This window comes from Haliotis asinina, chromosome 4 (genome assembly GCF_037392515.1).
Source record: "Haliotis asinina isolate JCU_RB_2024 chromosome 4, JCU_Hal_asi_v2, whole genome shotgun sequence".
Taxonomy (NCBI): domain Eukaryota; kingdom Metazoa; phylum Mollusca; class Gastropoda; order Lepetellida; family Haliotidae; genus Haliotis; species Haliotis asinina.
Window position 1 is genome coordinate 5,928,101 of NC_090283.1, and position 72,089 is coordinate 6,000,189.

The window sequence follows — 72,089 nt, forward strand, 5'->3', positions numbered from 1 at the left end:
ACTAAACGGTACTTCAAACTTCTTGTATCGGAATGCATCATGAAAGTGACTGAATGCTGGTCGGACGGAGATTTGTTAAAGGTTTGCTGAAAACGCTATGTCTCAGTTCCAAACTTCGCTGATGGGTATTCAGTTGTGCTGGGTTGGCCATGACCTGGTCATTCGCTGCATCCAGCAGGTAATTAACATAATGATTCATATGATTACTGTAGATATTTGTTCCAATCACAGTATTTTTTTTTCAAAAAGCACAACGCATCCGATTATATAAAGAGCGGATATGTGTCGATAGTGTTCAGACACCAATATACAGTACATCGTACGGTATAGAACATTGGCTTCCCGACTAGGCATGGCAGAGTTACCTCCCTTAGACGGAAGGAAGCGTCACTCTGTTGTGGCTACTGTTTGGGGTAATGGAGACTTGTTTAGAACTACCTGCAGCGTTCGCAGAACTACTCGATACTGCAACAACACGAAGAGACGTAACGTCCAGAAAATGTCCATCTTCTCCGTCTTAACCTGATAGTATATAATGTAGGGACACTTAAATGATTAAGATTCAACTTTGTTTATCCTCATCAGTTGATTTGGAGAATGTTTCATCTGTAATGGGCGGTAATGTTCAGATTAATGATGTAACGGATGCAGCGCCGATTCCTTACAGCTGGGGGTTGTTGAGGTGCATGACAGGCGTGACCCGTGCTGTAATTACAGTATGAACTAATTGAACATGGTTAAGCGTTCGTATGAACATGTTATGTCTTTTACACAATACTATTGAATATTATACCGAAATAACACCACATTATATTTTAACTGTTTTCCTGCAGACTTACATACAACTCAGATATCTTTATGTTATTGGCGCAATCGAAGTTTCCATGGGTGTTGTCGTTTTGTGACATGAGTGTGCGTGCGTGCGTGTGTGTGTGTGTGTGTGTGTGATCGAATTAAAATTTAAAAAATACATTTATATCATAACTCATCGTCTTTAATGCACAATACGTGTAAGTCCTCGGTGAGGATAAAGCTTCACAGATTTCTACAACAGATGCTAAGTACTCCAATATGTAAAACTCTGGAAAGTCCTATCCGTATACTAGTATATGAGAATACAGGAAACAGTACAATGAGAGAGTTCACTCAGTTCAGCAGATGAACTATGAAATGTTCAGATCAACAATCAAATGTACACATGAAGAGATCTACAGAGATGAAATATATACCATATCACAAACACGTTTGTGTCTGTGGACGATATAGTCACTGTCCATTATAAAGGTGTATTTTGTTCCAAACTGATATGTCTCGATGTTGTCCTCCCTACTAGTGACCTCATTTATGTAACATTGAGGTGTGACATGTGCCCCCATGAGTCCGTACACATGCGGGGCGTCCGGTAATAAATCTGCCACTGCGCATGGTGTCATCTTCATTCACCAGTCGCGACGTCACTTCTTCTCAAGAGGAATGATGGCAGAAACATTGAAAACAACCAATGCGTCTTGCATGTAATTTTTTTTGCTAGTTCCTTTTTTACTTTACAAGCTCTGTTTTTCCCACTGCTGGTAGTCTCCATGATGATTTCAGCTAGGATAACAGACTGTAGATAGTGTTACCCAGACATATGGATGGAAAAGCAGTTATTACCAAAACTTGAGTAACATATCAGATGACAAATATTTGACATGGGCAATACGTGTTTAAATCCTTGAATTAATGAGAAATTCAGATATATGACGGTGTGTCGGTTCCCTGGCGTAATGTTGGATATGACGTTGGATATGACGTTGGATGTGACGTTAAGTGTGGCGCAGAGAAGTCTAGCAGCCATATCAAGGAGAGTCATTAGTTTCATTTTTTACATGATAGTTTTTGGACACAGGTTTGTTCTGTTCACTAACGGTTCATGTTTTATTGTAGGTAAATAGTCGAGATAAGACGCAGTCCAAGAAAACCCCTGCAAGTTTAGAATATGTGAATAAGTCATTATTCACATTTTCAGGAAATGAAGAAAGTGTGTAGACTCCGTTTTTTCATTATATTTAATGGTTCTTCTTATGCACAGTTATTTCCTGTTCATTTCAGAGAATATATGTTAGCCTAGGCGAAGATGTCAACGTTGCACAACGTTGAAGTCTATTAAGCCATTTTTTTAAATGAACGTGTTTGGCGTATACGTTAGATAACAGAAATGGCAAAAGTTGCCACACGTTCAGGATCCCGTATTCGAACAATATGTAATTTGTGTCAATGTGATACGTCCAAGCTAGACAATAACAAGTCTTGATTATCCGCCATTAGGCATAACAGGCACGTTGACGGTGACAAGTGCATAACTGGAACACAAGCCATCAGTAAAACGTTCTCCAAGGTATAAACTCATCACTTAAAGCTGATAAGGTCTTCAGGGATGAGCGAGTTGAAGGGATGCGGCTCTTATCCGTAGAAGTCTGTCACCGAAGAGTACTTATTTCTGATAACAAGATGACGGATAACGCATCTACAAATCTTTGACAACGCATGTAATAGTCAGTGTTTGTTGATTTTCTTGTTGGTTGCGAAAGCGCAGGACTATACCACGTGATCAGATGCTTTGACACATGTCTCGGGGTCAAGGTCAAAGCAAAGGTTAGATGGACACACAAACACCAAGATGTCGTTATCGATGCACCTGATGAACTTGTGACAGGTGTACGGGTGGCTGATGAACGTCCCGTTACTTGAACCGCTACACACATCAGCTGAAACAAGTTATGTGCTATATTATTGGAATATCAGATCTGCGAACCATTGCCTGCATATGATATTAATAGTAATAATATTTCTTCGTTTATTTAATCAATATTGCGAAAGATTTAGTTGTTTTCTTACGTAACACAGCCCTCAGAACTATTCCAGCTATATGGCGGCGGTCTGTAAATACTCGAGTTGGGACCAGACAATCTAATGATTAACAGCATACACATCGACCTGGGGATACGACTACATGTGTCCATCAAGTCAGCAAGCCTGACCACCCGATCCCCTTAGTCGCATGGGTTGCTGTAGACCAATTCCAACCCTGATATTCACTGGTCGATAGCCAACTGTATCATGGCAGTCTGTACATATTTGAGTCTGGAAACAATCTAGTGCTATCTTCGATCCACGCAATTGGGATACACTGCCATGCATATCTGCCACATAAGGCATACAGTTCTGTCCCTAGCCAGTAGCAGCGTGATAATTAGGTACGAGTAATGGCTGTTTATCATTTTCTCGGAGCAATAGAAACAATGAAATACTTTTTTAAAGAGAAGATAAAAGGCAGTTATCAAGCAGCAGTATGTTGGAATATCATTAGGGACACAATATGTATTTGTAGCCTTCATACAAACTACAGACAAACTAGGATAAGTTAAGCACCGACCTGACAACTGAACCATATTAGCACGTATATGTGTGCCGCCCACTGGTGCTTGTCATTGTGCCCAACGTTGTCCGCGATAAAGTGTGAAGCGATGGATGAAGAGTCTTATGAGCAAGGCGTGCGCAGTTTCATCGTCATGAACTGAGCGAACACTAGCCTGCATCTGCTCTCCCTTTCACAAACTAAATTGGTTTGCTCTTTTGCGTAAACCGCCTACTTCTAGTGAACGCGTTCTCTACGTCTGTCCGACCCATCCTTGTTTACCAGTAATCACGTAATATGTTATTTCTGCAGAACGCTGTCAACGTATTCCCGATTTATCTGCGTCTGTACACGTTACCTGGCACTACTAGTATTTCTTCATGTTGAGATTCCAGACTGACAGCAGCCGCTGCATCCTCCGTGTCCATAAACGAAGGGGTGGGAATAACACTCGCTCGGATCCTTGTCGCATTCCATGCCAGCTTGGGCGTCACGAGGAACTGACTCTCTATGATCGTGGAGCAGTTAGCTCGAGTATGTGTTTCTTGGTAATCCGTGTAGGGCAGCTCGGTCCATGTGCTGTTGTCCAAAATGTCCCATTCTAAAATTCCATTGAATTCTGGATGTCCGGCGTCCCACGTGGTCTTCATCCGGGTGGGTTTGTCCTCCACTATCTCGTCTGGTACATGCAGCATGGGGCCCTGGGAGGGAGCTGTAAGAGAACATTGAATCTGTTTAAGTGAGCGTGTTGAGTATTGAACTATATACAGAATCCACTATAAGCATCCAACTCCTGGTCAGAGTCATCACGTGATACAGGATTTAATAAATCTTTGATCATGAAATATGTGTACCATGCTTCTGGTAAATTATTATCATTATCAGATTACCTAGCTGCATATCGTTTTACAACTTTGAATTATTTTGAAATTATTTGGGAAATAAGGGATCACATGCTACACTGTGAAGACAGGTTACGCGGGTGATACATTTTTTCTTAATCAAGGGTATAGCCTACTAATCACGGATGCAACCAACCATAAAAAGTGTTGTTTTAACGAGTTTGTGTTTTGGGAGGTTTGCGTTTTCGAAGATACCCTTTCGCATTCACATTTAGTGATTTGCGTTAACTATAAGTATGTGTATGAACTATATATTTAGGTTTTACCATTTGAGAGTAGTTGTATGCAGGAAAGACCAATTAATGCATAGGTAAACAATATGCAATGTACCCTTGCACATACGAGCACACAAGCACGCACAGACACAAACACAAGCTTGTTTCACTTGTTGAGAGTATCTGTGACACGCATTGTGAATCGTTTTGGCGTTACATTTGGCGTGTTGCGTTATTTAAGAGTATGTGGTACTCACATGAGAGAGTTACTCTGAACCTTGAGGTCATCACGACGCCAGGCGTCAAGGTTACCATACACTGATAAAACCCGTCATCGCTGCACACCGGATGAGAAATTGTCACAATGAACGTGACGTCATTTCCGGACTTTCTGACGTCATATGTTACCCTCCGGTCGTTCCTTGGCATAGATCCTGCATCAGGCCTTATGGAAAACTTGGCCACCTCCACCGTGTCTCCTGTCCCCGACTCAGCCAACCTGACAATGGCTACACTCTGCCAGTCTCCCTCTCCACGGATCAGACACTTAAGCTGCAGTTCCCGCTCCAACAGTGTGGAAACAACATTTGGGGTCGCAATGATGACGGGAGCTGCGGATATACCCTCTTTTCAATTATCCAGTGGTACACACTTTACTATGATCAATAACCCGGAATCCACGCTCTACAACGGAGATACCCTCTGTTCAATTACCCAGTGGTACACACTTTTCTATGATAAATAACCCGGAATCCACACCCCACAATTACTTTGTCTTGAGACAATATTGAACTTCACGTAACCGTGTGGGGAATCGCACTCATGTGTTCCGAGTGACAAGCAAAATCGTTACTCACAAGGCTACCCACCCGTCCTCGCTAGAGGTAAGTGAGTTTGACGTAGCTCCGACAAAGAGGCTTTTTGAGGATTGGGTTCAGGTCATGTATTTATATATGAGGCATACATTTCTGATCGGAATGCACAATAACCGCTCTTGTAACCTCAGAAAACTCCCAATTTATGGTTTCGTGGCGATATGGAAAACTTGTTAAATGGTGACTTTGTAGCTGGCGTTTGGTTTTGAGCACATGAAAAACTTGAAAGAGTCTACTTTACCTGGCCTAATGCCGAAAACTGACGCCTCTATTCCGGATGTAGGGATGGTGACGTCACTTGGGAACTTGGCTGGTTCAAAGGGAGGTAAATCACCGATGACTTTGTTGGCGTCTCGGGATATAGTTTTCAAAAAATTAGGATCCGGATGATGGAAAAAGGCTGTGGACGAAAATATTAGTATAAGTTGAACGACATATGGTAAGGTGGTTTGTTTTGTCAGCTCTAGTTTCCTGACGCGCAGCGTATCTTCAATACCCGTGCAACCACGTCCTCCACTTCTAATTATGTCTAGAACTACGCCTACAAAATCAGCTCCCGCTGTGTCTGTTTCAACTTTATCTCTTTAAATTAGCGCTACTACTATTACCGCTGCTCCTTGAACTACGACAAGTATTACAACTACTACTACTACTACTACTACTGCTACTACTGCTACTACGAATATAAATACTATTTTATGGCTGTTGCTATATATGCTACCGTGTACATCAACTACCAAAACAACAACTACTGCTACTACTACTACTACTACTGCTGCTGCTGCTGTTGCTACTACTACTTTAGCTACAACAGTTTCTTCTTCTTCGACAACTACTCCTACCATTATTACTGCTGCTACAACTGCAGCTGCTGTTCCTCCTGTTTCATGGACACTGCTCCCAATAATTATTGACACTAAACTGCACACTGCCGATTATTGTTACTATTTTCAATATTAGCTATATCTGTTGCTATATCTGTACAGCCACCGAGACTTACTTCCATTCTTCGTACTCGCGCCCGACCTGTCCGTGGCCTGGAGGGAGCTTATTCTTCCAAAGCCCGCGGGTAAGGGTGTTGTAACACTACCCCTACGGGAGGCGCTCCCAAACAGAGCTGGGAGAGAAACACTATTTATATTAATATGTCACCAGCACACAATACAAAATATATCTTGTTACTTCTGAGTGAGTGAGTCAATCAGTAACAATTTATGCAGCTTTCAGCAATTCTCTGGCAATGTATCACCAAGACATGGGCTTCGAAACCGCGCCTGCAACGTTTATTTGAAAAGAATGTCAGCACTCTAGGTTCAGAATATGTAAACAACGTACCTGTTGTGCACGATCAGAGTGCAACATGTTCTGATTTTAGACGTGAAATCACAACGAGGGGACATTGTTCCAACACTAAATATTACGAAACCGTCACAGTGCATAATGTCTCATTATCTGCATGAAAAAGACATATTGCTCATAACTGTCATGAGTGCCACAGTCGCAACAGCGCCATTTGGATAAAGAGGGCTGTGAGAACTCGATGCAGGGTCAAGGTCACTAATGGAGCTCGTCTACCTCGGCCGTACAAGACATCCATGTCAGCCAATTACAATCTCGCACGCAATGAATGATGGCAGGTGGAATGTTAACAACTTGATGATCATAACCTGTCATAAACGTCTTGAATATCATAAGAACTTCACAAGACATATTAGCGAAAGTGATGTCTTTGTGTACTCACATTTCTGGAGATGGAAGTGAAGCAGCAGAGCCACCAACATGGCGACTAAGGACATGACGAGGATACCGAGCAGAACGTAGGTGCGAGTTCTTTTTCTTCGAGCCTTGGCTTCCTCGGCTGAGGGGAAGATGACTTCGGGCGGAAGTGTTCTGTCTGCAGGTATCTCCGAGTATTCTGCATCCGGGTTTGTGATTGGGTCATCTGCTGGATGTGACGCCACTTCCTGTTGAGGCCATGGTTTGAGATCCTGCAGTTTAGACATATCCTCGGCACGTTGTGTTTGGAGGATCTGTATGTAGTCAGTGGAAAAGATCTTAATTGGTTCGTGATATTGTAATATATTACGCAGTGATATTACCACGTGGTTAATGAGTTCACCAAAACAGTACAACAACGCAATTTTACAATGTAACAACATGTTTTCTCCAAAGGATAGTTAAACACATTGCACAACTTATGGAAGATAGGGCACGCAATTAAAGCTGTTGCGAAGATGTTTGTTTTTTTCAATTAGAAATATTTTATGTTTGATGCGTAGAATGTTAAAAAAAATGAGTCCCAAAAAATCCCGATGCTATTTGTGGCAAAAGTGTTAAAAGAGAACGGAGTGAAGTGGTCTCTTTCATTGCTGATGCACCGTGTTCCACGTAGTGTTTGACTCTGTCCACTTGAATCTCTATCTATTCTGCGATAATTTACAACAGACTTGTGTTATAATGTTTGTGTCTTGTGTCTGCCTGCAGAAAAGTGCCATCGTGAAATGAAAACACCATCATTCTGTTAAGTACATTCCAATATATACTGAGTATACTCTGTATAGTTACGTCCTTACGTGATGTGATGCCCAAAGACCGATAAATGTTGTACTCAGAAACGTTCTGTTTACATTCATTTCTGTAGAAGTGGGATATGAAAAGGGAAGTTCATTTTCTCTAGTCATTAAATCATTTCAGGTATGCCGAAAGTACATCACAGACTTACGAGGACAATTTGCTGCACATTCGAGAGACATGTAATAAATTCGAATGATGACATGTGGTCAGACAGGTACCACACAGTCGGAGTGTATGCACTCGATGTGATATTCGAGTATGTTACAGTTAGAGGCATTAACTGGGACAGTGCGACTTTCTCAGATCAAAGTTCCGTGTGGTTGCTTGCTAATACACTGAAATTCTGGACCCATCTGAAAAAGACCTACAGACTACAGAAATGTAATGTGTGGTGTGGCACACCTGTGTTAGGGGCACCGCCTTTCTGTGTATTTGAAGAGAATATGAACAGTGAGCGGTACACAATGTTTAATATTCTCGAGGGATATTTTCTTCCATCTGATCACGTGTTCTATGGAAATTTTTGGATTGTCCAGCAGAACAACGAGCCAAGACATCGTTCAAAGTACGCCTGGTTGCGGTCCCAAAATATGACTTTGATAGATTGACCAAGCTATATCCATGACCTAAATCCAACAGAAAAACAATTGGGGACTTATGAAGGAAAGTGTCAATGAGAAAAATCTGACATCTATTGCAGAAATGAAAGAAGAGGTGGTCCGATACTGGGACAGCAAGGACCACGACTTTCTGGCTTCTTTGACCAGTACTATGCCTGCATTGACTAGGACTGCCTTGACTATGCCATCAGTGCCATGCCTTGCTTGACTATGCCATCGGTACTATGCCATGGTGGCTCGACAAAATACCAACGATTCCCCTGTGCTTGAATCTGGAGTTATGTTCTGCTTATATTCACACATAATACGTGAGTACTGAGTGAAAAATATGAATATTTTTCAAAAATTGAATCTTTAAATTCTCAATAGTTTCTTGTCATACTATAATGTGTTGATATAGTGTGTCAGGTCAACAAGGCCCGCCCAGACATACCCATGAGAACAGGTGCATACCGTAGGGTGTGCACCAGACGGTAGGTCTTGTGATCACACCATTCCACACCCTCTGGATATTAATACCATGTGTTGAGGTCGTGTCATTCAGACTTATGATGATACCAAAGACACACGGGGGAGGGATATTCGTTACATCCACGGATTGGCCTAGTGACTTAACTTGTCATGGTAACTCTTCTGTTGGCATGTATATTGTCGGCAACTGTCCATCAAGGGTTATGTGGCAGGACGGGGTGGCAGACCGTATGTCACACGCGTGAGTTGATAAACATGCTAGAAGCCCTGTGGCCAATACGTCTCATCTTACACTGTCTATTGAGAATCATTGCCGCATACATTAAGGGGTCTGCCCGGTGTTGACGGTATACCGGTTAATCGCAACAGACTTTTAAAACAATTAGTATTGCATTGGTTTTTCCTGAGAAACGGTATATTGGGTAAAGAACACTTGTGATGTTTTCGTTTTTATAATCATAAACCCTAGTTGAGGTCGCGTCAGGTAACCTTTGAGCGACCTATATGACCGTCCAATCAAACGCTAGACGGTCGAACGGATTTAACCAATCACACAACAGCTACTGTTACTGGTTCGGTGTGACTTACGAAAAACACAAATATTTGACGTGCAGTACATGCACTTGCGGGTTGACATGATTATCACTGGCTAATATTTTTTGCAAGCTGACATCCTTGAATACTGAAGGAAAACCAAGTCCATCGAAACGTCGCACCCATTCCAATATAGAAGTTGACTAAGTTTAGGTTTTCCTTCGCCTGTACAACGTCGAAAATGCCCTTCAAGGAAGTTATCATTGAATATTGTCAAAACACTGTTTTCAGCGACTGTTGTGGCCTGCTCCGTGCCCATCACGCGGAAGCAACCGTTCGGAAAATAGCATTCGGAATCGTTCGGGTACAAACCTTCTCGAGGAAAAAGTTCAAAAGGGATATGGAAATATTAGCCTTAGCGATTTGGTAAGCTGTGTTATGACTGATCAGTTCCAAAGGGTACCTGACGCGACCTCCTACTAGGGTTTGTTAGACTCAGCATGGGAGAGTAACGAATAATGCCGAGACTAAGTTTACTTAGACTGGGGTACTGTAATATGATAAACTGTATAAAAAAGAAACCAGAATCCCTGACTATGCAACCTAATTTTGAGATTGTTGTTATCAGAACCCAAACATGTACTTTAGGGATTTTAACTGTAGTATAATAGGACTGACGAGTACAAATAGTGTCACTTACTGTCAAGTACCAGTTCCCAAAATATTGCAATCCGTATTGCAATACTGGTACACGAATCAAAATGTATTGCAATACAGTTTTTTTGCCAGTACATAGGTCTATAAATTATGAAGATGGAAGGCTGAGCTCTCCTGCTGGAGCACTTTGCTCATGAGATTTGGTTGCGATATATTCATATTTTTCTGCGAAAATATTGTATCTGGAAAAAACAACAGCATTTCTTCACGGGATGGGAACTTGTGTGGCATTTTTATATCAACAGCTTTTGTCCTGGGCATGGCTTACTGCCTGTGAGTCCACTTGGCAACTTTCCGTTATCTTAAGCAAAACTCTCAGGTCACAACGTCGTGCTAGGGCAGACAGCACTGGGTATACAGTGGAAACTGTCTAATTCTGGTGCTGACGAAATAATCCGTCTTAGGCAATGTTACGGATTGCAGAGCTGATGATAATTGTACAAGCCATGGAAGGGACTTGGATTTTATGCCGGTGTTGACAACTTGCTGGATTAGGCAGATGCCGGTTTTGACAGCTCCCACTGTATTGTATTCTGTAGTAAGTGATTCACACATGCCTATGACATACTCGGAATTCTACTGCTCACTCTGTCTTAACAGTGAATATGGAAATTTTACACGATCTAACCCCACTACATAGTCATGCATGGCGTGTTTCGCCGTTCGACCGGGTGCTGATCATTGCTTTCTCTGGAACATGTCGATGACAGGTGGCGAAGACGTAGCGTGTGTATCTGCGAGTGAGTTAGGATCTCTGATTGTGGAGTTTACTTTCCGTTGTGAACTATGTAACAACTTTTACTTTACAGCATGTCCACACATCACAACACCCGTGTCAAGAAGACTGATTGATGACCAGGAAAGATGTTGACAACATTCTAATATTAATGGAAAATCCAAAACATTTCTCGAATGCTTGGCAATAAACCAGGGGCTTTATGATCAAAGATGAATAACTGTCCAGTGGCGGTCCTTTTGATGATTTTTTCGTGTGATACATGCACATGTTTTTGTTCTTTTTTTTCAAATAAAATTAGTCCGTGAAACGAGTATACTAAGGCACTGTTCATATTGCATGGGCCCTCCCCTCACCCCCTTCTCTCTCTAGTTCTCTCTCTCTCTCACTCTCTCTCTCTCTCTCACACACGAAGAAATAAAAATGAATGATTGAATGAATGGATATAATATGGAAAAAAATAGTTTACCACCTTGTTAATTACTAAACGCAGTAAGAAACGAAAGTAAATCCTGCGATGCATAGATATGAACGTTATATTTTACAGTATTACTTTTATCATTAATAAAAACACCTATGGGAGAAATTTCACAAATATTAAACAGACACACACGTCCCGATCATTATTAACCATTTGTCCCGTTGGTGGGAGTGGTAAAGCACTGATATATAATCGAACGAATAAGGTTGGTTAGACCAGTTCATTTCTTTAATCAGAGAACCAATTTTCCCAAGGTGGGCAAGTGAAGACACATTACAAACACCCAAACTTCTCATGTGTCTTCGTCTCTGAGATCCAAGAGAGGGCGTCAGATGATGGATTGAAAATGAACATAAGGTTCAAGGATGCTACAACCAAGTACCGCCAAGACATCCTCACCAGTTCACCAAGACGCACTGCAGAGACAAAAAACCGTACCAGTACTGTACCATTTGTCTGCATTATCCGCATAACACAGATATGAAGAGTGTACAGACTCATGGACAATCATTGCTGTTTTGGGTCGTTCTCGCTTATGCAACACCTTTTGTTTCAGGGTTCCAGCTCACTGGAGCGAGGAAATATCCCCTACAACAAAAGGTGCGCCTTTTTAATTTGGTCCCTGTGATGTTTGGTCACCTGTGATATTTAGTCACTGCGTAGAATGACCCTGTAAATATTGAAACCCTTTAACTTAAGGAAACCCTGTGACAGAATATTGATCGAACCCATTTTTGCTTTAACATGACACGTATTAATAATCTACATCGCCTTGTATTGACAGTATATAAATGCACATGTATTATACACCATGACAAATACATTTTAAAAAATGTCATGCTGAGAACACTTCCAGTAGATGGAAGCTGTTCTCCTTGTCTGGATACTAAATATTCCGCCCGTAAATATCAAACTCTGACCTCCTGTACCGTTTGGAATGAAATGTGAGTCAACCTTAACGATTGCCATGGGGAATGACTGCACTATACCATAATGGAACGTTATACACATGTATTCAGTGAACATAGTATACTTAGCTTGATGTTACAACAAATTAAACTTACTGTCTATAGGACCATACGTCACAGGGCTGAACCGTATTTGCACAATCAAGCAATCATCACTGTTTACCCCCTAAGCTGCTGTTCCTACCACATGAAAGAACTCATTCATGGAATCAACCAACATGACACATAGCATCACAAGAGCTCCCATAAACCATGACAGAAGACGCCTGTCATTACGTGTTACGCAGATCTGACTAGTACGATTAAAGGACAACGTGTTCCGAATCGCATTGGAAGCTATCTAATGAATTTGCTTGGGTAGAGAGCATGATCAATCATTCTGAGCGAGTTTGTGTCAATCTGAATGTCGTTATCATTTATAAAACGGAGTGCATGTTCGAACAGAACAACACCTATACTAGTCTATAGTTAAAAGAAGATCCTTCTAATTTACAACGCCCTACAAACAACACAGTATGCATGATTTAAGGTAAAGGTAACCTTCCAAACCTTACACCGATTGCAAAATACGGCATTAAATACGATGCAGTTATACATGTGACTGGGTGAGTATAGTTTTATACTGCAGCAACATCACATCGGGGTACACGAGAAATGGGCTTCACACATTGTGCCCGTGTTGAGAATCGAACCTGAGTCTTCGGCGTCACCAGCCAATGCTTTACCCACTAGGCTACACCATCGCCCCAGTTATACATGTGAAAGTAGGGGTTGAAGGAATACAATATGGTCATTGTTTCCATTGTGGCAATCACAGATGCCTAAATCTCCAAAATATATTACATCATGTTTTGCATGGTGTTGTGACTAGGCCGTATGAAGTGTGCAGTGTGTTGTTTAGATGTTTCCAGGTATATACAAGAGTACACGTCAGTGATATTGCATCTTGCATGATGCAGCAATCGATGCATCAAAGTTGCTACAACACGTTTGCATCACCTCTCGGATGCAGAAAAGGCCACCAGCAGTTCTGATCCGGAAGTACAGGGTACAGAGGAGACTATTTGTTACTGTGTTTGGCGTTGTGAGGTCTTCATTAACATATAAATAAACAGATTACCTTGGTAAAATCCCTTGTTCTGACAAAAGACTGGTACTGATGATACACATCGCCGTCGAAGAAACTAATCCACGATGGCTTGACGTTTGGTTGGTCCATTTTGTCCGACATACAATCTAGCCCTTTCCGTGCTGTAGGCGACACTAGCCGTCCAAGCGTTGTCTGGGAGTTTCATGTTTTGTGTTACCACTTACTTTTTCCCTGTCAGGCAAGATATATCGCCTTTTCTGAGCCTGTGAAGACGGCTTGCGAGTGAGTATCACCTAGCCTGGGGCCTGGGTATGAAAGAAGGCAGCATATAGCGACCCGGAGAGACGCTACGTGACACATTGAGTGATTGTTTACGAGTTTGGAATCACGTGGTATGTACGAACATGGTGGTAAACATACATTTTTCAACTTTTTTCATTAGAGTTAAGAAGGCTGTCGTTTATATGTCTTTAATTACCTGCTTATGTTGTGTTTATACCACAGGCGCGATGTAGCGAGAAGACGACGTCGGTAACTACACACGCACATAAGGTACTACATGCGTACGATTACACGGGAAATAAAATATAATCTTTTACAAAACCCAACATACAACCAGCTTGCTCTCAGCAACGACGATGAAATTCATCATTTCTTAATTAGAAACACTCAAGGCAAGATATTTACAATTGAGTAAACAGTTGCAGGATAACGTAAAACATGGAGATTTATAATTATGGTTCACCGTAATATAATTTTGCAGTTACATGCACGCAGACCCACGGGAGCAGCATTGCCATCACTGATGTCTGTGCTTTGAACTTAGATAAAACATTTACGCCGCAATGTAGCTCCGGGCCTGGACAACCACTGGTATAAACATTGCCATCACTAATGTACGCGTCTTGAATTCAAATATTATTTTATGCCAGATTATGGGAACTATTAATATTGGTACAGAAGTATGGCTCACGATGACGGTATGGTTGCAACGCGCTTCGTAATATATAACGCATTTGATCTCAGTTATTAGGTATTGTGGAACTTCTTAGACCCGGAGCGTAAGATATACAGCTCTGTTTGGTTCCTGAAGTCCAAAATTCCTAACCTCTAAAGAAGGACATTGAACTTGGAATAATCCTATTTCATCGGGAACAGATCTTGCTTTCCAAACCCCTTGTATTCAGTGTTAATATTTCACTATCAGCAGGAACAAAAGACAAACATATTTCATTTGGTGTTTTGACGCCAAGGAAAGGAACTAACCAACTGATTCGAGTTAACATCCAAAGTGGTACGCATGCCAGTTATACAACAGAAATATATATCGTTCTGGAGAATCTCAACGAACGTGTGATGTAAGACTGTCACAAAAACACCCACATCAAACACAATGTTGATATAAAAATATTTATAATACACGTAATATTTTACAAATGTTCATATTCTTTGAGTCTTTGACAGCAGCAGATAATGTACGTAATGACATGGTGGCTATAAAGTATACAATAAGCAGTAACAATAAGATGGCGAAAAACATAAATAACGCTTAAGCAGGTATTAGATCAAGATAAGGTATCAAGATAACAATGAAGACAACTGAGATATATCGGGCGAGGAAATCTGGATACTGATCACACCTGGATTATCTGACCTGTTGTACCTGTTAGTAACGATCTACTGGAAAAGAAATACGCTGGTAGAGTTTTAAAGTATAAAATAACAACAAAGGTTAGAATGTTTTAGATTAGTTGTCATGTTTTGGAGGAGACATGAGAAAATAAACTGAACTCAAAGTGAGCACCGGGAGTTCATGATTAACAGAACGTGGCTGGGACACAGAATCCATGAGTAACAACAACCTCTGACAATGGATGTGACATCATCAAATCATTGGCATTTCGGATATGCACTGCAGGATTGTAGTTTCACTTTTGTAACAAACTGCATCATGAGACACAAACTGCCACGCTGCACGTGCCAGACACCCCGTGACAGGACAGGTGCGTGACATGACCTGTGAAGTTGCCAGTACGCAGAGGTCTGAGATGCCACCACACTCAAAATGTTGGTATGTACATTCATTTTATATCTGGGCGTCATTAAGATTCAGCCAGATCCGTTGTTTACTTCGTACGGCGTCGTCCTTGTGTACCTGGCAGACGAAATAAGCATAGGGGTGACCTCACGTCAACTCACGCTATGCGGCACATAATGAATCAAGACCGTGTATCTCACTTCACTGTATCTGTACATGCGGAGCAAAGCACAATGACACCTGCGTGCACGACCACGACTGCAGCGTCATCAATCAGCACCTGGAGACGATAACAGGCGCACAGCTGTCTCAACACTAACCTCTTTTCACCTGTGTCGATACAGACAGAACGTCTTCATGGTATCATTGCAAACTGACCTTTATACAAATGCAGTCTTTTATACACTCACTATACACCTACACGAAGGATGCGCTGTGCCTATACTGTGCTTAAACACCCGGCAATTGAAAGGCTTGTGTCAGTCTTCAGTTGTACTTGTCATGAGTCTGTTTGAGGATAAATTCACATGTCCGAATGGAGATCGTTACATTCTGAACATGAAACGAGCCATCATTCACAATGATGTCCATTTCTGGTGCTCCCCGCCGTGATATTGCTGAAATAGTGCTAACAGCGGCGTAAAACTAAGCTCACTCACTCATCCACAGTTGTAGGACCTGGTTGACACCGTATATACTATAATACTATCACTTCACCAGCACGGCAGTGACCGTTGCTGTAATGTCACTTTTGTGTCACGACCGTGATTTGCTTTTATGGATTTCAATCCAGTCTGATCCATAGGTCTCTAGGCATGTTTGAACTAGCTACAGAGTAGGCATATTCGAAGTAGGCACGCACTTTATAAATGTCAACCAATCAGAATCAGTTCCACTATCACCCGAGCTGGGATTCATCACAAAATGCCGATGCTCTGTCAAAGGTACAAGGTCCAACGAACTGAGTATAAAACGTTCCCGTTGCGCAAGTCTGTTCAATCGGCTGTCCATTGACACACCAAGCGTATTTCGTACATGAACCCCTCCAAGGGATGTAGGCGCCGTTAGTCTTGCCGTCGCAGCTGTAGGGGTCGTCGTTCGCCGTTCCTAAACAGAGGGAAGGACGCTATGAGGGTCATTCACTCATACAATGGTCACCAGCAAGGTCACCGAATTGTTATATTAACTATAATGATATACAACATTTAGAAAATGTAGTCGTCAAATAGACATCACTACATGACCAGTGAAACAAGCAAAGATTCTATTCTTCTGAAATATCATTGCATCCTATATCCTACTTTTCCCAGATATCACCTTCAATGTCATGCCTATTCTGGTGCCAGAATTCAGCATGAAAACAAATATTAGAACATGAAACAAACTAATGGATATAAATTGTGTACATAAACATAACATTATAGTGATGTTTCTGAAAATAAAGTGCGTTACAGGTATAAAAAAGGCTCTTTCTTTAATACAAATATGCACATTTATTGACAACACATATCGGATTTACAGTGGGAAGGTGTTTTCGTTGGATCCTGCTTATTACGCAGTACGGTCGGAAGAGTAACCCCCCTTTACAACCACGGTACATTGTTCTACTTTCCCGTTTACTCTCTAGCCCACATTTCGTGTTATGTTATTCTTCTACTGCTACTGCTACTGCTACTGCTGCTGCAATCTGTAATGGTCTAATGTCTATTCTAACACGTCTACATTGCACTACATCAACCCTTTGTCTTTGTCAGTAACAAGCGACTAACGGGACTGGATGGTCAGGCTCACTGTCTTGGCTGACACATGTCCTAATATCCCAATTGCGTAGATTGATGATTATGCTGTTGGTCACTTAATTGTCTGATCAAATGTCGATTATTTACAGACTGCCGCCACATAGTTGGAATATTACTGAGTGCGGCGTAAAAATACACTCATTCACTCACTTCAGTAGAGAAGAACGGAAGAAAGAGACAATTTATTTAACATAATGAACTGCAATCTACACATTCAGCACTATCCATAGTTACGTTGAGACATTACGCATAACGAAATGTTATACTGGCTCTGCCGTCAAACCCCTTGAGATGAACTGAAAGTATTGGTAATGTTATTTCAAAGTCGGTATTGTTGATACTGGTTGAGATAATACATATGTCACGTTATTACTGCTATATAACGGAGTGACTTTCACACGTTTTAATTCTCGTACCAACACTTTCTCCAGTGATCATTGTGTGATTGGCGCTCAACCGTGCGATCGGGACATCACCTTTTGTCACCTTTAATGTGCTATTAAATCTGTGTTCTCAGATCGTGGAGACTGGTCGTTCTCCTAGACTCATCTCTAAAATGTACCTCACAAATTAACCTTTATTTTACCTCACATATAAAATGTTGTTTTCTGACTGGCTCAGGGTACTTCCACTATTTTTAATGTACCCCTCGTACAAACAAGTATCATTTTCGATTTACTCCGCTGGAAATGCTGAACTCATTCGGTACTTCGTGGTAGTAATTCTCTATCTCGAATAACATTGAATTACGTATGATGTACGGAAATTACCGATGTTTTGCGCATGCAAATCGACGAAAGGGACATAACTCTAAGTCTGCTTTTCTTGCCTGCAAATCTAGTGATGGCTACCAAGATATGTGTATCAATGCTTCAAACAATTCAGAATATTGATGTGTTCGGTAAGATAAATATGTTGTTCACTCGTGCCCCGGAGCCATGGGTTGATGTACACTTGTTCGAAAACATAATTCTCTGAACATAGGCAAGAGGAACATAAAAAAAAATGTCGAGGCTACATAAACCCATTTCCCTCTCGTGTCCAGTGAACAACTTTTAATGTGCCTATCTGAACAGTCAGTAATAATACTGGACAAAATATGGTAAATCAGGGATATTGGTATTTTTATGATCGATATTTATCAGTGTGTCATTGAGTAGATAGATCATTATTCAAAATATCCCTAACTATTTTTGTCCAGCATATTTACCAGTCAGTAGCATCAGTACTAATAGGCTAATAAGCTGTGACAAAAATCAGCACTGCGAACAATACTCACGTGATCACCCTGAAAGACAGCCATAAGAGTTAATATTCGCATGACAACATGCTTGAGTGTATTGGTTTTCGCGTTCATGAAGAGGATGTACATCTTGACAGACACTGACGTCATAGGTCATATTTATGGCTATGCATGTCCACATTTGTTGATATTATTAACCTTTAAAGCAAGTGATATTGGTGTCTGTTAAAGAACATCGCCCTTGGGGATTGTCCATGTAGGCTAGGGAGATGGTGTATCATTATTCGCTTCAGGAGTGATTACTTTAAAATGTTATATCAAGCTGTGTTTTGTTGATGTAAGTGTTGCACGCAGTTGGCGTTCGTGTATCTACAACCATAGCAATGTACAGTTGAAGCAAACAGTGAATTCTTTTAACTGATTTATGAAACGAATAAGAAAATATAAACTTACCTTGTTATTAATCAAAGATAAAATTTAATATATAAACTACGTGCAAAAGAAGCGATACCATGTCGAAATCACTGATAACAACAAACCACCAGTGTGAAAAAGGAAAGAGAGGCCCAGCGAGACCCTTAAAATAAGATATACAGATTTATTTGAGCGTAATTGTTTGGTTTTACATCATATCGCAGTATGTCCGCGATGAAACTCACACATTATATAGCAGTGGAACTAGATAGTACACCAGGGCGTGTCGACTTTGCGATCCGCATAGGAGACCTGTGGGAAAATGTGTATATGCATGTTGCCCATACACCTGCGATTATAATCCAGTATCCTTTTTAACAGTAGTGATTTGTCGTTTTGTAACATCAGTGACTTCGTCTTAACATCGTGTCTTTTGCCCATTAGTTTATATTATATATGTCAGATAGAATTTTAAAAAGCAATCGTTTGCTATGTGTGCTAACGAAATCAACGTGTGCCTTTCCGAAGCTCCATTTCAACGTGCGTGCACCCATCCCCCACCTTAAACTGAGGGTGTCGCTGCAAGGAGATTCAAACCTCTGGCCCTCCCGGCATGCAGAGCCGGAAGTGATTGTTAAACGTTACCTTGGCTGTTGGTATTCTCCACACATTGCTGAATGTCCTGATCAAAGCACAGAGAGCCAGGACATCTCTGGGTTAGCCGAGCTCCGGGTATACAGGTGATATATTTGTTACAGTCATAGGGATGGGTAACCAGGGAATTAGCAGGGTAGGAATCGCACAAGTTAGCTGAAGCAAAATGGTGGTTACAAATCGTGAAGGAAAATACATAAAGGGAGATAACTAGGAACATGTCAACCCAGCTATGTTAACTGGGTGAATATACATCGTGACCTAATGTGATCGCTATATAGTATAAAGCAGGTGCCAGATTATAAAGTTATACGTGAATATATAGCGAGTTTAGTTACACTTAATGAGATCTGTACTTACAACACCTCGCAAGGTGGAATAGAATATAAGGACAGCCGGTGGTTAAAACTTGAGTTCGATTCAATTTATGCACGTCAAGGGGGGGGGGGGGGGGGGGAATTATTTGTTTTAATTAATCTGATCACAATGTTGTGAATTATTCTTTTTTTGTGGTTCCTCACAATGATAAGATGGTCAAGATATTTTAATCACTATAAATTTCCTGCATTATGTGAATTAAGTTGTGACGTAATGTATAAAAAATATAAATATAGGATTTATATATGGCAGATTACATAATACTCTGATTAATGTTTAGATTAGTATTTGTTAATAATAGATATTAAACTGATACACATAGAAAGTGCAATGTATGTGCGTAATATATATCTTGTACATACATCTATGACAAAGTGCAAGTTCCAAAGTTTGAGATTAAGATATCAAAAACAAGAACAAAACAGATCACAGGTAGTTGCACAATCTTGAAATTGTATAACAGCATTATAAATGTCGTTGTAGTATATTTCTAACGTAAACGTAAATTAACTAGGATCTAATTCCGTTTTACATCATGTAAAATCTAAATATTATATAGTTATCAGACAAAGTATTGTAAGATAAAAAGTGCAATACTTACATGGAACAATTAACAATACGTTAGAGGAAGACACGTCATCGGGGTTAGACGACTGGCATCGGATTTCCGTACCGTTATAACTCATGTCAAAAGTTGTGGTCAATGTGTGAGTAACGGTCTTTGTGCAACTCCCCGGTGTCTCGGTCCGTGTGTCATCCGCGAAGTCATTTCGAGCAAAAGTTGTCTGCCCTGGACGCTTGATAGCCCAGTAGAGGTCGCCGTCGGTTGTCATGACGGTTGCCTCACAGGTCATAGTGACTTGGGTATTTTCTTCAATATCGCCTGGATACGTCACAACAGGCGGTTGAGGGGGCACTGGAGAGAAGAAAATATGGTGCCATTTACCTGATGTTTAGGCGTACAGCGGTTACTAAGTCATTCGCTGGTCTACAGGGTACTCAGTGAACAGACTAAACACTGATAAATAGTACTGCCTCGTCAATAGGACTGAATATTTGTAATTTTACGTTGGTCTCTTTTGGTTTCTTGAATCGCTTTCTCCAGAAATTTGCTATTAAGAAACATTTAAATAGTTTTTCATGAATTACTCCTTTCTAGCCTAATTACATCTTGTCGGACAGTAAGGAGGTACCAAAAGAGGGTTCTTCTACCCAGACTTTCAGAGAATGGGTTTAGTTTTAGACCGTTATCGGTACTATTCGAACAAAATCACGGTCACGGTGGGGAACAACCGAAATGTGCTTCACATGTGGTACCCATATGGAGATTTGAACCCGGGCTCAAGCAATTACAGCTGTGTTTCTGAGTTTGGACCTCCAAATGTAGAATGTACATTGGGTTCACCCTCAAGCAACAGACATGCAAGGTGCAAATATTTAGAACATCCAAAACACACATATCTCAAATATCCGACAGCCTTACATCTGACTTCAAAGGTAGTCAATCGTCATCACGATTGTATGAATGGAATATGGAGACTGTTGTCACCAATACATTATGCAACTTACAAGTGACCTGCAATCTCCCAGAGCTGCTTATATTCGCATTGGGAAGACTGGCACCGCAGCTGTAGAGCGTGGCCTGCTCACAAGTGACGTTGTGAAAGGTAATGACGAATGTAGTAGTGTTGGTGTCGTTGTACAGACTGGAAGAGAGACCACTGCTCAGGAAGACGGTGCCCTTGATGTCAGCGGAGAAGCCCGCAATAGCACGGACTCGTCCTGCGAACCGCTGGAAGAATCCAACCAAGATCCAGTCTTCACCTCTCAGCGTGCAGGAGATAGAGGTTTCCGTGTATAGTAGAGCAGGGGGGTTGTTCATCGTGATCACTTCAAACACAACAATGTCAGTAACACACATCATTTACACAATTCCAACCAACTTTGTCGACATATCAGCCTGGGACAATTGGAAAACTTTGTGTCTCTGACAGAACAAAATGAGATACAAGTTAAAGGGAGCCAACTTTGTCGACGTATCAGCCTGGGACAATTGGACGACTATGTGTCTCTGACAGAACAAAATGAGATACAAGTTAAAGGGAGCTTTTGTCTATTCAAGGGTCTATGAGGATATGAAATCCTTTTGGAACAGTATCAAGTACATAAGCAGGTAGGTCCTGCAGGACTCACCCGGCGCTAGAGTAGTTGTTGTAGTTGTTGTCGTTGTTGTCGTTGTTGTTTGACTTGTCGTCGTGACTGATGTTGTTGTCGCAGTAGTTGACACAACTGCCGAGGAGGCATCTAAATATCAGGAATATCAGTTTACTCATTGCCCTATCACGAGGTGAGCGCAGACAACGTGATTTACTGTGCAACCTTGATTTCGCGAATATTTTGTTTAGAGAAAGTTTATATATTAGTCAAATGAAACACGTACAGAGACAGATTACGATTGTCCTTAGCCAAATTAAACCATATCCTGCTCGAGTACCAATTGCAATTTACAAACAAGAAACCACAAACATGCTCACCTACAGCTTGAGTTGATGAAGGCGTTATTGTACCTGTTGCCGACGACGCTTGTATACTTCCACCTGTTGCAGTTGTAGTAGCGCTTTTAGTAGATGCTGCTACAGTTGAAGGAAGTATACCTGACGATACTGACACTTCATCAGATGAGACACTGCTGTCAGACGTCAAAGACGAGATTGCACTGTTGATGCTATCTGATGCACTAGTTGGCATGGCATTTGTAGAGGCGGAAAATCCCAACGTTGAAGACCCCATCATGCTGTTGACGACACTGGCGCCCTCTATGCTTGTAGCCATTGTGACAGGTGAAGTCAGTGTTGTAGTTCCAGATTCACCAGGAGAAGCTGCTCCTGGAGCTGTTGTTGTTGTTGTTGCAGATCCGTCCACGCCACTGAGTGCTGTAGCGAGAGTAGATGATGGATCGATCACGTTGGTCTGTGTATCCACTAATGTTGATGTCATGCCACCATCCACCATGCTTGTCTGTGCGTCTCCAGTAACCATAGTAACCATACTCACATCCTGGCTGTTGAATGGTGTACCAGCAGTCGCATCTATAACGCCTGTTTGTGTAGGCATGCTGCTGCCTACGTCGCCGTCCATGCTGTTCGCCATGCTTCTAGATACTGTACTTGAGGCATCTACCATGCTTGCTTGTGCATCCCCAGTTGCCATAGTGACCATGCTACCGTCCATGCTGTTGTATGTGGTAGATATGGGAGCTGAAGGCACTAACATGCTTGTTTGCGTATGTCCGGTAGCCACAGTAACCATGCTTCCACCCACGCTACTAATTGTCACACCAGTAGTCTGTGATGTGACCACCATGCTTGTTTGCATTGTGCTTGGGGCCATGCTTGCATGCTCACTTTCTTTGAGATTGGGGGATGAAAGCAAATTCAGGTCTAACGTGCTTGCTAACACGCTACTACTTGAATCTATGCTATCTACAGAGCTAACACCATCTAAAGCCGACGTGCTGGACATGCTGGCACCAACACTAGATTGCATGCTGCTGTCGATTGTCTGCCCCTCTGAGTATGTTACCACAGATGGTGTACCCGCTAGAGCGGGGCTTGACTCAACATACGTGTCTACCACACTGCTGGGCATGCTGTCTAACAAGGTACTGTCCGATCCTAAATTCATGCTGTCTAACAAAGAACTGCTCGATCCTAAATTCATGCTGTCTAACACAGTACTGTCCGGTCCTAAATTCATGCTGTCTAACAAGCTACTGGTCGGTCTCAAAGTCATGCTGTCTAACACTTTACTGCTCGATCCTAAATTCATGCTGTCTAACACTGTACTGCTCGATCCTAAATTCATGCTGTCCAACATTGTACTGCTCGATCCTAAATTCATGCTGTCTAACACTGTACTGCTCGATCCTAAATTCATGCTCTCTAACACTGTACTGCTCGATCCTAAATTCATGCTGTCCAACATTGTACTGCTCGATCCTAAATTCATGCTGTCTAACACTTTACTGCTCGATCCTAAATTCATGCTGTCTAACACTTTACTGCTCGATCCTAAATTCATGCTGTCTAATAATGTGCTGCTCGATCCTAAATTCATGCTCTCTAACAATGTACTGCTCGATCCTAAATTCATGCTCTCTAACAATGTACTGCTCGATCCTAAATTCATGCTCTCTAACAATGTACTGCTCGATCCTAAATTCATGCTGTCTAACAAACTGCTGGTCGGCATGCTGTTGATGCTGTCCAAGCGGCTGCTGGCTACTATACTCGGAGATAGAGAATTTGAGATGACATTCTTGCTGCTGCCATCCAAGGCACTGTCTGTTGAAGTCAATAAACGATTCGTCTCACCCACGCTAGCAGTAGCAACAGTAGGCGTTACTTCACCTGTTGTAATTGTGGCTATCATGGTATCAAGATTAGTACCATCACCAGCACCACCATGACCTGTCGACATGCTCCTATCACTGGCGTCATACACAGACGCGTTAGTTATAGATAGTGTGTGAGTTGAATATGGAATGGACTCAGTGTTTTTTGTGTTTGACGTTATTGTGTCATCTGTGTAAATGTCTGTACTTTCAGTAAATGCTTGACTTGACGTCATCAAAGATTCAGTCAGGCCATTACTCAAAGCAGTGTTTACAAGTGATACTGTTTGAACATGTGCTGACGCTGTCTCAGAACCCACCTTACTTGTGACAGCAGTGCTGCCTGTCCCCACCCGGCTCGTGACAACAGTACCAGCTAACCCCACGCCACTTGTTAAAACAGTGGCAAGTGTAACCATGATTGGTGTAGCCGTTGCACTGTTAAAGACTGTGGACATGTCACTGCCGAGTTGTAAAGATGGTTGTACAGAAAAACTGCTGTTGTAAACACTGCTAGATCCAAGACTCTGTGTACCACCCAGTCCACTGTTTCCTGCAGTACTTAGCACAGCTGATGATGATGTTATTCCCTTAGTGGTCCCTCCTAAAGACAAAGTGGACCTATCTTGAGGACCTATGGTTGATGAGTGTGTGTAATCCGCTATTCCACTGTGTGTGACCGACGCGCCGATATTACCTGTATGCAAACCCAGAGCACTTAGATGTGCTGTTGGAGATATCAAACTGTTACGTTGACCAAATTCTGAAGCAGTATCTACACCAAAATAAGCAGATGGACTTGAGCCAAGCTGAGCAGATTGACTTACTGAAGCATCTGACGATGTATCCCCAACAGTCATTGTTTGAGATGAAGAGATGTAGCTTTCATCTAAAGATGTATCGTCATTCCGACTGATGGAAGCTGAATCACTATAGACACTAGAAGCTGAGGCTGCTATACTTTCCGTTCCACCAAGCAAGTCAGAATATGTCTCAGCTGAAACTGGTAATGTGTTTATGATTCCCATTGAGAGGCTATATGAGACAGGCGTGTTAGATGCCGAGCCATGTAGATGGTCTGAAGCAACTGTCCTGCTTCCACTATATCCTGCACTACCACCAGATGAACCTGACCCAAAACTTCCTGATACAGAACCTGGCGTAAAAACAAAAGCCGTTAACGAGTTATCTATAGCAGACAATGTTTGCTCAGTGCGGGTAAGTGCGTCAGGAAGGGACGTTAGCGTGGTTGGATACAACATGTTTCCATCACCACTCACACTACTGTGGCCTTGATCTGGTCCTGACGAGACGATGCTGGTTGTAGATTGGCGGCTTACCACACTGCCGTCACCACCTGAACCAGTACCACCTACTATAGAACCAGCAAGTCCACCTAAGCCGGCATTAGCATCACCTCCAATATCTAGACTATGTGAGGGTGACAAAGTTGCAGTTCCACCAGATTGGCTTCCACCAACAGTTTCAGGTCCACTACTAAATACACTAAACATATTTTGTCCACCTACACCAGAACTGGCTTCAACTTCAGAGCTCAGAGTATTAGAAGGAGTCAAGGTTGCTGTTCGACCCGAACCAAATGTAGAACTACTACTATTGCTTGAACCACTTAATTCTTCCACACCAGAACTTGCACCACCTACAATACTTACGGCATTAGACGGAGTCAAAATGGCTGTTTCACCCGACCCATTCGCACTAGAACCACTTGATCTACCTACGGCAGAAACCTCAGAACTTATAGCATAAGAAGGAGTCAAGGTGGATGTTCCACCGGACCTGCCCGCACTAAACCCGGTTGATCCACCTACACTAGAACTTGCATCACTCTCAATGGCTAAGGTATTAGAAGGAGTCAAGGTGCCTGATACGTCTACGCCACTTATAACACTACCGCCGTCGCTAAAGACACTTGATCCACCTAAACTAGGACTTGCATAATCTCCAAACCTACGAGTATCAGAAGGAAGCAATGTTGGTGTTCCATCCGAGACAAACAAACCGCTCCTAACCAAGCTAGAAGCGTCTGATCTGTCGATTATTGCCCTTGAATCAGAGACAAAGCCTACAGTATGAGAAGGAGCTAAGGTTGCTGTTCCAAAGCCACCTGCCGAATTATGAACTGGGCTAGAATCACTAACAACCGTGCTAGAAGCACCTGTTCCACTACCACCCATGGTAGAGGCACTTGATCCGCCCAAAGCCAAACTTATGTCTCCCTCAAAACCTAGAGAATTCGTAGTAGCTAATGTGGTTTTTGAAGACCATCCACCGGATTCACTACCACTCGGGCCAAAACCACCTCCACCTCCACCGAAACTTGCATCAGATCCTAGAGAATCAGAAGGAGCCAGTGTTCCACGTGACCCAACTGTTCTAGAACCAAGTGATCCATCTAAAACAGGAGTTACATCACCACTAAAGCCTAGACTATTAGAAGGAAGTAAAGCGGATGGTGGACCCACCTGGAACGTGCTAGAACCGACCAACCCACTACCGTCAAAGTTGGAATCGCTAGATCCTCCTACAATATCACTGGCATCAAAACCCATAGCATTTGAAGGCGCCAAAGTTGCTGATTCACGAGACCCACCTGGTCCACTGCTAATCGTGCTAGAGTCACGTGTTACACTTCTGGCCGCGCCAGAACCACTTGATGAATCTAAAGAAGCATCAGCCCTAGAGGTTAGAGCACTAGAAGGAGCCAAGAATGTAGTTTCAGCGGACCTACTCTGTGCACTTATGTCCACGCTGGACCCTGTCAAGCCACCATTCCCTTCACTACGGTCAGGCAAGGAGGAGATGAGGTGTATATTAGTAACAGACGCACGGTGAGTCACGGTGAGGAGAGTATTATGCATCGGGAGTGTTATGGCTGCAGTGGGTGACATGTGGATGTGTTGAGGTTGTATACTGGATGAGTTGTAGTAGGAGACGTGCTGGGGCATTGTGTGTGATACACCATATGTGCCACTATTCACGGAGGACGGATATTGAAGTGTCAGTCGTATTTGGGAACTCGTCTGGGAATCTACTCTATGCGACGGATACATATTTGGTGTAGAACTATCTAAAGTATTCCTACCAGACATATGGTCAGTTGAGTGTTGACCAGCGACGTCTTGACTTTGTATAGATGAAGTGGATAAGTCATTTACACTAGACACTGGACGAGTTGCATCAACGTCAGATGCTGCTGGTGATGATGAAGACACATGAGTTGAACCTGAAGATGCTGCTTGACCGCTGATGGTAGATCCACTTGAAGAGGCCAAGCCAGTACCATCTATAATATTTCGGATTCTAGAGTCAGTAACAGTGGGTGATTCCGTTGCTGTACCTGCTGTAGACGTGACTCCGCCACCAGTTTTCGCCCCACCTGACAAAGGATTCTCGAGCCGTCCTGATATAGCTCCTGCAGACAGAGAACTACGTACGTCAGACTGCACGATTACAACCAATGACCTTTGGCCATGTTTGTGTGTATTTGTGTGTTTGACAATTTTGTTAATCACAGTTTTGTTTGTTGATTAACGTGCCACCCCACAATATTCCAGCGATATGACGACTGTCTGTAAATAATCGACTCTGGACCAGATAAGCCATGAGCAAAGCATGTCTTCAGTCCTAATTACGGATAACTGATCCTTCGAGAAACAGTTGGTTAAATGCCTACTTACAATAAAAAGGCTTATATAAATCCAGCGTGAAAAACGGTCCAACGAACGGGCACAGACATTTGTACACCGACTGACAGTACTGATCCAGTTAATGGATTGATTGCTAACGGAGTCTTCAGTATTTAATTCAGCTTTTCTTTTTTCGGGACCACAATTAAATGTCGGAAAGTTTGTAACACACTCTACAGTGTCCGCATGTCGCGAAGAATGATCAGTTAATCTTTTCAATACAGACATAATATCACATTTTTACTATTATTACACATCACCAAATGGCATATAAATATACTATCCTCAGTTATACTATCCTCAACAAACAAACAGATGTTCCTTGTGGCGCAAGTGCTCCCCCTACCGTTGTGTTGGCCGATGATGCTCCATAGTGTAGCGGCCGTGATGCCTGCAATCACCCCTAGCAACCCCACCAGCAACAACACCAGGAAGACGGTGTTCCGCCGCCGTGCGTTCCTCTTGTCCTTGTAAGACTGTATGGAGCTCGTGAACGAGTCGCCGCTGTTACTGGTGAAGTACGGCTCCAGCTCATCCTTGTAAGGGTCGCTAAGGCTGACGTCGCGGCTGCTGAGGGCCTTCCCGTTGAGGTTGGAAGAGGTGAAGAAGCCGCTCTGACTTGGCTGACCGGCATAACGCACCGCCGGCTGAAACACAAAAAAAATTAAATAAATAAAAGGTTGTATGTGATACTCTGCCTGTTTATCCATTGCTTAAATGTGAGATAATCTAATAATATGACATAGTCTCTAAAGATTCTATCTGGACGAGAACATTCACTGACTGATACCACGAACAAGGTCCCACACCGTTTACGTACAGTGAGGGCGTGAGTTTAGTTTTACGCCGCAGTGAGCTTCATTACAACTTCAGTCAGTTATCCAGTGTCTCACGACCAGAGTAGGTCGTGAAGATGGGAAACTCCAGACGCAGGCCCAACGTTGGCCCGACGGTCACAGTGACGTTGGACCTACGTCAGGATTTTTTCTGGGCTTTTGCATTAAAAGAACGCATCTGGAAAAGAACAAAAAGACATTCTCCCGTTTGCAGTCTCCTTGCTGTACCTTTGTCAATGTCTCTGTCACCCCCAACCTTCACAATCACCTCCCAAAGATGCACCTACAGCTCCAATCTCCATTTCATTATCTCAGGTACTCGGCCTCCATGTGTCTAGTGTCCTCTTAATGTTCCCTGACTCCTCGAAACTGTTCCCGCGGTCTGGCTAAACTACACTATATTGTGTCGGACAAATGTAACAACTATTCAACTCAACGTTCATCGGATTGTGTAAACATACCGATGCAACCTCTTTCCCTTCAACTCAGACATTAGCAAAGTCATATGTTTTCTTTGAAACTCAAGGCGAATTATATATTTAAAATGTTGTCTGTAGTAATGCGATTTACACGGTCTTATGTAATCCTGTCGGCTATTTAAGCAACTGGGATATTTTTGTAATTTGATAAACTGCGCGTAGTCCCCGCAGTGACATCAAAGTTTTATTAGTATTGCTTGAGCGTTTTAAAAGTCTAGTGGCAATTTTGTTTCACGACATTCATATTTGGTGGGACTACACCAGTCACGTTCAATTACAAAAGTTAGCTCCACACATGGAACATTGAAAAAACAGTATGTTTGTGTCCGAATTTATGAAATCCCTATGGGGGTACTTTTATTGCATTTATTTAATCGGATTTTCTCATCGATTCTATCGTCATGCGATTGCTTTTTGAATACCTTCGAGTATTGTCTCCTCGATTCTATAATTTACATGCTGATTTGATCACTTTCTGTTTAAATTATTTGTCTTCATCAATTCGAAAAACTCATTGACAAAATTGGAGTAAATTATCAAATCAGTGATAAAATATTTGACACACCACGAAATATTGCTAGAAGATTCATATACGCCACAAAGTGGTCACACTAGGTTGTAGTACGCGTTACGTTTATGCAATATAATCGTGACATATATTATCAAAAACATGGCTGAAGTTCTGATCATGTTTAAGGAATACACAAAGGAGTTAAAGACGGTTGGAATAACATGGAAGGGATTTGTGAAAAAGCAAGCACTTGGCAATTAGCAGCCAATCACATCTAACGAGCTTCCTGAATGTGCACAACCAACGAATGCATACAACGTCAGATGACTGCAGGAATACGACAGAAAATGAAGTAAAGTTGAAAGAAAATTTTAGTAAAATTCTTCGGAACGTGCTAGAGAATCTACTATATCTCTAAATTTGGTGAGCACCTTCCAGATTACAACAATGCGGCAGACATACCTTCAGCGTTACCCGTGGCAGCTTAAAGGTATCCCAGGTCATGTCTAAAGAATGCCGAGACTCCTTCTTGCTTCTTATTATATTTACAGGTTCTCCAATACGGTATCTACGCTTTTAAAAAAAGTATTACGAACATCTTAGGCCTTTTACGTATCTATCTATTCATCGCCGTTAGCCGCAGGGCCAGGAAACTACTTACATTTGTGAAAAGGCGTGTTGCTGAAACACCTGATTAACTTGATGCCAACATGATAAATCACACACTGACATATTTTGCTAAGTGAAGTATATCAGATTGATATATACATTTGTTCGAGTCGGTGTTAATTGATTATTCCCGTGGTAAGTTCCGTTAAAGAATACATCAACACGACAGTGCTAATGCTCCCTGGGTGGGTACCTCCCGGCTCTGTGTTCAAGTTGTGTTAATGCGCATCTGTGCCTTGGCCTACGGTGACTCAGCATGACCATAGTCTTGTAGACCTTGTCCTGTCGCAGCTATTTGTGAGCTTTTCTCTTTACTACCGAGATTTGATTAATCTACATAAATGACACATTTACTGTATTGTTAGAGGACAGAACTTTCTGAAATTATCTGAATCTACTCTTTGGACATACCGTGAAATCTGACAGACTGTACTCACTGAATACGCGTATGTTTTGAAACAATGACAACGACTGAAAATAAAGAAGTCTTTAACTATTAATTCGCATGGACCCTCCATCCCCCAACTAGTGCACACACACACACACACACACACACACACACACACACACACACACACACACACACACACACACACACACACACACACACACACACACACACACACCAGTCATTATATGATATGCGTTGTTGCTCGCTTCCTTGCAGTTAGCTCACGGTGGGTTGATGTTGTGGTGCAGAGGAACGGTGACAGAATCATGATTAACGACCCTGGAAATTTCAAAGTACGTCAGGTTATTAAACATACTATTTTACGACTACAAAATCAGTCCAATGTTATTCTGATCATTCTACCCAGATTTGTCCCCTTTCCCTCTGGCGACAAGGCCCTCAGCGACACAGCTCGTTCGTGAATGAGTGCGACATCTGTCATTGAATATGATTTCATTGTCGTAACGTTGATTTAATTTGGACGCACACGCCGTCACAGACGACGTAAGTATGTGTGAGTGAAACTTTTTCTACGCCGCATTTCAACTATCACGGCTGGGGGCACCAGAAATGGGTTTTTACACAAGGTGTTCATGTGGGAATCAAACCTGGGTCTACAACGTGAAGAGAAACCAGGCATCCCCACCGCTCCTACAGAGTGAGCGGGGTTTGCGCCACATTTAGCAATACTCAAGCCATATCAAGGCGCAGGACACCAGAAACGGGCTTAACACATTGTACCCGTATAAGGAATCGAAACGGATCTTCGGCGTGACGAGGAAACGCTGACACCACCAGGTTACCTTACCGCCCCTGCAGACGACGCGAAGCGGGTGAGGATGTGAGTGGCCTTCAGTGTTATTGAACGACAGTGCGATATGGTCTACTCTATTTTATGTGTACCATCAGTACAGAGGTACAAATGAAATCGGTAATGACCTAGACACTTGAATTAGGACGAGATACGTGTTGTTTCAAGTCCACTCATCTCATGAAAAACTGAATTATTGAACGGCGGACGAGTGTAGCTATATTATATCAAAACACAAAGCTACCCCTGTTGCTATCACAAAACCAAAGGCTTTGGGGTCCGCCATCTGACCAAGATATTCATACTGACTACATTCAAATCCTCTCGACTGTGTTCCACAGTTATCGGAACTGAACTACTCTGATTGCCATCTTCTCTGTTGACATAACGGAATTCAGTGAACAAGCCACAGACACACCTTATTATCTTAACAAGGTGCCTGATGCAATATCGGGATGTCTGGTGCAATATCGGGGTGCGACATTCTGGGTGTCCTGTTCTTATCAGTTCTCGAATAAATACCAGCGGCCCACATAACGAATCTTTGCCAGCTGAGTCAGATTCTGCCCCAAGACATGCGCTGTTTAGAGACCGTGCGAGGCCGCCATCTGATGAAGATATTCACATCTTCACTCCCGGCGGATTAGCAAATGTTTATTCATATTTGTAGCTAAATAAATATATTAAACACCCATTAAAATATTTTGAGCTTCGGATGTCCCGATTGGTAAAGGAGTTCCGTTATGCTGAACAGTAACAGCTGAACGTGATCACACAGGTAATATGTGAGTGGGTGAGGTAGGTTTTGTCGACGCTTTTAGCAATAATACAATGATTGTGCCAATTTAAAACGCAAGAAATAGAAACTTTTACGTATGTTTAGAAAATCTGAGTGTGAATAATGAAAGCAATATTCCAGCGATATCATAGCGTGAGAGACCAGAAGTGGGCCTCACACGTTGTAATCATGTTCGGAATGGAACCCGGGGCTTCGGTGTCACTAGTGAAAACCTTAACCGCTAGGTTATAAGTATTAATCAAGAGCCACAAATACAATAACCATCACAACATTCCAACGTCCCCGATTTCCCGTATCACTCGCCCAAATATTGTCATAATTAGTGAATGTTGTTTGAAGATGAACAACTCGCCTGTTTCCTTCAGGCGCAAGACAAACATCTTCGTTTGTTTTGTTATCTGTCTATCCATGAGATTGTTTTTGCAATAATCTGTATACACAGTATATCACAGCCCGGGGATAGAGGATACAGGGAATTATAGGTCCATGTCACATTACGTCACACACAGTAAACCGTTATCTCTCCCAAGTAGTCGTTAAGGTTACGATGTTACCAACCAGCCTCAGGCACCACCTGCTACATATAGCGCAGTGGTCCATGCCAAAGGCTACCGCCGGTAGTGTTAAGGTCCTCAAGGGCGAATAAGTCTCGCTGATAGGAGGAGATAACTCCATGTATCACTCCATGTGCTCGCCGGAGGGTGTTGAAGGTGTGTTACGTATTAACATCATAGATTGAGTTATCAAGTGAATGCCATTGCCGAGAACAATAACATATGGCAAACAGTAAACAACAAAACATCACTCACAGGCAACATATGGAACATAACAATAGATAAAAGTCAGCTGCTTCGTAGTGCTGAATATGATCAATCGATAAGACTGACTTGTTGTATATTCATTCATGAGTTGGTAACAGATGTCATGTACAAAAACTGAACTACCTGATTACACACATGCTGTTATCTCCGTTTTGTTTGATTACGTTTGGCATCGGTAGCTGTGATTCTTGTAAGACTGTGATGCAATATCATTGCATCCAAAAGTAAAATCAAGTAAGTATCAATTAGAACGTGATATTGAAAACTTTATCTTGTTAACTGTCTTCTTAATTATTTTGAGAACATTGTTTATTATCAATTTTATGCTAATAAATACATTACGTTCATGTGAACACTTCAAATTCTGTTTCCTGGTTAGTTGCTTTGGTGAAGTGATAATGCCTTTATTTCCTACTGAATGTAAACATGAAGCCATGCCTCATCGGTTAGCCCCCGTCTTGGATACACATGCATGTATGACCATGGTCCGAACGGTACCTCTATATATATATATATATAAAACAAAAACAAATGCTCATCACAATGAGCGGTATCGCTGTCGGTCAGTATGCACGTATGGTCATGGTCAGAACGTTACCTCTAGACAAAAAAAAAGCATATGGGTTTTGGGATGTACACCTCAGATGTCGGAAACAATGCGCATACAATTAGAAACCAAATTACTACATTGAAGCACTGAAGAAATATTTCTGATCAAACTGTATTTATAGATAAATACGATAAATAACTGATTTTGCGTTTTGAGCCAGTTCGAACAGTTTAGTTAAGACAACGTCAACATAAGTAAACAATGGTTATATAACTTTTGATTGCGAAATTCATGACGGAATGATCATTTGGTCGGAATGGCATCATAACGCTGACATGTACAGAGAGGAGACACAGCGGTGAATTCTTCCCTCTAAATCATTATCTGCCTTGTTATTTGGACTAAAACGAAGGAAACTATTCACCAACAATATAGACCCTACACACCGACAATATAGACCCTACACACCATCAATATAGACCCTATACACCAACAATATAGACCCTATACACCAGCAATATAGACCCTACACACCAACAATATAGACCCTATACACCAACAATATAGACCCTATACACCAACACAGTAAAACAGTAACCACAGTAACAAGAATTTCCCCTGGATAATCTCGGTCAGATGAGTGTCACTATTGACTGCCCAAGACAAAAATATGCTAAACTCATACTAGTCTATGATAAATAATCTTTCCGAATGTTACGCCGGGTGCGGTGTGTTTCAATAGAAACACCAACCGAAGCTTGGTATCGTAGGCAGAAGGTTATATTTTCCAGGAAATCATTTATGATCTAATGACAGAAAGCCATAATTCAGAAAGAACTGGTTGATTGAATCAGGCACATTTCATCACAATTCATAATGACTCCCCACTCGGTGACGCAAAGCGTAGTACTTGCGTACCATTTGGTCACTCTGAATGGTGAACATGCATGACAAAAACCTATAAGAATATATTTTTAAACGACTCAAAATGACAGCTAAAGCTTTAAAAAGTTTGATTATCTGTTTGGTCAGGTAGAGAGAATGGTAACAAATGCTATCTGTTATGTGGCCATTAGTTGAGCAGGGTCGCTGTAGGCTGTTCAATCTACTGTAGGATTGTCTCCTGAAGGTGGCGAAGCATGGATAACTCACATCGCCTGTAGTCACTGATTCTCGCCTCAGCTACCAAGCAGTTAAGCAAGACACAACTACTACATTACTACTCTACTACTGCAGTGGGCTCTGATCAACAGCTGAGCATGCAACGGGGCTTGGTCATTAAATACAGTGGTTAATAGCAGGAAGAACTGATTTAGTCGACAGTTAATATTTCCTGCATTACCTGGCAGATACACAAATCACTACCATTGTGGGCTTAGGTAAACAGATGAATATTGGGCGGACTGTGACAATAAAACCCTTGACCAACTGCCATCGTCGACAGTCAATGTTCAGATCCGTACAGCCCCTTGTCCTCCAATAAATACTAAAACAAAACCGAGAACAGAAATGACTTCAGAAATTAAACAGAAATAAAAAAAAATACATTATTATGATGTGGTCTCAGCAAAGTGAAGCTTTCAAAAGGGAAAACTGTCAATAACCCCTGCCGTGTATAACCACGTATAGATTTGGCGTGTTTGGTGCTTTTGACTTTATCATGACACCTGTTGATCAGAATAAATCAGACATCCAGGTCACATTTTCTATTTCTCAAATAAGTGTTTGAGTCTCCCATACAACTGCATTGGCACATTTGGTTGACTTAAACATGAAACTTATATCTGAGACATGCCAGGTATATCATCAATTATCCCATGTGAGCGGGAACAGATCAACGCATAGCGTCAGTCAAATGTACATGCTGCTTTATAATTCACATAATTTGACGTTTTATAAATATTTGCTTGCCAAATTATCAATGTTAGCTCAACACAAGCAGCTACAAGTATGAGTTGTGTATTCGCTAACCATTTATCCAAACAAAACACTGGATTCCAGAGCCTTGGACACAGTCAGTAAACAAATCACGGCATTGTTTCTACGTCCTTGCAAACAATACGTTTACGCGGTCTCTTTGCTAAGCTCCGCGCTCCGCCATTACCAATACACTGTTACGAGTTTTGAGATGTCACGAAGTAGTTACGACTAGAGGGATGTAACTACAAGAAGCATGTGAAAAATCGACACAAGTGAAATAGATTGGTTTGCAGGATGTTTGTCTTCAAGAACGTGAAATTGTCCCGGTTGTAACCTATAAAACCGTTGGTTATATTTATGAACAGTGTCAGTGGTGGTAGATATCAATCAACGACTTTTCCTCTGTGTTAACGGTCAAACTTCGAGGCCTTAAAACAAATCGCTGAAAGATGAAAAAAAGCTTACATTACTCGTGCTTCTGTCTAAAATGTACGAAATGTACTTGTGTTTGATTGATGTGTAATAAGCAATAACCCTCCTGAACGCATATGCAAGTGTGGACCAGACAATCCAGTGACTAACGTCATGTGCATTGATCTTTGCAGTTAGGATACATTCGTCAGCAAAGTGACTAAATTAACGGAACTGTACATTAACTGTGAAATATTTCGGTATTCCAACAGCAGCCGCAAGACATTTGCGTTTGAACCGTCACCGTTTGAGACAGTTACGTCCTACAAGATAAACTCAATAGCATGGTACCGCCCCTGTCCTCGGCACAGACAGAAAAAGAACCTAGACTGCTAGTCCTGGAGTCAGTATTCTGAAACTGGGCATTTATGTCAAACTACGGAAGCAAGTTAGGTGGAACATTTTTAATCTCCGACTATTACAAGCATGCATTTTGTAGTAAAATCTTGACATGTATTGACAAACCAACAGCTTTTGTGTCTGTAAATATTACCACCAAAACACATTGTATAGTTTAGATTATAAGCCAGGATTAGTGGATGTTTGATTTATATGATTGTTAAAATGCAAATGATGAAGCCAAGGAGGAAACAGATGACTGGGTGAAATTATGGAGTATTTAACAATTTATTTCATTCCTTAGGAAATTCATCTCTATGGATACTTATTAGTTTTCCAGTCATGCATTGGCTTTGGTTAGTGGTATGCTCGCAAAATGGATCCCCTAATTTTTAGAAATGGTATATACCTGACAGGGAAGATCCTTTGGAATCTATGTATCGCTGTTTCAGTTCTGAGCCTGATTATCATTGAATTTAAAGTTAATGGATGTTAGTCATTTATTGTGGGAGAACAAGAGATGGTACATTTACAAAGCACTGGGTGTGTAGTGGTACTCCCCAAGGGGTCTGGCAGTGGTCAGTAGGAAGTGGTCAATGCGGTCAAAGTTTCACGGTCTTTGGTCAGTAGATTATGGATCAGATTCTGGCAAACCCTACTCCTTCATGATTTAAGCTATAAGAGGATAGTAACCATCGACAGACTGATTCAAAACCAGGCTAAATCGGGTGGGCTGAATCGGTGATTCAAATATGTTGGAACATTTTACCTCGCTACTGAGGGGTCGAATTCTTATTAACGGTCTACATGCCGCTTTTTTCACGTTACAGTGCCAGTAGACGTTATGAATATACAGAGCGTCGAAGAGGAACAGTCGTCTTTGAACCCCCGTCATCTTTTCAGATGAATCCCGACTCAATCGCACTCACTAGATGGGCGTGGTCGTGTGCGGCAACGTCGAAGATATCGTTTCAACCCGATATTTCCGAATACGTCGTATTTCTTTCTTTGTAAGTTCCATCAGTAAGACCACAAAACTCATTCGACACTGCGCCACGAGGGCAAGTCTGATTGCATTATCGCAGAAACTTCACGTTGTCCATTGTGCATAAGTTATTAGTCTATCTGTTAGTCTAGTTGTGCTCATCCTGAAAAAAATCGTCAGTGCTCACCTTACATCCAGCGCAACGACTTTGTTAGGATGCCAGGTCCAGCAACGTACACGCCCAGACCACTACACCTTTCTCCCTGTTGGAAGGTGTATGCTTGTTCCTGATATTCCCTCGTAAACTTGATGACATAAGCGCGCATGCACAAATACATGCATACATATATTTTGCCTGCTGCATATACAGAATTTTCGACAAACCCGTTCACTAAATGAGCATATGTCAGCACATCGACAAGCTATCTTGTATTCACTGTTTCCCTGCCCTAGGGGAAAACTAGTACATTTATCCATTTATTTACATTTATCCGTTTTCAATCTCTACGTTGCTTCATCAGAGACTATGTTCAGGCAAAGCTCTCGAAATGTTTTCGGTGAGACTGTAAAGAGGATGGAGATGAAATCCGTGGAATATATTCCAGGGGTAGTGACAAAATTATTGAAATCCTTCCGGTGCATTCAAAAGCATGATTGTTTAGCTCATATTACTTACTGTGGAAATATTCGTAAGTAATATATTCATCGAAGTCTGACAGATGACCCAATTGACTGTTTCTTAACTCAATGAAAATAAGTGATATAATCATTGAGGTTACTGTCAAATATACATGGCATAAAATATACAATATTCCTAAACTAATGGCACGATCGTTGCTGATTTCAGGGTTAAACGTCGAAATGTCAAGTCCGAGGCATCGAATGTCTACAGTATATCCAAACGTCATCGTACATGCGTCCGTGGTGTTCTCGCGATCTAACTTTAGTCTGGAGACGTATCTATACATATATATAACATATACTTACTCGTGAGAAGATATGCCCCCAGTATCCTCCCTGATTGGGCGTGTCGGGGTCAGTCATCATCCGCATCCATCGGGGACTCTCCAGATCCGAATCCATGCCAGGAGTTTTCTGACAGTCTGGCTCAGTATGCAATGTGTGCCGAGACCCCATCAGACTCACTCTGGGTAGGAACTCCATTTGTGACGCACCAAAATATATATTAACACAGTCTATGAAGTTCTAGTCTAATACAATGTTTTCAGCTTCAGCGGAAAGAGGAATTTCCCCAGCTCCCCAGCTTCTTACGTAACATATATGTCTGTGATAGTTCCAGCGTCACATGTTTTCTTCACACTGTACTGTTCCTTTGTATATAGAGATAACAAGACTTGGCCCGTAAGTACATCGTATTTAAAACCTCTCGAAGTCGAGCTGTCGGCGCTGTGATTGAGTCATTAATGAATGCGGTGCGCGTCCTGTGCGCCGAATGTTTCAACCAGGGGACATAAACTTAGAAACAATAGCGAGTCACTGCGCATGCCCGGAGGCGCTGATCTAAGATGGTGCACTACGTAAGGTCTGGAGGGGTGATCGCTAGATTAAAATACCGTCTGGAAGTAAATATCTTCAGACTATCTGTCAATCTGGGCCCGCCTTTGCTGGACTGAGGGCTGAGGGTCGATACACGGAAACTCGCCTGTTGGGATGAGGCTTGAGATAAAAACCATCACCTGGCACATGTCTGTTGACACGGAATTAAAGAACACAGGTTGATCTGCTTGAGGAAGTATTGATGTCACGGTTACTCTTCCGTCTTCTTTCACCTTCAGAAGCTTTCAGACGTCGTGCGGAAAATACGTTTTTAAGTTCATTTTTGGAGACATTTGAAAAACATATTTAGACTGGCGTTACCGCCAAGTGTTGAAAATGTGTCTGAAATATGTGTATAAAATTTCTGTGAAACAGAATCATAATCAATTGTTTCTATAGAAACATATTCTATTCTTCAGGGTATTCGTGTCCATTACTCTCCTCCCCAGATACACACACTTCCTACTCCCCTTCACAACGTGGTGTACTATGGAGCTGTTGACATTGTGTCAATTGTGTCATGGTTGTTATCATAATAGATTTTATTTCTTTGTCTTGACATTCCCCGAATTGTAAAAGAAAATTTACCAGGATGAATCCAAACATCCTACATACGTAGACAACGCTATGTTGCACATTCCGAACTTCCGATACGAACCAACCAATTTACCGTCTTAGACATGTACAGATGTATTTCCTTAGTCATTCAAAAATGGAATCATTGGGAATTTCGAAGTGCTGATAAAATAATATTGCCGAATTTCGGAATGAAATGCATTTAACTTGAGTCTTCCCTTTCTCGTAAACTGTTGATCTGAAATTTGGTCAGAAATATGTCATGAAGTCAGATATAATTCAACCTGCAATAAACGCACCCAATTAACAAGTGATCTCCGTGGTGTCAGTTGTATCTCCATCTATTAACGCCTTAATTGTAGGCGAGTTAGATGGTAGTGTACTTGATGTTGCGTACGCGTTGCCCCGGGCAACGAGTAGGTAAGACCCGACATGCCTCTAGGTGAGTGTAACGGCGCCTCCAGGCGTGGCACACCTATTTCGGACTACTGATGACAAAGGAACATGTATGAGGAGCAAGCATTGACAATGTACACAGTATCTACAAGTGCGTTTATGTCATGATCAGTTTAACACTGTTATTAAACTGTTTTACTGCGACAGTGACATTCAGCAACATTAGTTTCCTGGTAACGCGACAACTGGGGCTAATTACTTTAAATGACCATCCAAAATAAACGTGTTCCATTTTCGTCCGAAATCTCTGCAAGGTGTTTTCGGAGGCAAGACACAGAATTGGAGATATCTGAGAATATCATATTTTGTTCAGCAATACAGCTTGTTTGAGTCGTCGCCTTCGACGATTTGGAGAACCTTGTACTATAAACCAGGCAAGATTAAATTATGTTCGTAGCTTAACATTAACCTTACAGGGAGTAATATTTCGTAGGTAAAGAGAATAGAAAGGAGGTGCAAGAGCGAGCGAGTGAGTGAGTGAGTGAGTTAATAATTAACGCCACATGGGCAGTATTTCAGCCATATCATTTTTAGCAGCATTTGGACAAAACAAAATAAAACACGGACTTTACATCGCAGGTGCAAAAGACGGGGAATTTTAAGTCTGATGGTAGTACCATGTTCAGAGATGTACATTGTTTCTTTGAAAAGTAATGCATGGTGACTTTTATGATAAATTGAATCCCGGATCTTCAGATATCAAGTATATCAACACGCGTTGATCAACGTATATATAGTATGATGATAATGCCGTGACTATATGTACATATACTTTACAAAACACATTAATATACAGAATCCGCGTGGCTACTGATATCAATTCTATCAACACTCGTTAATACAGTTACAAATATCCGATCCGATATATATATATATATATATGTAAAGTATATGTACATATAGTCACGGCATTATCATCCTAATAGTCATGTGATGGGAAACGAGCGCACGATGACAACGTCGAAGAAGACGACCTTGATGATGATGATGATTATTATTATGATGATGATGATTATTACAGTGTTTCAGTTCGAGACGGATCCACTAGTGATGAAGAAAGAATATCTGTTTTGTGAAAACCTCGGGTATGCGTGTGGAGGTCAAGGTTCACAATCAGATTTCTGAACTCATGCTTGTTACACTCTGTTGTCGGATGAGGAGAACATCGGTTTTGATGCAGATGCCATTGACAACAGAGAGGTGTTCTGACTGTGTTTGACCCAGGCAACACTATATTGATTGTTTGTCTTCAATATTTGCACGGCGATTAGCCCCTGTTTCGCAAAACCAATTTGTTGACAGTACATTGTTATGAGTGTAAGCCCGACCACTGAGAGAAGTACACACGCAATCTCCGTTTTCCTGTTTAGCTGCCAATGTTATTGTTCAACAGAAATATAGGAAGCGCATTGAATGCACAGATTCGGTGATCACCTCTTTCACGTAATCCCAAAATACACATTACAGAGTGGGTCTGTTAAACATCTACTTAGATATTACGACAGTTGTCGAAGGTCTTGTAGCAGTCAAGACTGAAAACGCAGGGACATATAATTCACAAATTAGCTTGAATATTGTACTGTAGAAATCCTGCCCGTTGTAGAAGATGTCTTTAAATACAAAATAAATAAATAAATAAATAAATAAATAAATAAATAAATAAATAAATAAATAAATAAATAAATAACCTTAAAATGTAAGTAAGTGTGAAGTCATGCACAACAGATGAAGCCATAGCGTATTTATCTCAACATTCACTCTGTATGATAGTATTAAGCTTCAAACAATCAAAATGCATCAATCAATAATGGCTACATTGCATATGTGAAAGTACCAGGAAGTTACTACACAGAATCTCAGATTTGAACTTCAGCGTCCTATGGTTGTCGTAAGGGGCGACAAAGTTGATCCATACTAAAAGTGCTTTATGGTTCAACTTCTTTATTATACAAGGTCACAACGTTTCGAGACAGATTCTAGTCTCTTCTTCACTTCACTTCACTTCACTTCACTTCACTTCACTTCACTTCACCTGAAGGAGAGACTTGAATCTGTATCGAAACGTTGTGACCTTGTATAATAAAGAAGTTGAACCATAAAGCACTTTTAGTTTGATTCCTCCAACTTCTAAATGCCTTTGATACAACTTAGATCCATACTGATGCCGTTGACCACTGGACTGTCTCACTGAAGATGGCATATTGCCGAATGTCTATAAACAACAGCCAAACGAATCCTCACGTGTGCCCAGCACTATACAACGCTGAAAGCACTAAAACTTCCACTCCACAAAACTCCGTTCCTCCCAGCTACGATAGGCAACTCTCCACTCCTCTCCACCTCGTACACGTAACATACATTGTTGAGACCGGCGGACGACTAGGAATAACAAAAGAGACTAGTGATGAATCCAGTAAACAAGTTGTACTAACAAGCTGAATGGATGCTTATCGGCGTGTTATGACAGCTTGTTTGTTGGCTTCATCTCACATATGGTTCCAGCTATTTTAAATTCTAAGAAGGAATCCGCTTTTCCACATTTCACTAAAAGGGAACACAACAATATTGTGCCGTTTTATAGTCATTTTGCTGCAGCAATATCGTGTCGAGTTGTCACATCGAGTTGCATTATCGCCATATGGTGTCTTGTCATGGCAATGTTGTGTCGTGATATCGCCATATGGTGTCTTGTCATGGCAATGTTGTGTCGTGATATCGCCATGTGGTGTCTTGTCATGGCAATGTTGTGTCGTGATATCGCCACATGGTGTCTTGTCATGGCAATGTTGTGTCGTGATATCGCCACATGGTGTCTTGTAATGGCAATGTTGTGTTGTGATATCGCCATGTGGTGTCTTGTCATGGCAATGTTGTGTTGTGATATCGCCATATGGTGTCTTGTCATGGCAATGTTGTGTCGTGATATCGCCACATGGTGTCCTTCATGGCAATGTTGTGTCGTGATATCACCACATGATGTCTTGTCATGGCAATGTTGTGTTGTGATATCGCCATATGGTGTCTTGTCATGGTAATGTTGTGTTGTGATATCGCCATATGATGTCTTGTCATGGCAATGTTGTGTTGTGATATCGCCATATGGTGTCTTGTCATGGTAATGTTGTGTCGTGATATCGCCATGTGGTGTCTTGTCATGGCAATGTTGTGTTGTGATATCGCCACATGATGTCTTGTCATGGCAATGTTGTGTTGTGATATCACCACATGATGTCTTGTCATGGCAATGTTGTGTTGTGATATCGCCACATGGTGTCTTGTCATGGCAATGTTGTGTCGTGATATCGCCACATGGTGTCTTGTCATGGCAATGTTGTGTTGTGATATCGCCATGTGGTGTCTTGTCATGGCAATGTTGTGTTGTGATATCGCCACATGATGTCTTGTCATGGCAATGTTGTGTCGTGATATCGCCACATGGTGTTTTGTCATGGCAATGTTGTGTTGTGATATCGCCATATGGTGTCTTGTCATGGCAATGTTGTGTTGTGATATCGCCATATGGTGTCTTGTCATGGCAATGTTGTGTTGTGATATCGCCATATGGTGTCTTGTCATGGCAATGTTGTGTCGTGATATCGCCACATGGTGTCTTGTAATGGCAATGTTGTGTCGCAATATCGCCACATTGTGTCTTGTCATGGCAATGTTGTGTCGTGATATCGCCACATGGTGTCTTCTCATGGCAGTTTTGTGTCGTGATATCGCCATATCATGTCATGTTATCGCTATTTCGTTCTTGGCTGCATCGCAATATCGCTATATCGTATCGTAATATTGCTTAGATTTTTCAGGATGATTATACAGCAATGGCCCGCATCGGCCACCACAGCTTTTATTCAAACAATAACAAAAAAAAAACCCAGAAAAGATGGTAACCCATACAGATATGCGGTGTTCCCATTATCACGCTCCAACTTGCGATATGCGAGAGGGGGCCCAGCTTACTTCCGGTAACAGATTTCCGGTCACAAGCAGTATATCAAAAAAACGTTTCTAGATTATAAATAGCTCGACCGTCATATATGGCTTTGCTAGACTGGAGCAACTATACGGTGCATGTCACCAGATGTATTAAGGTCTTGCAAAGTGCATTGACGTATTTTTTCCCATCCTTATTCTTGATTGTAATAAACGCGATATCTGTTCATTGTCAGATTGAGTTTCTCTAAGAGTTTGCTTTAGGTGCAGGTGTAGTCAGAGTTGTATTCTCGGATATCTGATGTTACAAAGTTCTCGTGCTAAGGGTCAGATTTAGGAGACCACAGAGTGACTAGGCATGTTTTTTCACCGCTTCTAGGAAAGTTCCAGCGATATCACGGCGGGAGACGCCAGAAATAGGCTTCAAACACATACCCATGTGGGGAATAGAACCCGTGTCTTCGGTGTGACGAGCCAACGCTTGAACCACTAACCTACCCCACCGTCAGTGAGTCCAAAGAGGGTATACAGACAATGTGTGTGAAATAGTTGAGCGGGAGCTGTTTTAAGGTTCAAACCTATTACTGACAACATGGCGGGTAACAGGTTGTATTGATGTAAAACGTCTCTGTCGTGACGGGTCAAGTGGAGAAGCTCCGTCATGTACGTAAAGAGTCACATCGCTAACGTATTACATGCAGTGACATTACGAACTGACTATGAGAACAAAATCACCTTAGTCTCTTTTCTTGGTATAACCTTACATTGACCCCACAACATCAATTTGATTTTAGTCCTTTTAACTTGTCTCGTTTTAAACTTTTTTTGTTGCTCTGGTGCCTTAGGCCTTAGGCTCAAGTTCTGTTTGTAGAGCTCTGGTTTTGAGAACCATTACTCTGAATCCAAGCACAACAGTCACGAGCACTGAAGAAGGGATTTGTGTATGAACAACAGTAACGTTCCATACGCGTAAACAAGAAGTGTACAGCCTTCAGATGTGTGATATTTTTGATGAATAAGTCATTATGCTATGGTGCTATCCTACTTGGGCATTTGCAAATACGTCACACTTCTGGAAGTAAGGGGAGACTGAGGTTTTCTGAAAAGCACACCAGAAAGGGGAACGTTCTTTTTAAAGTCTAGGCAGTCATGCGAAACCCGTTGATATCAATCTTTTTATGACCCGAACGTTGTCATACAATTTGATAATCATGAAAAAAATGATGTGCTTAGCTCATCACGTGCTTTTCTTTGAAGAACCAACATTGTTCTTCCAACGACCGAAAGTCTAATGAGTATTTTGGTGCTTAAATGTTTTTTCAGCAAACTGTTTCGTTATTTCAATTATTATTTTCACATATTTTATCATTAAATTACGAATATTGTCTTGCTATTTCAGTATAGTTACGTAATTTCGAGACCCGTGAAGGTCCTAGCTAGAACAGGCCTTCAGCAACCCATGCTTGCCATAAAAGATTGTGCTTGTCGTAAGAGGCGACTAACGGGATCGGGTGGTCGGGCGCGCAGACTTGGTTGACAAATGCCATCGGTTCCCACTTGTGTACATCGATGTTCATGCTATTGATCACTGGAGTGTCTGGTCCAGACTCTGGTCCGCCGCTATATGACTGGAATATTGCTGAGTGCGCCGTAAAACTAACTTACTACCTTACTCATTCACGCAGTCACTCACGTAATTTCGATTTTGTTCTCGTCATTTCATGGACGCGTAAATGAAGGTATCGTCTACGTAGATGATATTTTTATACTGTGGTCCTAACTGTGCTTTTATAGCATTTTTAAAGGAAACATGAAGGGACGAGAAACATCGATAACATACTTCTAAATTCGATTTTCCAAAATTGTATGACGGATATAATGCACAGGACGTTACATGAAAACAAAGGACGTGATGAAGAAATAATTGATGTTTCGATACAAAAGAGCGGCGACGATATCTCATGATACAAACTTGAAAAAAAACCTAACTGAAATAAAGTTAAACACGTTTTAATCTGCCAAACTGATCTTTAGACTGGCATAGTAACCAGCACATGGCGACCTGTTCAGAGAAGCATGGAAAGACCGTCCCAATACGTGGTCGTTCATGCGTAACGCCACGCTCAGGTTCCAGGCTGTATTTTTTCTATACCTGAGAATGAAGGTGTTGAACATCACCATCAGTGATGACAGTTGAGAAGCAGAGAGTTCTCTTCTCCGATAAGTAACATATCATTGTTCACCGAGTCGGCGCAAAAACGTGAACTTTACATCCGGTCATGTGTTCTGGAAAGGGAGTTATTCTGACGTCACCGATTTTGACGAAAGGACGCCAAAGATTGTGTTTGTGGGAACTTAATAATCTGAGATGTGTGGAGTCGAGAGTTTGGAATTGCCGCTTTACCGTTGCAACAAAAAGGCACTGGAAACAACACTTTGCTCGAGTTGTACAACATTATATCATTCAGAACATGTCAGATCCCTTGATCCCATCTTTTTCGATGAAAAGCATTAATCGTCGTGACGTCCTCCAGTCATGTTACAATAACTCTTCCAAATTCTCCCTCGATTGTTTCCAAGATCTTAAATCGACGTGTAGTGGTTGCATCGCGGCGAAGGCTAAGCCTGTCTACTTGAACAAGAGTTAGTGTGATGATGCTTGTGAACTCTCCCTTGAGTTGTAATTATTTGCCTTTTACCACTTACGTACTTCTTAAGGACTGTTGTTCGTTACCAAACGTTGAAACATTTGTCTTTTCATGCAGAAGACTCTGTTTCCTGCTTGTGTGTCACAAACATTTACCTTTGAATATGCATAATACTTCGGGATGCACAGGCACGTGTAACACACACAGATAACCCCTTATAAACGACAGCTTACTATCTCACCCAAATCTAAGTGCCCAGAGCTAAATTTTCGCAGTGCAGTAAACTACACATCGAGCGCAAAGGCAATGAACATTTGTTCAGTATCTAATCAAACAGAAGCAGCAAACCTCTTGCCACATTCATAATTAATCACTGTCAAAACAGAGTCAGTTGTAGTTATATCATGAGCAGATATTTGTTACAGCAGCTATTATGGTGTTGACTGTAAACAATTTAGGTCTGAGACAGAAAATCCTGTGATTGTCACCATGTGATACGATGACAGAGCGTGTGCTTAAGAAGCACTATAAAATAGAGCTCTTTGAATTCCTTACAGGAGCAGGCTAGCATGATTGTACTTGAAAGGTTCTGAAATGTAAACACATTTAAGCTTAAGCTGTTGAAATACTGCTCGACACGAATTTGAAGTTAACTTTTTGAAATTTGAATGATTCTTTATGTCCTACAGTTTTTTGAGACATTTTTGTCACTCAGAACCTTTATGCAGAGATTTGAAACAGTAGAGGCAGTGTCACTTGTCTTCTTATTTTTAAGTTCGGGAATTAGTGGAAGGGATGCATGTTGGTCATTTGATGGTTACTGGATGATGTTAAATCATCGATGTACCGGAAACTTAGGCTAAACGGCATGGCCCAACTCAGTAGTAGAACTGAGGTAGGGGAGGTGGTATTCAGACAGTGATTTTACGGGCGATTAGCATAAAACCGGTGAAAGTGGGCAACCAGGACGGTACATGTGTGGGCTATCAGTCTCCATCCACACATCCTCTAACTTGTGAAAGTGGGCAAGCAGGACGGTACATGTGTGGGCTATCAGTCTCCATCCACACATCCTCTCCCTCGTCAAAGTGGGCAACCAGGACGGCAGACGCAGCTCCGGTGTTGCTGAATGTGGCGTCGGCATTTGCAACACCTGCTCCCACGATCGCGTTTCCGGATTTCTTGATGTCTGCAATGTCTGCATCTGCATCCAGAACATGTAGGTGTCGCTATCCTGTGCTGTGAACATCCCCGTGGTGCTGTTGTAGCCTCCCCCAGTATTGTTAGAGGGTGGTGGTGAAGGTTGGGTAGTAGGCTTGTATGCATGGAATGCCACGCTCCCAGCGGCCAATGCTGAATAGAAACAGAAAGTGTAAAAGTCTCACATGTTGTGATTTTGCCATCGGTAGAATAAGTTAAATGTTTGTGTTTAAAGTATAGGTGCGATTTCCGCCGTTTTGACGTGTTTTTCTTTATTTTGTACGGTTTGGAGCGATTGTTCAACATTGCGATAAGCAGTGCGCGTTGCATTCAAAAAGGAAGATTTTAAAAAACAGATTGCTCGAATACGGAGTGAAGAAACAACAAAAAATATAAGCTTGGTTTTCGTAGTATCATGTTTAGATTCACTGTATGATAGGTTGAAATATGGGATTGGTTACATGCATTGTGCTCTAGAAGAAGGTGTTGATAGTATTACCTGATCTGGCGTTGGTTAGCTGCGACCAAACTAAGCTGAGTTCTTTTTTGATGACGCGTTCAACTTCGCACTGAGAGAGGCCACGTCATCCTTCAGACAGGACAGTTCAGCGGGAACTACGTCTTGCTGTGTCTTGCTGGCCCTCAGCTCTGACAGAGCTGCATGTAGATCTGTCTTTGTAGACAGGACAGTTCAGCGGGAACTACGTCTTGCTGTGTCTTGCTGGCCCTCAGCTCTGACAGAGCTGCATGTAGATCTGTCTTTGTAGACAGGACAGTTCAGCCGTGACTACTTCTTCTCGTGACTTGCTGACAGATCTGTCTGTAGATCTGTCTTTGTATACTGCAGTTCTGTCAGCAGTAGATCCGAATGTACTTGACCATTACATGTCTGAAGACTGGCCACGGTCTGTTCCAGTGTGGTCAAGTGATTGAGAATGCTGGACTGGTCGATATCATTGCTTCCATCTGGTCCAGAACTGGACATACTCTGTCCAAGCAGACATCCTAGCACCAAGAGGACGAGAAAAAGAACGGAGAGCTTTAACATTACACCTGCTCGCTCAAACTGATGTGGTCAGTGTCTTGCAAACAACAGCTGGCAGTATTTCACGTTCGGTGTGAAATTACTTTGATATGGGAGAGGTCATGATGAAGTATAGAGATCGTTCACCAGTACATTTGTCAATATTGTAAACACACAAACCGTTGTATTTTGGACATTATTATGCTTGTTAAGGCAGAAAGTTATGAAATTTGCTGAATCTACATGATCGTTGGTATTTCGAAGTAGCCTGTTGTCTCTCAGATCACGTTGAATGTTTCTGTGATATTTAGACAATCACGAGGGCTATTCGGTTGCATACTAGAAAACTACAATACGAACCAGGTCAGTTACCATTTAAGAAAACAGCTGACAATATGGATAATACAGCTCAAATCAGGCATTTGAAACTGGTTATGAAAGTTTGCTGTAACTGATCTTTCCATATTGTCACCCGAAACAAGGAGATACCTCAGAACATGTGAAACAGGAAACATACATCGGTAGTGTCGTTATCTGTAGTACGAATGTGCATTCAGCTCAGACATCACTGTAATAGACCACAATACATCCCTTGTGCACATGCAATATTCATGTACAATTATCTCTGGATAGCTATTGATCATTATCTCAGTCACATATCATCTCACGTCAACAGTATTGACAAACCGTGTGGCTAAACAATGTGTCTTGCGATACTTTGTTATTATCATAGATCAGTGAAGTATTGATTTAAGTCTCAACCAGACACGCGTGAGAATGTCATATGGGTCTGCAGTGTATGCCTCGAGAAACATATTTAAATATTTATCGCAACAACCTACGCTTGTTTGTATATTATATTAGTATGTATGTTATATTAGTATTAAGATCGACGTAACGGCTACATTTTACATATACATCTGCTTGTGATTCTTGGCTTGGTAGTTCTGGAAGCATGCTAATTTTTGTCTGGCCTTCTTGATCTCCACAACTGACTGAGGTTTCAGAAGTCTGCCAACCACATAGGTATATTTATAGACTTAACACTCTATTTAAACCGGCCATGTGACGTGTATCATTGATATAGGCCTAGGTTCCGTTCCAGTTTAGACTGTTACGTGAGTGGGTTGGCGTTGTACGTCACACGAGCAATATTTCAGCCATATCGTGACGAGAACATTTAACACTGAAATGGTTTATGTGTGTGTGTGTGTGTGTGTGTGTGTGTGTGTGTAGAGAGAGAGAGAGAGAGAGCAAAAGAAAGAAAGAAAAATAAAACAAAAAAAAACTGTCCACAAAGGAAAATAAATCAAAGGAATTTTCGTAAAGCGGTGATACCTTATACTACTGAAAATTTAGTGCATTCTTACTTTGTGTCAAGGCGCGGCAGTATGATAAGGCGCTAGGCTCTATGTCTGTGAAATCGTGAGGTTATTCTAAGTGAGGATCTGGTGTCGTCACATTAGAGAAATGTTGGATTAAGGTGATCAGAGCACATCAAGGGGATGCAAAACCTGCAACACTACCCCTGCCGTCAGCAAATGCGTGTGTTTGCTTTACCTACTCCCTTAAACATTAGCTTTCAAGGAATCGGTTTTCCCTTTATTTTGTGAAACATTCAATACGCTCTAGTTTTATGGATTCCATATGAGGAACATAAAAGTTAAACAATGGCCACTGTCGCTATACAAGTGGTAGATATAGGGTATAACATTCCAGACATCGGAAGCTGTGAAGATCATTGTAGCTATCTCTGATCAAAGCAATGCAAAAAAATACCATACAATGCCAGTCGATCTTATCATTATCATTATCATTCTCTCAATATCATTTAGAGGTAGAAGACTGACCTGACACCAAACCTCGTGTATATAGATTATTCACGTCTAAATAGCGTCAACTGTCTCTAAAACCTAATCGCTCCTCAGATTTATAACAGGTTAAATACCTGTGAATGTCCAACATTGCTCTTCAACAATCCATGCCTGTCGCAAAAAAAAGACGACTCAAGGTCATCTGTGTTCCCATTTGTTTAGATCAATGTTAATAATCGTCAATGGCTGGAATGTCCGATTAAGAATATATTAGTAACATACCACTGTCATATTGAAGGAACATTACGCGGTTTGTGGTGGAAAAATAACAAACATACAAACAAAGCCTCAGTAAAGCCTGTGCATGGTAGTTGTGAACCAGATGTCCAAATCTGCATCCTCCAATAATCAATGACTAGAATTATCCTTACATGAACAATTCCCATAATGACAGGTGCGTGTTTAAGAATCGCTTAAGAAGGCGGAAACGATTGTCCTATATGTGTGCATTGATGAGTTGATAGTTCCAAACGGAGTTCATTGAGTTCATTGTTGGACAAACAAGCTGCTTGCTAGGGGGATGTACATGAGATAAGACATATCGTTGATCATGATCGATGAATCCTGATAGTTCCAAACGGAGTTTAGTGAGTTCATTGTTGGACAAACAAGCTGCTTGCTAGGGGGATGTACATGAGATAAGACATATCGTTGATCATGATCGATGAATCCTGATAGTTCCAAACGGAGTTCATTGAGTTAATTGTTGGACAAACAAGCTGCTTGCTAAGGGGATGTACATGAGATAAGACATATCGTTGATCATGATCGATGAATCCTGATAGTTCCAAACGGAGTTCATTGAGTTAATTGTTGGACAAACAAGCTGCTTGCTAAGGGGATGTACATGAGATAAGACATATCGTTGATCATGATCGATGAATCCTGATAGTTCCAAACGGAGTTTAGTGAGTTCATTGTTGGACAAACAAGCTGCTTGCTAGGGGGATGTACATGAGATAAGACATATCGTTGATCATGATCGATGAATCCTGATAGTTCCAAACGGAGTTCATTGAGTTAATTGTTGGACAAACAAGCTGCTTGCTAAGGGGATGTACATGAGATAAGACATATCGTTGATCATGATCGATGAATCCTGATAGTTCCAAACGGAGTTCATTGAGTTCATTGTTGGACAAACAAGCTGCTTGCTAGGGGGATGTACATGAGATAAGACATATCGTTGATCATGATCGATGAATCCTGATAGTTCCAAACGGAGTTTAGTGAGTTCATTGTTGGACAAACAAGCTGCTTGCTAAGGGGATGTACATGAGATAAGACATATCGTTGATCATGATCGATGAATCCTGATAGGAACACTGGTTAGACGGAGATATCGAATCCACAGAGATGGAATTGCGTAATGTTTGGACTGTGAAGCCATGATCGCAGGGGACACGGACTTTCGTGAAATTCTGAATTCAGTCCACTTCATGCAGATAGGTACTTGCCTCACATTCTGAGCACAGGAACCTCATGCAGAATGGGACTGAATCACACTCTGGGGTCACACCAGATAATACTTGCGTCACATTCTGGGTTCAAATGCATCATGCAGGCGCTGACTTGCATCATATTCTGTTTTCAGAGGCCTCACCCACACCCAACCCTGAGTCACATTCTGGGTTGAGACCATCATATTCTGGGTTCAGGCACCCCGTGCAAACATGGACTTGCATCGTATTCTGTTTTCAGACACGTTATGCAGACGGGGACTTGCATGATATTCTTGCATCATAACCACATTTTCAATAAATGTTGGCCTCGAATCCGTTGTATCAGAACTTACCAGGAAGACCACTATGAGTGAGTGAGTGAGTGAGTTAAGATGTAATGTCACAGTGGCAATATGTCAGCCATACCGCGACTACAACTCATAGTACAGACACAGGACAGTAAAACCACCAGGGTATCACAGGTTGCGTTAAAACTAGCTCGTAGATATACTTAAAAGGAGAAAAGCATTTTGGACAATGCAAAGTAAAAATGGGCTATAGGTAGATGAAGATAGACCACCATACTACGGACCATGAAGATTGGCCATTTTAGGAATATTTAGCCGAAAATTCAAAGAACAAAAATACTACATATAACAAAATTGGTACGTTTAAATTTTAATTTGAAAGTTCTGGGTACACTCTGAGGGGAACAATAATTTTACGATACGTTGATCCTCCTTTGAGGGTAGAGCCACCAACAATCTAAGTTGCTAATCAAAACTACCAATCACTAAAAAACATCCTTCTACAGAACAAATTAATCAAAATGTATTTATAAAAATAAATCTTAACAAACCCTTAACAGTTTTAACATGGAAATCATTATCCCTAGTGACAGATAATCAGGAGATGCTTGACTGTGACTACCTCATCACAAAGGACATATAACGGAGGATCTTTACTTGTTAAAATTTAATTGTGAGTATGGCCAAGGCGACATCGTCGCATACTGCCCTCCTCAATCTGGACTGACAACCCAAGTAGGTGTTACTAATATAATGTTTTAATTCATGTGATTTATTAATACCTATTTGGGTGTCCCACTTCTTTTACGTCAGATCTCGAATGTAAACTCTAATGCTTGTAATCAGTGTATGGAATAAGAAGTGTCACAGATTTGGTAATAGCTGCCTTGACAACAAGATCAAATGTGGTGTTTCAAGAAATACCGACGTGGCTGGGTAACCAACAAAATTCGATGTCACATTGGCCTGTACTAAGATCTTTATAGAATTCGATAATTTATATAGTGGGTGCTCATGAGGAAAATTTTTAATGGCTTGAAGGCGTGAACAAGAGTCGGAAAAGATAATGTATCGTTTGTAATAAACTGACGGGAAAAAGGAACTATACCAAATTTTGGAGTCGAAAAGTTTAAATATTTTAACTGAATTTTGTTTCCAGATTACATAAACATATCACAAAACACAACACACAATAATTTGAGGACGAATTATGTGAAAATGGAAAATCGGTTTTAATGATGACAAATGTAATGCACGAGCATCACGTGATCGAAATTATAATGGGTATTAAAAAAGACTGCAGTCAGTATTCCAAGACCATAAACAAGAAAATTACTTCAACTGAAATGCCGAGATAAAGTGCAGAACAGCGTGAGAGGGCGATTGGTATGCTCCAACTGGGGGCCAGGCATGCTCATGTAGCAAGATTGTTCAGTTGCACTCGAACAACAATAACAAGGCTGCAGACAAGACTGAGGGAAACAGATACCACTGCTGACAGGCCAAGGAGCGGCAGACCTCGAGTTACCACCGATAAGGAACACCGGTACCTGCGTTTATTGCAACTTCGTAATCGCTTCATCACTCTGGTGTCATCTGCAGCAACATCGTTGAATCATGTGGTCAGTAGAGGAACAGTTACCAGACGACTGGTACATTATGGCATTCGTGCTTATCGACCCCATTGCCTGTGATGACCTTGACCCCTCACCATCGACGAGACAGGGTGAGGTGGGCCCGCACTGTGCAGCATTGGCAGAACGGGAATTGGCAACGAATTCTGTTTATTGATGAAAGCCGTTTTCAGTTATTACGTGCAGATGATCGGGTTTGAGTTTGTCGTCGTAGGGGTGAGAGAACAGCACCTTGCTACATTCAAGAGACGATGCCTTTTGGTGGAAGAACTGTTATGGTCTTGGGCGACGTGCAGAGATTTGACGACACAGCTGGTAGTTTTTGTTGCAAACTTAACAACCCAGCATTACATTGATCAGGTTTTGCGTTCTCTTGTGGAGCCATTCTTACAGCAACATCGGCGCGTCCTGTGTGAGCAAGATAACGCCAGGGCCCATACTGCCAGGATTATACAGAAATTTCTCCAGTATAATAACGTGAATGTTCTGTCACGGCCAGTTCGATCCGCAGACCTCTCGCCCATTCAACACTTGTTGGATCACCTAGACAGGCATATTCGTTCACGTAACCCACTACCTGCAAATCAAGACCCGGTAAATGCATTTATAGTGGAGTGGCAGGTCATTGGAAACAACGTTTTTCGGCGATTGATTAACTCTGTTAGACGTCGTGTTCATGCATGCATAAATGCATATGGAGGACATATCCGTTACTGACATTGAATTGTTCCTGATATTGACTCCTCTGATCTGATCTGATCTGATCATTTCAACAAGCTCCAATAAGTCTCTTAACAAACTGCAAATTTACAAATCGCCTTCATTTTAAATTCTGTACATTTCTAATGTCAACCCGAAATGCTGTAAATTTTATGAACATCCATTGACAGTTGTTCAACAATGAATTGCATAACTTTTGACATTATATAATTCCCAGAGACACATTTGTATTGGTATAGTTTCGTTTGCTCGTCCGTTTATATTAAGGGCTGGTGATATGGCGTTAGCTTCTGCTGTGAAAATAGAGCTGTTGGACAATCGAGAAGGTATTGGATCTAGTGACAGTGCCACAAACAATTGTGCCACCATCCTCCATCTGTAATAAAATGATCTGAATGTCCTTTAATTGATTATATTCTTGGTTTCATTGTAATTCAATAATTTCCGCCTTCTTAAACTGTGTTAGGTGTAGGTCAACTCGTGGCCTCACCAGTTGCCAAGGAGGAGAAGATGGCAAACAGGAAGAAGGTAGATATTCCGTCTCAGTGCCAGCAGCGAAAATGAATGTTTTAAATTCTTCTCCCAAGAGGCGGAACAAGAAAAGACGTTTTATTGTACAGGTCCTCATAATGTGGATTGAAATCACTGTTAAATGCAGGGCAGGCTCCTGAGAATTTTAAACGGCGTTGGTTAAGAGAAGGCTCCACCACATACAACGGAGCCATAATCAACTTTGGATACTTGGATACGGTGTGCTCTGTCGCGGATGACACCCCTGCATTAATTCAATGTTTTATGCACAGAAACAGTAATTGGAGTAATGGCAAACTGTTGTGCTTTCTGTAAATTCAGTCACCTTGAATACCTTCAAAGGCTTTGGATATTGAGGATTTATTTTGAGAGGCCATTCTACCACCCGTCTAGGTGAAGTCAGGACCAAAGTGGTGTTTTATGCAGCAGGAGCACGGTTCCAGGCGCCTACTGCCCTCAATTACTAGGATCCCTTCCTCCACCGACAAAGTGCTGTAAAACCACGGTGGTGGGCCAATTATTCCCCCGGGTCCACAATTGGAGTTTTGAACAGCTTTTAGGGTTACCCAGGACCCGCCACGAGGAGATGACTGTTCTCCGGTGACCTCAGAGGACGGCACAAGTACTGAACTTCTTATGACTTCCGATGAATATTTAGTCATGCTTACTTCCATTAATCAGTGAAAACTTACAGCGAGTACGTTATTAAACACCCAACATAATCACTAGTGCCCCGACACGCCTTGATGACAATGACCATTCTGAGACCATTAGAAAACACAACGCTCAAACACACGGTAAAGATCAATAGGAAATCGATTTTACGGCGGAAACATTAAAAAAATGTTTTATAACGAGGCTGAATTTCACATGATACTTTGAGTCGTGTAGATTGTGGTCACTGAGGTACCAGGCCATCCAGTGATCAACGGCATGAGCATCAATCAACGCAATTGGGATACGATGTCATGTGTCAATCGAGTCAGCGAGTTTGACCACAGTACCCGTTAGTGGCTTACTGAAAACAATTCTTACCCTATCTTCACGGGTGCATAGTGAAGATTCCTTTTCGCCCAGGATACTAAGCTACTCCTATTTTGGATGCTTTATCACACGTTGGGGTAGGTCTTATTCCAAACAAATTTTAGCGGCTGTATCTCAAACATCTGGTATTCCTAGAGCACGGTCGGTAAGCATGACAAGTATGCTGTACCCCTATAGTTGTGCAAAAAGCTCATCAATCGTGGAAGTAATTTTTATTTTAATAAAGGCGTCTTTACAGGACATCTTCCCACATAAATTCTCATTCAACACTCTAATTTATCACGTGCGGGGTAAAATAATTCTGCAACCCATGCTTGCTAGAAAAGGCGACTATTTTTGTCGTAAGAGGCGAACAACGGGATCGGAATATCAGGCTCGCTGACTTGATTGACACATATCATCGGTTCCAAATTACATAGATCGATGCTCATTATGGTGCTCACGAGATTACCTGGTCCAGACTCGATTATTTACAGACCGCCGCCGGAATATAGCTGAGTGGGGCGTAAAACTAAACTCACTCACTCAGTTATCAAGTCCAAGTAAACTATTTATAAGAGAAAGAAAATCTGTCGGCAACGTTAAAGCGATTCTTAAAAAGTGTTAGAAGGCAGACAATGTGAGACATGCATAACACAACATGCCTTCCCCATAACAGTTGAGAAATGCTAGAAACTTTGATCAATATAATTTATCTCTATTTCGCCACGTATATTTGACAATCTTTGAATGCAAGAAGATATCCATTTCGTGACGATGTCCTGTAAGAGGGAATGTGTAGTTCGGGCGATCATTATGAAGACGTGTATGGGACTAATTGAATCCATTACCAATAACAGATAACAGTGGATACATTGTCCAAAGCAGGAAACGAAACGCCATATCTTGGACTGTCTTCTTCAGAGACTCAGTGTCTACGTAATGGAAGGACGGATTACGTTTTCTCTTGATTTTGATTTCGATTTTCGTCAAATGTCAGTTTTGGTTTCACATAGCTTCGTGTTAATTCTCATTCCAATTATGGCTCTATGTAAGTGGAGCAATTTTGGTTTTTCTTTGAAATTAGAATGGATTCTATAAGGTTTAGTCTATATTTATTTATCACATACATGTATGTTTGTGACAAAATATACGGAGACAATTCAACTCAACATACACAACATGTTTTCCTGGATCCGCAAACATCCTATGAATTTTGTGTATCATTAGTCACGCTTCAAGGTATTTAAATACATAAATTCAATAATCTTCATGGAAAGAGAGGCGTATAATTAGGAGTAGAAGCTGGTTGGGATACAATCAATTGTCTACATTCCAGTTTACTGATATTTACTGAGGCATGCAAAAACATTGGCCATTGTCCCACCCAATCTGATCATCTTGCCCTGGTGATAATTTTAATATTCTGGAACATTCAGACATCACTAGGAGAGTAATGAAGGATGGTGCTGTTTATCCCAGACCTGGTGTTCATCCTGACTTGTGTAGCTGTGCAAGGTATGTTGAACATCAAGTCACTTGTCACGATCTGGTCGAAACTTTGTCGATACTATGTAATTGCTTTTACACTCCCTCCTTAAATGGAAGATCGAGGCGCACGTGTGTGTGCACGTATATGTTCGCCCGGGTTTTTGCATGTGTGTGCACGTGTCTGTTTGACAAAGGATATGTTGTTTGTTGTACAGAGCAGTATGTGATTATGTTTGAGCAATTGCAACGACTTTGACTCTTGGCAACTGACCACACGATCCCCTTAGTCGTGTTTACATCAAGTCTGGGTGACTGAAGACCAGTTGTAACAACAGGCTTTAAAGGTTTGGTAGAGGCATGCACGAAGTAATATCTCTTTTCTGGATATGTAACTACACTGTCAATTTGTTGGTGAGTCACGAAGAAATCGCAGGTGGACACTTTCGTGTTTTTCGAAGACAGGATTTTATAATCTGACTTCATTTATTATCTATTTAGATCCTCGTCACGATATGGCTGCAATATAGCAATGCGACCTTAAGTTTCAACTCACTCACTCATTCATTTTCGTTTTACAACAAGCATACTGCACTCAGGAAAGACGCAGCAACACCAAGAGATCCTTGTCTTCTCCCTCAAATCAACTCAAGCTATGTGTCAGCAAGATTTGAAAACATTAATGATGTTTTTACAGTACACATATTATTACTTGTCTCTCTAGTCATGTACACATTGCAACAATTGCAGGAGGACAGCTCCATGTCAAGGCAGAAAATATCATGCTCAACAAATTAGGACGCCTAAGTAGCACTTTAATTTGGACTCGCCACGGCAAGACATACCACTACCGGTCGTCTTATGCCAATGATGGAAGCAAGACCGACTGGCCAGCGAGAAGTAAATATCAGACAGGCCCCTTTTGGCAGGGAGACCTACAAGGTTTCTACACCGTACATAACATCTCTGTCACAAGTGACGACTACAGTACTCTGGGTGAGCGTTCATTTATCGTAATATGCAGATTGCCTCATTCAGTGTTAACAGGAATCAGCATTACCAACCAAAACATTTCCCAAAATTGTTCATGTTAACAGGAATCAGTGTTAACAGGCATGGACTTTACCAACTAAACATGTCCGTAACAAATACATTTCCCAGAAGCCTTGTCAATTTTACCACTATAACGATCAGGATCCGTTAAACACACTAATAATTCATCAAGAATATATTATCATATAGACCACATAGTAAGTAGCAGACAATCTATCTTATGTTTGAAACTTATACCTATATGTTTCGTTGTGTCAAGATTTTATACAGGAACAGTACTAAAACTGCGTCATTATCCAGCTATGCAGTATTACTGCAGACACAAGTAATATCCCTTTACTGTTTCAGCTTCAGAACTACGAGGTGCTTACATTGGTGTCTCGTCAGTAGACGTTGACTGCCCGGATGACGACGTGACCTGGTGTGGTCAATGGTCAGCAGACACATTAGTTGGAGTGACCTTGACCTTCAGCTGTACCCATGAACAGCCTGTAAGATTCGTGAGGGTTTGGAGAAACATCATAGGCTATCTGGTGTTACAGGAGGTGGAAGTGGAGGGTACTCCCACAAGGAAAAACGGTAGGTATTTGTTATTTGCAGTTCAGCCTACTGTTTTCAACGCGGATTAATACCTGTAAAAATATTTTATAAACTGACATCTGCTACGCACGGAAACATCCACAACCTACTGCTTGACAAGTATCAAATAAGCCACCCCAGTTTGCATAAATGGGAACGACCTCCAGAATATTCCATTTGAAACAAGAGGGAAACAGGTTGTTGCCTAAATATTGAAACGGTAAATTTGGTTTGATTGTTCTGACATACTGTTACTTGACAAGTATTAGATGAGCCAGCGTAGCGAACGTGTTTGTGACAAGCAGGCGGGGCAAGTAATCTGGAGCCGGTCCTCAAAGCGATCATAGCGCTACGACTGTTGTAAGTCCATGTTAAAGTATTGGAGTTACGATCAAGTCTACGTTAACGTATCGGAGTTACGATCATCGTAGCGCTATGACTGTCGTAAGTCTATGTTAAAGTATCGGAGTTACGATCATCGTAGCGCTACGACTGTCGTACGTCTGTGTTAAAGTGTTAAAGTATCGGAGTTACGATCATCATAGCGCTACGACTGTCGTAAGTCTGTGTTAAAGTATCGGATTTACGATCATCGTAGCGCTATGACTGTCGTAAGTCTGTGTTAAAGTATCGGAGTTACGATCATCGTAGCGCTAATGGCTTACAGATAAATAAAGTGATTCATAGCCTTAATGTTATGCAAACAGCGTGTTGCGAACACAATGATAAAGGTTATAGTATGACATGAATTTCATGATCAGCGTTTTTTTTTTCTTCATTTGCAAAACTATTCGTGTAACTTTTTTAGCTGTATTTCAGAGATTCATGCACGTTCAACTCCAATATAAACATATGTAAACATGAACAATTCCAAAATCAAACAAAATTATGATTTGGGAGAAATGCTTGCGCTTAAAATCTCATGTGACATCCAATACCTTAGACCTATAACTACTATGTCATCATAGCCGAAAACATGTATAAGATTCTGGCCTTTAGGATAACATGATAACATTTCTCCCATTATAAAACAAACAACGGTCACTCAGAGCCAGATGATTTACTAATAAGGCCAAATACAGTATTGGTTAAATCTCTGAAGTGGAAAGGAAAAATAAGATTTATGGATGTCAATTTCTTTAGTGTGAATAACACGATGTTTCGGAGAGTCGGCTCCTCGCAGGCGTTGATGAAGTAGAAAGCATACACAGGAAGCATAAAAGATTGGTCCCTCTGAGTCCCTTTATTTCTCCAAACCGGCACATATAAAACCACTAAAACGCACCAAACATGTGGCAGAATGTGCATTTTGACACTTTTACATGTTACATGAAACCTGAGCACATTTTTTTCTACGGAAATCAAGAGGAGATAATTCCAAGTGAGTTAACTCTGGATGACCCAATATATTGCAGAATCGGCGCCATATCAAGGCAATAGTATCGCAAGATACAGTACCGCTATATACCGGTTTGCCGGTAATATTGCACAGCCCTAATAATCGTAGTCTGGTCCATCCTCTGCACACAAGGGTCAAATACTGATTAGATCCATTATAGAGTTTACTGATTTAGACAGGTTGAGTTCGGGCCTTAGTCGTCACTTTCTGAATCGGTCTCGGTGTCTGGATTATTTGTCAGTCCTAAATCGATCACGATTCTGTCAATTTCTTTTTCTACAGCAATTTCCCTTTGCAAGTAGTCATCTCAGGGGTTCTGCGATGTTTAAACCATGCTGACCATTCCATAGTACCGATTGCAGACATCCTGTCATGTATGGCAACTCTTAGACATTTTTTTCAGTGAACTGCAAGATTTGTGTAGCGACATGAGTTTTGACACTGGCCCAAATCAACTCAATTGGGTTCAATTCTGCGTGGTAAAGACGAAGGCGTAGAACGTCATGGCCATGCTGTTTCAGCATAGCGTGTACTCTACAGACAGGGCCCGATTTGTTGGATTTTGCCAGAAACAACAGTTTGGCTTTGAACAGTTTATCATAAAATGCAATATTGTGCCTTTGTTACTAAGCTTTGATCTTTTCTGTTAGCCGTTGTTAGATACTTGTCCACTTGCTTGCTGTAGTATGGCGCATTCTTTACAACAATGACGGTGTGGGGTGGAATGTTTGGGATCAATTTTTCCTGCAGCCATTTGGAAAAAGAATCAAATTTCATTTGATTTGAGCTTTGAAGCAAATGCAAGTAAATCATTTGGTAAATTAAAAATGCAGATCCTGCATGAACCACAATAAGCCGAGGTCCGTTGCCGGATGGAGGCTGAATCCCATGTATTACAACCGCACAATGAAGTTGCCAACATTTTGGGACAATTGGTCTACACGCAACCATCTTTCATCGATAAAGATCATTATACGACTTTCATGTCGGTATTTTTTTATTGTGCGCAAGTATTGCACACGCTTTGCAACGATACGCTTTCGTTGCACTGAAACCTTACGATTTGACAGCGTGTCTAAACCTCATGTCTTTCAGAGTCTTTCGCAACTTTCCTTTTTCCTTGTCATATCATACATCATATCAAGTTGCTTTTGTACTCCATATACACTTTGTACAAGTTGACGGACTGCACACCGGTCACAATCATCGAATTTTTGCTTAAGAGTTTTGGGTATGCGCACCTTGGTGGTACTAACAAAAGTAGGCCTACTCGCATCCCTATCACCTTGAGCTTTAATGCGTTTAAGTTGTCTTGGAAAGACCAGTAGCAAGGCTACTTTTTGAAATAGCGTCTGCTTTGGTTGTACATGTCATTTCCATATAAATTATAACATTGAACACTAACTCCTTTGCCTGAAAATGAACAGTTTCACTAACTTGGATATGTTAATCTAAATGAAATCTGCAAACATTCAAACATTGACTCGTGTCGAGATGGTGTCGTTCTGAACTAAATCTCTCTACGAGGCACGTCTTACACAGTAACACGGTTAGCATGTATTGCACGTGCTTAAACGACAATCTACCTGTAGCAACCAAGCGTATTCGCCCACATTACTTGCCTCGCCTGCTTGCCACTAACGCGTTGACTGCGGTGGCTCATCTAATACTTGTCAAGCAAAGGAACACCATCGACGTGCATGGTAATCCCAGATGCATTCGTACTCTGTGTGTGAGAATCAGCGTTACAGTGCTTCACAACACCGAGCACTGCTGCTGTTTTTCTCCTTTATCCAACCTCTCCTGGAATATTTCCTTTTTTCTGTATTTTAGCTGCTAAGTACGACAAGAGTCTGAACAAGAAGTTGTCTACACCTGTCACTGCAGTGAATGCCACATCAGCCAATGACTGCGGTATCAAGTGCCACGTGACCCAACCTTGTCTCGGTTTCAGCTACAATCCATCTGCCGATCCACCCTGCCTGTTTACAACATCTACAGCAACCACAACAGCCACGGGCTGGGTCAGCTACTACATATCTACGTGCTCACATAACATCACGTGTGATGTGACAGATCAGTTCAAATAAGGAGCATTCAATCCGCGATATACTGGTCTCAGGGCAAGTATTCAAGAGACTACAGCAATTAGGTCTGTGTATTGGTAATGAAACTGTATTGCAATATATTGCGATTCAGATACGCATGTTGTGATATGTATTACGATGTATTGGGGATATAAGTGGTACGGGACACTAATCTCATCTGTTTTCTTTAATTCAATGTATAGCATTACAATATGTCGTTCAGTCGGTCGGCAATATTTCAGCCATAGCGTGACAGTGAAATGGAACGTAATATAGAAAGCTGTGGTTAAATGACAACAGCTACAATATGCCAACTACAAATGAAACTATGGAACATTAAGACTAGGAGCACTATTTGGACAGTGCATTCTAAAACCTAGCTATAGATCGCAAACAAGATGAAGTAGATTGCCATACTAGAGACCATGGGGACAGTTGTGTTGCTACTTGCATGGACCCTTGCGGCATTTCAAAATGACAAAATTACTACATATAAAACAGCTGATAAGTTTAAATTTTCTTTAAATGTCTCGAGACTTTCGTACAATCAGGGAGACGATAATTGTACAATACTTCAACTCCTTTGAGGGTACATGTAAACTTGGCATAATGAAATAGTTGTCTATTTACAAGCCATTTAACAAATAAAAGTCGTTTAGCTAACTAATATTATAACTAATGTATTGACACCTGTTTGGTGTCTCCTACATCACATCACGGATATTCGATCTATTTGATGTAATCAGAACTTTATTATCAGAGTATGGTATAAGAAGTGGCGTCAGATCTGAGAGAGAGAGAGAGAGAGAGAGAGAGAGAGAGAGAGAGAGAAATTAAAGAGAACGAGAGAGAGAGAGAGAGAGAAATTAAAGAGAACGAGAGAGAGAGAGAGAGAGAGAGAGAACGAGAGAGAGAGAGTGGCGTAAGCTCCTGATGTGGAAATATAGCTTTCTCAAGCAGCCGATAACATGTAGTTCTGGATATACGGATTGATACGTTTTATATTTATTCCTTAGTTAATTGAATTCTGGTTTTAACTGTAATTCGTTCGTTTCTGAGTTTCTAAATGACGTTAATGTTAGGTCGGCCTGTGGCCTAACCAATTGCCAAGTAAGATAAGTAAGAAGATAGGAAGGAGATATAATTTCAAGCTCAATACCAGCAGTAGAAAGGAAAGGTTTAACTTTCGGTCCCAAAGGCGGAACAAGAAACGTTTTGTTGTACAGATCATTGATGGGATGAAATCACAGTTAAAGGGGGGATTTGAAATATGGTTTTGTAACATACTGTAAGGATAAATTAATACCGCTCTGTGCAAGGGATGGTTCATCTGCCCAAGGTAGAGACTGTCAACGGGAGAAGTTCTGAAGGACCCAAGACAAAGTCTCAGACCTTGGTGGTGGATAGAGTCTAATAGCGTAAGGTTATTTTACAGGCTCTGTCATATATGATGGAGCCATACTCTAGTTTCAAAGGGAGTTTCAAAAGTGAGTGTAGTTTTACGCCGCACTCAGCATTATTCCAGCTATATGGCGGCGGTCTGTAAACAATCGAAGTCTGGACCAGTCAATCCAGTGTTCAACAACATGAGCATCGATCTGAGCAGTTGGGAACCGATGCCATGTGTCAAGCAAGTCAGCGAGCCTTACCACCCGATCCCGTTAGTCGCCTTTTACAACAACTATAGTCGCCTTTTATGGCAAGCATTGGTTGTTGAAGGCCTTTTCTACCCCGGGACCTTCACGGTTCCAACGGATAAGTGATCTGCATAAGCAAAGCAGGGTAGTTAACCTAATTCAAGTTCTTTCAAGCATCCATCCTTAAGGGATTTAATATGTGGCAAAAACGTTAAGTGTGGTGATGAGTCCGAAGAAACATGAGAGAAAACCTTTAAATATTCAGACGTAATTAGGAAGCTCTGCAGAGCATTAAACCAATTCTTCTTTGTCTCGATATCTATTCTGAATTGATTATTTATTTTTCTTATACGAGACTCAGTGTATAATTCGATAATGTCCCTATAACGATGCATACAAGAAGCAATGGTAGTTTCATCCTCGTGCAATTGTAGTTACCAGTCAGCTATAGCTTAGTTATATTCCAGTTCTGTACCAGTAACCGATGGCAATGGAACAGCCCACAGAACAATGCTTCTTGTGTAATTATTTTGATTTCTCACGCCTGCAAGTGAGCGAGTTGAAATTTACAGTAATATTTCAGCCATGTCGGTGAAGGACTGTAATAATAGACTATCACATATTTGGATTTAAAACTAGTAATCAAATAATAAACAGTTTAAATATGGAAGACAAGGCAATATAAAACAGGTTCTAGATCGCTGCCAACTGTAAAACTGCAGGGACACTAACGAGGAATATGTAACTGTGTGACTAACATGTTGAATTCTCTGCAGATCAATTTCAAGTCAAGAAAATAAATCTGAAAATATAACAGATATAACAGATATAAAAACGTAAAAGAATATGAATTGGTCATTGTTTCGCTCGAATAGTTTTAGTAATATTTATTTACAAACTCATATTTTAAGATGAATATTATTCAGTGGCATGCCAATTTAACTGAAGTCATTCACATCGATTTCATATAGGTAATAATAATTAACTTTAACGACGACTAATGGAGAATAACTGTGATCAACTGCATTGTGTCACTTTGTACTTTGTACTGACCTGCAAGATAACATGTAACATGTGGTTATCAACACCATATCTCTAAAACTAACAGGTATCACAGGTCCGTCTGTGCACATTTGTCTTGTCCAGAACATAACTTTCAAACCGTTCAATATTTCGTCACCAAACCTAGCCCATAGGTTTATACTAGTGCACTAATGCCCTTTGGGAATACTGAATAAAATAATTTTTCCACGGAAACAAGTTTAAATTATACTGAATTTGGTAAGGGTACTATTTTCCGGACCAGAACCGTTCACTATTTCTAAACCAAACTTGGCACATAGATAGACACCTTGTGGTGTACTTGTGACTTTTGGTAGTTTTTGATTTGTGAATAAAATATATTTCCGCGTTTCCATGGCTACAAGATTGACATTCACTGAATTCGGTGGTAGCGCTCTTCTCCGAACCAGAACTGTAAACACTTTCAAAATTTCTTCCTCAAACCTGGCACATAAATTGGTTTGGTGGTGTACTGGTGCCTATTTGTAGTTTTGGAGTTCTGAATCAAGTATTGTGTACGTTTCCATGGCAACAAGTTTGACTTTGAGTGAATTTGGTGGGTGCGCTCATTTTCAGACCAGTACTTCAAACCTTTCACTATTGTTTCAACAAATGTGTCACATACATGAATTTTGTAGTTTACTGCTGCCTTTTGCGGGATCTTGATGACTTTGTTTTCTTGTTCTACTTGGGTTGGTAAGAATATTTATTTTGTCCGTTCCCTTGGCAGCATGTTAGATTTTGACTGATTGTATTAAATCTGGAAACAGTACCTGCTGCCTTTTGATGTTGGAGACTTTTTAAACGTCAAATGAAAACCAATTCTTAAAGGTCACAAGCAACGTAAAACACAACTTTAAAGATTTTGATACCTTTCGGTGTGCACATATGAAAAACACTATGAAAAAAGACCGCGAAACGATTCAATAAGGTTTCCACAGAGCTGGGGAAAAAGTGGTTGCATCAGCTGTGCTGCGCTGCGCACATAACGTATGCGTAGTGGAGAGGTTCGCGGACGTTGAAACAGTAGGAGGTCGTGAGCAGTAGTGTGATCTTGCTTGTGTACACAAACAAGTAAATAATCTGCACTTTATATAAAAAAGAAACAAAAACTTGTTGACTGTGATATGCAGATTCTGTCACAGAGAAAACTATTGACACCTATACGCCTGTCTGTCGCCAAATGACAATTGCAATGCACTACTTCAACCATTGATCACAAGCAATTGACACCTACGGGGCTTATAGGCCATAAACAAAGAGCCGGCTAAGGGTATCTACAAATGGACCAGTGGCCAATGAAAAGCCTTGGGTACACGTGATTGCTCACGCACCGGATTTGACTGGGTTCGGTATGGCGGCTGCTTCGTTTCAAGGGAGGTAAATCCATGTATAAAATATTGCATTTTTGGTATGCGATTACACGCTTATAATTTTCTTTGTGTTTTCTTAATCAGCAATGTATTTTATATGTCATGAATAAGACATAATGGTACTTATGGTTAATTATTTTGGGTTGCATGAGACCCTTAACTACTCTTGTATACGGATAGACAGATCAGACAGAAATTGAACTTTATGTAAGTATCAGATGATTAGGGCTTTCAGATTTGTTGGGGGCCAGGGGAATCTGCTACTTACTTACTACTCTCGTTATTTAGTCACACGTTTCCAATCATGGTATCGTGAACTTTACATAGGTAACAAACCTCAGTGTGGTCTGCTGTACTACGTCAGGTATTTGACTAATAAAAAAAGTTATAAAGCTATACGCTGTATAGTCTTTGTATGCGCACTTAGTTACTCTCATTTGAACGCACTGGTTCACCCTGCGTACACACAATGCAACTGGATACTTTAAACTGCCCATTAGAATAGGCTTACGCGAATACCTTTGAGTTCAAGATGCTTGATGACAAAATTACGGAATAATGTTGTTCAGTTATCTCAGTTCATCAAATAAACATGAAACTGTACACGGACAGGATGTCCAGGTGAAGTACATACTCATGACAGGATTTACATGTCATTTTAGATGGTAAGTAGCAGTTCACACCTGTTTGTAGAAAATATACAATATACTACAATGCACCCGACTTAGAACATCAGTGGACTGATCCCTGTTCAAGGGGTAAATGTTTTCATGTGAACATCCGTGGTGACCCTGTCCATGTAAAAACCAAAGTTGAACCTGTTCATGTGAACATCGTTGAAGAACCTGTTCATATGAATATCCTGAATCAACCCGTTCATGTGAATATTCTGAATGAACCTCGCCTTGTGAACATTCTGGGTGAATCTGAAAGTCACGATGGCTAGAGAGACACGGCATCAGTACATACAACATAAAATATAGCACAAACGACAACACTAACAACAAATAACACAATATTGACATCCAAATGTGCCTAACATTAGGTAAACATAAATGAAAATAAACTGATCAACCCAAACCATCTCAACATGCATACAGCATAACTCATGTATGGACACTTAGCCAAACACAGACCAGGAACCACGTCTCGTCTCGTACACACAACATAGAAGGCAACTCATCATCCACATCACTACGTGATAGATTGAAAATAAACTCAACAAAAGTAAAACCTTTACACTCGTTTCAAAGTCAATAATTTGAACATTTTGAAAAATGGGTTTGAAATAACGACTGTATCTAATTCTCTAGCCATTAAAGATGTTATTGCATACACATCATGTTTGTCAAGGAATCGGTTCCACTGGAAATCCGACTGCAATGTCCATGATAAAAAACAGCGGGTCACAACACTTAATGAAATCATGTCATGGTCAAGTGTGTACTCCATGGGCACTCACAACTGCGATGCAACGTCTCCTCATGGATCGTATGATGTATCGGAACACAGCTTGGGGAATGCGAAGCCATATTTGTACCAACATGGCACCAAGCTCCTGTAAGTTCTGTGGAGGGTTCTTTACTTGACGGAGCCGCCTGCCTAACACATCCTACATATGCTCTATGGGGTTGAGGTCGGGATATCTTGAGGGCCACTCCATTGTTCTGATGCAAGCGTTCCTGAGGAAATTCGTTGTTAAATTGGCCGTATGAGGTCTGGCGTTATCCTGTTGGAAAGTAAGACCTGGGCCATGAGCTGCCATGAATGGCGAAAGCTCTGGAACGAGCACCTGATCCCTGTATGCTGCCGCATTAAGGTTTCCCTGGATGACAATGAGTCATGATTCAGCAAGACCGTTGATATCACCAAACAATTACGCTACCTCCCCCAAATCGATCCACTTCCGGTTCGCAACACTGGGCATTGCGTTCTACTCGTCTTCTGAGTGAGTGAGTGAGTGAGTTAATATTTTACGTCACATCGGCAATATCTCAGCGATATCGTGACGAGAACATTTAATTCTGAAATGAATTATATGTCTATTATAAAACCTGTCAACGAAGGACAGTAAAACAACTAGAATATCACAGATGAGAATATAAAACTAGTAACTATACCTAAAACAATTTATCTACAGAGGACAATACAAGATAAAAATGGACTATAGATTGCCAACAACTGAAGGTAGATCACCATACTAGGGACCATGGGGACTTACATTACCTTTGCTACCTGCATGGACCCTAGCCGGATTTACATCATCCCTTCAGCCGTCAGCAATTTGGGAACATCTAGCCATGCAAATAAATAGACACTTATGCTACGATTAAAAACGTGGAAAGTTTGAATTTACTTTGAATGTTTGTGGACTTACGTACCCTCTCAGGGAGACAATAGTTTTACACTACTTCAACCCCCTTTGAGGATACAGCCACTAACAAGCACAGTTATGAATTTAAACTTCCAATAATAAAATATTTCTCTATTTACAATTCAATCAATAAATCTAATTCTTTTAAAAATGCAATAATTAAATGAGAGCCTGTGTTATTAAAATGATCCTTCAGAGTTCGTGAATTAAAATACTGATCCCTTGTGATGGAATACTCAACACAGTCAAATAGTATATGTTTGACTGTGATTCTTCCATCACAAGGGATACGAAACGGAGGATCCTCACCTTTAAGCAAATATTTATGTGTATATCTTGTGTGGCCAATACATCGTCGCATGATGACCTCTTCAAATCTGGAGATAAACAACCAATATACGGTCTTATTTCATGTAATGTATTGATACCTTGGGTGTCCCGCTTCTTCTGCATCAGATCACGGATATACGTTCTAATGCAAGTTTTGTAAGTGAGTGTGAGTGAGTGAGTTTAGTTTTACGTCGCACTTAGCAATATTCCAGCTATATGGCGACGGTCTGTAAATAATCGAGTCTGGACCAGACAATCCAGTGATCAACAACATGAGCATCGATCTGCGCAATGGGGAACCGATGACATGTGTCAACCAAGTCAGCTAGTCTGACCACCCGATCCCGTTAGTCGCCTCTTACGACAAGCATAGTCACCTTTTATGGCAAGCATGGGTTGCTGAAGGCCTATTCTACGCAAGCTTTGTAATCTGAATATGGAATAGGAAGTGGTGTCACAGATTTGTTGGGTGGTACTCTTGAAGCAAGATCGGCCATCACATTCCCAGAAATACCTACGTGACTGGGTAACCAACAAAAGACGATGTCGTATTGGCCAGTCGCAAGATAGTTATAAAGTTCAATAATTTCTATTAAAAGTGAATGTTTACATGCTAGGTTTTTAATAGCCTGAAGGCAAGAAAGAGTTAGTGAGTGAGTGAGTTATCATTAATGTCACGTCGGCAATATTGCAGCCATATTGTGACGAGAACATACGTGACATAAAACGGAATATATAGACATGTTATGAAGAACCTATCGACGAAGTACAGTAAAGCCACTAGACTATCACCGTTAGTATTTAAAACTAGCGTCGAAACTTAAAAGCTAATATTATCACTATTTTACTACAATATAACAACAGGCCATAGATCGCCAACAACCGAAGGTAGATCACCATACTAGGGACCATGGGGACTTACAGTACCTCAGCTACCTGCATTGTCCCTAGTTGGATTTACACCATCCCCTCAGCTGCTGGCGACTGTATGCAAGATTAGCCAGAATTTAAAATTACACATATTCTACGACTAAAAAAGTGAATTAAATCTGACTTCAACTGTTTGGGACTTACGTACCCTCTCAGGAGGACAATAATTTTACGGTACTTCAACCCCCTTCGAGGATACAGCCACTAACAATCACAGTTGCTAATTCCAATCATAAAATATTTATCTATTTACAAGTCATGTAACAGGTTAATTCCTTTAAAAAAGCAATGATTAAATGATAACTAACATTACTAAAACGATCCTTCATAGTTCTTGATTTGAAAAAGTTATCCCTTGTGATGGAATATTCAGCACAGTCAAGCAAGACATGCTTGACTGTGATTCTTTCATCACCAGGGATACGAAACGGAGGATCTTCACCTTTAAGCAAATATTCATGTGTATATCGTGTGTGGCCAATACGACATCGTCGCGTGATGACCTCCTCAAATCTGGAGATAAATAACCTGGATAATAATAATCTGGACCGTGACTCTCTCATCACAAGGGACACAAAACGGAGGATCTTCACCTTTTAACAGGTGCACATGAGTATATCTAGTATGGCCAATACGACATCGTCTTAAAATAACCTCTTCAAATCTGGACTGAAAACCCAAGTAGGTGTAACCAATGTAGGGTTTTATTTCATGTAATTTGTTGATACCTACTTGAGTGTCCCACTTCTTCTGCATTAGATCACGGATGTAACACCTAATGATAGCTTTATAGTCAGTGAATGGAATAAGAAGTGACGTCACAGATTTGTTGAGTGCTGCTTTAATATAATAAAACATTTCTGGTAAACATCCACTTTTAATTGATATTATTGAATTGTATAATAATCTTGCTACTGGCCATTACAACATCGTTTTTTGTTGGTTACGCAGCCACGTTGGCATTTCTGGTAACACAATGGCCGATCTTGCTGCC

General features: G+C 41.2%; 3 protein-coding genes across 7 annotated transcripts; 1 reads left to right on the plus strand and 2 right to left on the minus strand.

Moving 5' to 3' along the window:
- Positions 1–1,786: 1,786 nt before the first annotated feature.
- On the minus strand, positions 1,787–13,945 carry LOC137281223 (uncharacterized). The gene is made up of 7 exons (XM_067812352.1): positions 13,611–13,945; positions 7,131–7,419; positions 6,390–6,506; positions 5,631–5,789; positions 4,772–5,125; positions 3,756–4,109; positions 1,787–2,747 (listed from the first exon to the last, which is right to left on the minus strand). The coding sequence occupies exons 1-7, from the start codon at positions 13,719–13,721 to the stop codon at positions 2,578–2,580; spliced, it is 1,554 nt and encodes a 517-aa protein (XP_067668453.1). The 5' UTR covers positions 13,722–13,945; the 3' UTR covers positions 1,787–2,577.
- A 1,074-nt stretch (positions 13,946–15,019) lies between these two features.
- Positions 15,020–39,241, minus strand: LOC137281224 (serine-rich adhesin for platelets-like). 5 transcript variants are annotated; one of them, XM_067812354.1, is made up of 8 exons: positions 38,839–39,241; positions 28,556–28,856; positions 22,674–27,935; positions 22,300–22,410; positions 21,676–21,996; positions 20,708–21,022; positions 19,720–19,884; positions 15,020–16,725 (listed from the first exon to the last, which is right to left on the minus strand). In XM_067812354.1, the coding sequence occupies exons 1-8, from the start codon at positions 39,013–39,015 to the stop codon at positions 16,517–16,519; spliced, it is 6,861 nt and encodes a 2,286-aa protein (XP_067668455.1). In that variant the 5' UTR covers positions 39,016–39,241; the 3' UTR covers positions 15,020–16,516. The 5 variants fall into 5 exon arrangements, with proteins under 5 accessions (XP_067668455.1, XP_067668454.1, XP_067668456.1 ...); XM_067812353.1 differs by having other exon boundaries at positions 22,641–27,935; XM_067812355.1 differs by lacking the exon at positions 38,839–39,241 and adding an exon at positions 30,498–30,574 and having other exon boundaries at positions 22,641–27,935.
- A 19,005-nt stretch (positions 39,242–58,246) lies between these two features.
- On the plus strand, positions 58,247–63,392 carry LOC137280686 (uncharacterized). Its single transcript, XM_067811900.1, has 4 exons — positions 58,247–58,301; positions 59,025–59,267; positions 59,673–59,903; positions 63,136–63,392. The coding sequence occupies exons 1-4, from the start codon at positions 58,247–58,249 to the stop codon at positions 63,390–63,392; spliced, it is 786 nt and encodes a 261-aa protein (XP_067668001.1).
- Positions 63,393–72,089: the final 8,697 nt, after the last annotated feature.

What these genes read in the sequence shown, in the direction of transcription:
- LOC137281223 (XM_067812352.1), bottom strand. Translation starts at nt 13,721, where the DNA reads ATGTCGGACAAAATGGACCAACCAAACGTCAAGCCATCGTGGATTAGT. An exon ending in GAACAAGGGATTTTACCAAG is followed by an intron (nt 7,420 to 13,610) that starts GTAATCTGTTTA and finishes GACTACATACAG; the next exon opens with ATCCTCCAAACACAACGTGC. An exon ending in AGTTTTCGGCATTAGGCCAG is followed by an intron (nt 5,126 to 5,630) that starts GTAAAGTAGACT and finishes GTATATCCGCAG; the next exon opens with CTCCCGTCATCATTGCGACC.
- LOC137281224 (XM_067812353.1), bottom strand. Translation starts at nt 39,015, where the DNA reads ATGGAGTTCCTACCCAGAGTGAGTCTGATGGGGTCTCGGCACACATTG. An exon ending in GGGGGCATATCTTCTCACGA is followed by an intron (nt 28,857 to 38,838) that starts GTAAGTATATGT and finishes TTTGTGTTTCAG; the next exon opens with CCGGCGGTGCGTTATGCCGG. An exon ending in AACAACTACTCTAGCGCCGG is followed by an intron (nt 21,997 to 22,299) that starts GTGAGTCCTGCA and finishes TTGTGTTTGAAG; the next exon opens with TGATCACGATGAACAACCCC.
- LOC137280686 (XM_067811900.1), top strand. Translation starts at nt 58,247, where the DNA reads ATGGTGCTGTTTATCCCAGACCTGGTGTTCATCCTGACTTGTGTAGCT. An exon ending in GACTTGTGTAGCTGTGCAAG is followed by an intron (nt 58,302 to 59,024) that starts GTATGTTGAACA and finishes CAATTGCAGGAG; the next exon opens with GACAGCTCCATGTCAAGGCA. An exon ending in TGACGACTACAGTACTCTGG is followed by an intron (nt 59,268 to 59,672) that starts GTGAGCGTTCAT and finishes TTACTGTTTCAG; the next exon opens with CTTCAGAACTACGAGGTGCT.